Consider the following 71,845-nt stretch of genomic DNA (forward strand, 5'->3'; position numbering starts at 1 on the left):
ACGCTGCGCTCCGCGTTCGCTCAGTTAAGAGGTAGGACGCCGACGCTCACAGCAGGAGTGGGCGCCTAGTATCTGCGCTCTAAAAGAAGACTGACAGGAGCGGTGGTGTGTAATCGAACAGTTGACCATGTTAAAAGAAATGCACCAACTAGCCCAAGAAAACGTCCTAGTATTTTTTTCCACACTGAGCTAAAATACATATACGCGACGACAAGTATCTGTGGCAGCCCGGCCAAAGCTACGGAGCCGAAGCACACATATTTTTTAATGCGCACCTGCATGTAATCTGCGAATGCAAGCAACTGGAAGATACGTACCTACGTAAAACAAATCGTAGCAATTATTTTCTTTTTTTGTTCAAGATTTATTTGACAATAAAAAGCTTGCTTAGGAAAAGGATTTCTGTTACTTGCTGTTCCTAGTTTTGGCTTTCTGGTGTCCACATCTGGTTTTCCAGGTCCTGTAAATTGCCAGCAGAATGTCTGCACTACTTGGCGTAGTAACACAAAAGCAGAAGCTCCGGACGTGCAAGCGCGTGCACGTAGCTTCGACTGTGCTACCACACAAAGTTGTCCACGGGTGCAGTTATGTTGGGGTCCTAGTAGAAAGTGCAAAGGCCAGAAAAGGCCTTACCCACTTACTAGGCCATTTCGAAATCAGCTCCACCTACAGAGATAATCACATAAAAATACTAAAATAGAGAGCTTTTAAGATCCTAACTGACTTATTTTGTTTCTTTCAAGGAAAAGAAATAATGCTTCTCTTGACAAGGAGTGGTCTAATAAAAGTGCTCATGCTGTTCAGATTAAATACAACCTCAGTAAGGGAGCACAATAACTGAAAATCAGCAGCTTTACTAAAGTAGTCACAAAACACCTGTACAAGCTGTCAAGCCACCACAAGCTTTGAAGCCACCAACTAAACAAAGTCTACATATAAGTAATTTTACAGGTCATCGTAACGTACAACTCGAAATATGTTTTAGAATGCTCATCAACTTCTGCGAGACCCTCTGTTAACAATATAAAAGAAGTGTTGGAATCATTGCTGGCTGCTGAAGGAGCTTAAATTGAATTGAAACTCGCAGAAAAATTGGCCATGACAATTCTCAAAGTTTTGAAGGCATGACACTCTTCGTATATGCTGAAACGTTCCTACAAGCACATAGAAAGTCAACCATTTCTGCACATTCTTCTTCTAAAAATGTGATGATCACATGTAAGCTATCTAGATATAAATTTTTTCCTGTGTACCCAGGAGTTTGAAACAATTCATTCTGGTAAGCAAGTATTCGCTATTCTTTTTCCATGCAGCAACGGTCACCTGTCACAAATTAGACAAAAAAAGCAATCAACACAGCCACTTGACCATAAATAACAGATTTATTAGGATAGTCACATGGTCCCCATCACAAAACAAGAGTAAAATAGCAAGGTGTACATAGTGCTATCCATTTCACCACATTAACACAGAAACAAATGTATGAAGGCAAGATGATTGGACATGCCTGTAGATAGTGAACACGAGGTTAAGCTCTTGCAACACATTAAAGTGTGAATGAGTATTCAGCATGTTTCAATAATTAATTGTAGAACAATTTGGCATGGCATGGCAACTAAGCAGTCTCACACTCATTTCTTTTCAAGCATGCCTGAGAGTTACATCTCACTGGAATTTCTTGTTTATGAAGAAGTAGTAAATTGCCTTAGCCAACAGACTTTAATGTGCTGCTGACAAAGACACCGCTTAAATAATTGTAATAACACAAACTGAATGCAACTTTCTTGTGCAGTTCAGCATTTTCAGATACAGTTAAGCCTCATTATAACAAACTTGCACCTTATAAAAATAGCTTCATTAAATCCGATATGAATTTATAGGCATATATTCATTACACGCTGACATTGGTATGAAACATTTTAGTGTTATTTTGTTATATCCGATAATTCATTATATCCATGGCCATTATATCGAGGTTAGACTGTATAGCATGTTTGGCAGGAAGACTGCACACAGCATGAGTATGAAGAGGAGAGTGTGAGATAAAATATTGAATAATACGCGTGTTAGTCATTTAAGGCAGTTTAAGGCACACATTACGCTACAGTCTGGCATGAGTAGGCACAAAATACACCACCATCTCTAGAACGAAACAATGAAAAAAGCACCAACCAAATCATGTGAGTTTGCTGTGAGCTGGTTCAAAGAAATGTTAAAGAAACAATGCACTTCAAGCAGCAGCCACGCCAAAACAATAAATATGAGACAATATTGCAGCAATATTAATAAATATACGTCATTTCCCAAAGCTCGTCAATAACAATCAACACAGAACACACTTATCCACTTCATAACACAGTTACTAGACATCATATATATGAATGCATAGCATTGAGTAGAAATTGTGTAAACAGATACGCTAAGGGAAACACCCACCCCCCCCCTTCACGTCGATCTCATATCAAATACAAACATTGCCCACACGTGCTATCACAGTTTAAACAAAACACTCCAAGCAGCAAAATGAAAATGGAACCTGAAGAATTCTCTTCGTAAAATTCATGTTAGTGAAGTAAAAAAAAAAAATTCGCTGGTGTAACTGCTTGACAACATAAGATGACAAAGAACACTCGCTACAGAACCTAAACGCCTGTAATTTAAAACCACCATCACCACAGCGAAGCAGCTAAGAATACCAAACTCAGAATGTGAATATCAGTGTGATGCGATGGACATATACTCGACATAATTGAGGAGAAAAAAACTGACATCAAAAAGACAATGCCAAAGCAAAAGATATAGTCTAATACGTAACACTGCAGAAAAATAAAAATTAAGATACAGGCAGCCATATACAAAGCCAACTTGCACTCAAAACAGCACACACAGGTGTAATTACACACAAAATGGAACAAAAATGTCTCGTTCTTTTCTCAAGCAATGAATAGCAATTACTTTTTTTTCAACATACTTGACATATTTAAAAGATGAGATAAAATTGCAGCCTTTTAAGAGTATTGTATGTGCATCACCAGTGTGGAAAGACCGATAAATTATCAGCAGTATGATTTGCTTAGCTGCTCTTAGTTTAAATTTGTTAAATCAGGGATAAACTTCTAGTGAATGTTCATGCTAGTAATGCCACCCCTTAGGCTCTGTTTACAGGATATGTTGAAAAGCAAATACTAGTACAAATCAAAGCTTCTGGAATAAACAGAAGGAACCGTGCAACACTTTCTGAATATGGCAAATAAATGTAGTCCCTAGATAAGTACATTAGCAAGTATGAGTGAGAATGCACATGATTGCGATTCCTCACATTGCAAAAATTGCTTAAGTGCTTAAGTAAATGCAATGGCTACTGGCTATTCCAGCAAAAGCAAAAAGTAGAGAAATCTCATTGCTTACATGGCAGTGGCTCCGTCTGGTGGCAGAGAATAATACCAATGCACCGCTATTGTGGCCTCCTTGATTGGTGCCATGATGGAGGGTTATGCCACACAATCTTGCTGGTCATGACGATCTAAAATCTCAGCACAATAATGGGCTAAGCGTGATGGGAACTGTTCCAAGTGGATGCAGGGCTCTGTTTTTATTGCAATAGGGACGACGACAAGTAGAGAGGCGCCATAAGGGCACAGCAAGGACAGGATCTGATCGCCAATAAATCCAAGTATTACAAGGTGTATTCAGAAACTTCTCGCTGGATAAAACCATTTGTAAAAAGACATCCTTTTCATACAAGACAAATTTCGGACCTCTCATGAAATATCTTGCAGGGCTCTTTCAATTGAGAAAAGGTGAGTGCCGCACAATTGATAATTTTCATGTGCCTTTTTCTCTGTCTTGCTTGTTAAACGGTGACAAGAAGTTATGTTTCTGAAATTTATACACTGCTTTAATGTGAGAGTGCTGTTCCCAATTACAGGTCGGCCAAAATATAGGTGACAAGTGATAACTCGTGTCACCGGTTACATGTAACAACACAGGTTATTTCACACAGTCTCACAAAAGAGTTGGGAGGGAACAGGTGGCTAGTACAACGCCATTTATACAAAACACAGAAAGAATAAATTATGCTGAGTTGCATAATTTCACTCCAACTAATGTCTGCAAGTCACTGAGTAAAATCTGAGGCCATTTGTTCTTTCTACCCGTACTGCCTCTAAATTCAGTCTTTTTTTGTTTGTTTTTTTGTGTTTTTTCTCACACACATCAGAAAAAGAAAAAGAAGAGAGGGAAAAAATACATGTTGACATTGATTCATGGCCAAGGCACAAATGAGATAGGATGAAGAGGGGCACGTGAACAACAACAAAAACACATGGAGGAGGGGAAAGAGAAAAGCAGCAGGCAGGGAGGTTAACCAGAATAAGATCCGGTTGGCTACCCCAGTCCCATTTGATTAATGCTTCCCCTTGAAACTTCCCGAGCTGGCTCAATTTTCCACCTCAATATCAATTGCTTATGATCCAATTATGGAGATAGTTTATCCATCACTGCTTTCATAAGCTTACTATTTATGCATCACAACCAACAAATAAAAAGATCATAGGCATGTACCAAGTACACTGAAAAACCATCCAAGGTTTTATACAATTGAATTATTAAACAAAAAGCTTCTTACTCTACAGTTTCATCTCTTAACAATGAACAGTAAAACAAAGTTATGTTCTTTGTCCCAATAGTAAAATACAGAAAAATATTAGGTCAATAAAATCAGCATTATCACGTACTGGAATGTCCTGTCATTAATGTTTTTTATTTATTTTTTACCTTTCTTTTCTATATTACCACAGAGCAGCCAGAATAAATGAGACCACAATCCATGTAGTGCTTCAGCAAATTTAGGAATGATTTCAGAGTGGCTTCCACATTGATTAAACTTGATCACGCATGCATACATAAAAATAATTTGATAATCATCATCATTATTGCACCGACAATACGCTTCATCAGCCTGGTGAGCCATTAGTCTTCTACTACATTTTCCTTTCGCTTCACTGAGCTCCTCTGCCTCACTACTAATGCTTTGTACACAACCCGACATTGATGCTTCCTAGCAGTAGTATTCCTCCTGTGAACTAAGTTCGGAAAGAAGGCACACAATTTTTCATGGCTATACCTTCCATAGCATCAATTAGTATTGCATTGCTGCTCATCTCTCTTTCTGAGTGTTTAGTGAAAAAAAAAATGTTTTGCAGGAGCACGTGAGCATGGCTTTGCAAGTAACGTTATGGAGTGTAGTATTCACTAGCTTGAAAGGCATTTCCAACATTTTGTAAAGTCATATTAGTGCCCACATTGGCAACTTCTTGCATCTGCAATTCTGCAGACTTTCTAACTATTCACCCAAGAAACCTTTCCATGAATCACTAGCCCTGTGAAATATAGAAAAAGCAAGCTGACCTACGTTGCCTGTTCCCAAACAGCTCCAGGGCAGTAATGAAAAATGTGCCACCACAGAATCCATTGTTTCACACGTAACTTCAATATAAAAACAGGAACAACATGTCACAACATAATAAAAGGTGTTCAACCTAACGCACAAAATGGGGAAACAGCTTATGCTTAAGGTCATTTCCCTTTGATAGGCATCATGCAGAATGATATGAATGAACGAGATTCTCAATGTGCCACTTAAGTAAATACACAGAAAATGGCAATAACTTGCTTGCTTTGAAATGCTACAATTTAACACCTTGCAAATATTAAATGCTCATCCACATCCAATGAACACTGATGCACATTCATATCAGAAAGAAACTCGCCACCTAACTTTTAAAAGCTCTGTTTTGCAGTTCATCTGGCAACCCCCCCCCCCCCCTTATGTATATTCAATACATCAAATGAAATCATAATTCTAGCAAACAGTGCTAGAAGACTGGCTTGATGTAATATCCTTCTGGCTACTTCTGACAATGTATCGGTGCAGAATGAAGAAATTTTGTACAGTTTGCTCCGAACAGAATAGAAAGAACATGATAAGAGGTAGGAGAGTAAATGACAGAAGTAGTAATACTGCTGGTGCCAAAATTGCAATTTTTGTTTGATGTTTTATCAGAAAACAATGCTGCTCTACAGCTGTTCTCTGTAAAGAGAACTTGAGCTCAGCATGATAACTTCAGCTCAGCATGTGTCTTCCCATCATCAGCCTATATTTAAGTCCACTGCATGACAAAGGTCTCTCCCTGCGATCTCCAATTACCCCTGTCTTACGCTAGCCGATTCCAACTTGCGCCTGCAAATTTCCTAACTTCACCACCCCACCTAGTTTTCTGCCTTCTGTCTAACATGTGTTAACATGTGTCTTCTCACCATGTTTATTAATCATGCACAAACGGTGAATAAACATCATATCAGCTTGACATTATAGTCGAACACACTTATAACAGTATTCGAGTACCAAAAATCCTACTGTTATAACCAATAATCGTTATAACCAGGTTGCACAAAAAAAAAGCAGAAGGGACAAACATTCAAACATTTTAATTAGACAGAAAGAAGTACAGTTGAACCAACTTATAGCATTATTGGTTTTAACAATGCTTGAATGTAACAATGAACAGCTGCTGCACCGTCAACTTTTGTGTGTTTTGTGGTAAAATTAACCGATTACTACAATGTTCCCATGCTGCATTATTGGCTATAACAATGAAATCTGGCTACTGGGTGTCTGCATGGAAACAAAATGGAACACGAAATCCAGGGAAAAAAAAGAAAATGTGAGCTGCTTTGCCTCACCCCCCTTGGTGCCATGCACCATGCAAGGCACACCTTCATCGCATTGCCTCAAAGAAAAAAAAGGCAAGTCACTTTTCCACACTTGCTTTTGTGCCACGCACCCCACATGGCACGCCTTTCTCGCCCCTCTCCCTTCCACCTTCTCGCCGACGTCAGAGGGGTGGAAGAAAAAGGGGAGAGAAAGGCGTGTCGTGCGAGGTACGTGGCACAAAGGCTGGTGTGGCAAAGCAGCTTGCATTTTTTTCTTTTTTTTTTTTTATTCCTGGGATTTGTTTATTTTTTTGTTTGTTTGTTTTTTTCTCTTGGCATACACACCCAGTAGCCAGATTTAATTGTTAATACAAATAACGCGACATGGGAGCATTTTAATAAGCAGTTTATTTAACCATAGAAGATATAGAAAAGTTGACGGTGCATCAGCTCCTCATTGTTATATCCAATATAGTTTTAAAACCTATCAAGTGGGTTCGACTGTATATGAGGTCATGTGAACATTTCTAACCGAATAATTTCAAGCTCTACCGAATAATTTCAAGCTCTACGTCTATCCATCCTTTCAAACAAGGAACAGTAGTGAACCACTATAGTATTTGTAGCATGCCTGGTTTTTACCTAGGAAATCACACAAATGCTACCAAGGAAAGCAGTTGTCCTGACAAGGACAAGTGAGTTGCAAGAGTGCGTCTCACACCATACAAGAGCAGCGCCTTCAGTTAACAATCAGCTGCAACTCCGGAGATTCAAGGATACGTGAGGTAATGATGGTTAGGTTGAGTAATGCCTCTCTATTTGAAAGAGTAATGCAGTACAAAGGAAGTGGCGACATGCCTCCCTTTTGTCACATGCCCTTGTAAATGTACACATGCTCCTGCCATGATTGGCACACATCCATCAGACAAGTTCACACTAAGTTCTGAAGTATGAAAAGAAAGCTTTTGTCATAATGATAACATTGGTGGGGTGAGTTCTTGTATGTAGTCTGGAAATGCAGGCCACTACGTTTGCGACTTAACAAAGGAACAACGAGCAACAGCAAAATACACCAGCCCATAATTGCGAACAGGTGATGTGTCTTCAATGGATCTATCAGGTGGTATGAACAATTAATGCATGATCTAGTCCACCATGCCAGAGTAAAAGAACATTGGTTGAGCCCAGGACTACATGAGGTTAGTCGCGCATTGGAATGGAAAGAAATCTCCGATTATTGCCGTTCACCAGCGCCATTAACGTTAATGCTATGAGTTTCCCTATTCCCAGCACAGGGCACTTCGAAAAACAACACTGCTGGATTTCATTCCACATGATACTAACAATTATAGCATGATCTAGTCCACCATGCCAGAGTAGCAGAACAATGCTTCAGGCCAGGACTCCATGAGGTTAGTCGTACATTGGAAGGGAAAGAAATCTCCGATTACCGCCGTTCACCAGCACCATTAACGTTAATGCTATGAGTTTCCCTATACCCAGCAGAGGACACTTCTAAAAACCACACTGCTGGCTTTCCTGCCACATGATACTTGCAACAAAAGCTAAAGAAATAACAAGATAAAGGCACTGGCACATGTTACTATTACCTGTGCAGCAGTTGTGGTACCTCAGTGCAAGCAATGATCTGCCACGCATAGCTTGGAAGAAAATAAAAATAGACACTTATCTCTTTAGATTAGCAAAACGACATAGTCGCAGGACAATGCACCTGCAAGCTCCAGCAGCACCGGTGCAGTGTCTCCAGTTCTAAATGCAGATGCGCAATCAGAGCTCAAACAAATGGCAGCCTCAAAAAGAAGACAGAAAGACAGTGACAATTAGTTGTGCCAGTTCGCGTTAAGTAAGCGCTGCCACCGTACGTGCCTGCCTTCACTGCACCTTCAGGTGTACCGCCATGTTCCGGCCCGTGCGTGTGAGCAGCTTCTCGGAGAGTGGTGAGCTCACTTCGAGCCAGGTGTATCCAGGTGTCAGCGCCACCTCCTCGACAGAGGCCTTGCATGACACCAGCACACAGACGCAGATGCCATCCTGTTCTCCTCCCCCTGCAGTTCCATTATGCTCCAGAGAGAGCACGCCAAGTGGCTTGTGAGGTGGTGGCTCCGAGCTGAACATATTCTAGAAACAGGAATTGAGCACAAGTTAATACAGCCAAACTTCACTGTAAAAAAGTCACATCCAACATAAAAATACCTTCGTCATATCCGATATTCAATGTAAGCACATATATTCGTTACATATTGATATCAACGAGAGACGTTTTTTGATCTACTTTGCTATATCTTATAATCCTTAATATTCGTGCTCGTTAGATCAAAATTTGACTGGAACTAGTTTAACCTCTTGGCTCATTCAGCAAAATATTGCTGTCGCTATTTACAGGGCCCTCCTTCAGTACTTTGTATGATTCAAGCAACATGCTAAGAAGGCTCACAAAGCACTCCTAGGAGCACCATTGTTGACTCAGGTGCAAGCTCGCAGCAACATGCTTGCACCCTTCTGAACATTTTGCAAATGTTGTTAAGGGCCAGGTGTCAATTTACGGCATTTTCTTGTTTTCAGTGATAACGTCAGTAAAATTGCTAACACAACCCTTGTAAAATCAAGACATGAAGAGGGAAAATGAGGGGGCCAGTAAAAGACCGGAGTTATTTGATTATTGGTGCAGCTGTTTTATGAATCAACATTGATTTATCTGTTTCCTCTCGTGTTATTTTGATAGCTGCTTAAAAATTTTAGTAAACACCTACAGTGCAAAGTACCAAGCAGAACCATGCCAGCACTGCAGATTGTGTGCACAATAGACAACATCGATATATTCAAAACTGCAATCAACTCTATAATAAAGAAAACTGTTGCATTGCCTTTGTATAGTCCCACGACATACCATTACACATTTGCTCATCCATCACTGCAGCTGGCTCAGGGATTGATTTTTCAATACACAGATACACACTGTTATTAACTTCCACACTGCAGCCTTTCTCCTACCAACAACGCATAATTACTTTAGATAAAACATTTTAACAAAATTCACTTTCTGCATCCAGTGCAGGTTTCAAGGGGAAATAAATGAAAGTGTCGGACCAGTTTTGCAATACAGCAGCACTGCCAGTGAAGTGCCATGACTAGTGCATTCAGTCCAGGAAGAATGAGGATTAATTAGAATAAAATTATGTGTGAGGTGAAATGGACAAGGGTGGCATGGTTAGTCTTCAATACTACAATACCTCCAGTTGAAATCTGACACACACTGGAAATCCCTGCAAACACCAGTTTAAAAATCATGCTACACTGAGATTTTATAAGAGGGTATGCGTTATCATTAAAGAGTTTTCAATTTTAATCACTCTTGAAAGGACAGTAACCAGTTGTGGGCATTGCAAACAAGCAAGCATGGTCTGTGCTTACACAGTGATGATCCTGTCTATGAAGTATTACTCTCATGTACGCAGTGAAAACAGCAGAAAAGTAAAATGAAAGTCTGCATACTCTTTTCAGAATGGCATGCGAATGCTAGGTAAGGATCAAGAAGAACATGTGCATTTATATCAACACCCTGTGTAATATCGCACTTCATTTTTCCACACAAAAAGCAGACATTTAAACATAATGTAGTCAAATGCTGTTAACACTCATTTCATGAAGTATGCACTCAAAATGTTTTGGTAAAAGAAATACCTTGGTGGGCTGCATTTTGCAGTGGAGCAACCTAGGAGTAACTTTAATAACTGATGATATTGCAAAGTACTTTAGCACAAGATTTTCTAAGAATGTGTATGTACTATAAGATAGCTATGTGGACGATACAGCCGACTTCTATTCATTCGACACTGACAAGACCAGCGAAATTAATCAAATCATACGGGCATCAAATTAAGAAAGAGGTGCAAGAAACACCCAATTAGAGTGTTGCTTCATTTGGCAGTATTTAGCTGATCCTAACAGGCCCCCAAATCTAACATGCAACCACTTTTTTTATGGGTGCAAAGTAGAAACCTTATGCAGAAATGATATTAGAACTCCTAAACAAAGTGGAAATCTAACATGCACTCAATTTTTTAACAAGAAAAATATAGCATGCCTCTGATTCTGGCAATCAGAAAAAGATAAAACCAGTGAATCTCACCTCCACAGAATAGAAATTTATTTACACTTAATGTCTATTGTCACCACTCTCAGACACGACTTTATCACTGTCTATGGACCACAACATGTCGTCTGCTGCACGATGCATTGCACGTTTAATATTCCGCATTTATCAAACTCTGCAACAATCACGAAAGGGAAGGTGGCCCAGGTTTATTAGACTAACCACTTCACTAGTTCATCCTGCGACTTATGCGCTTCTCTGGGACACAGAAAACATGTGACCATGGGTGTCCGCAAGAGCTCACAAGGGGGGAGGGGTGAAGGCAAATGCGCCCCCCCCCCCCCGGAATTTTAGGACTATGAGGCTGGACAACATTGTGTACGTATCGTACTCTTCAAAAATGTGTCAGGTAATTAGTTCTGCACAAAAAGCTGCTGCGAACCAACCACTTCATACAATTAAGTTTTTCGCTTGTCACTTTCCTTGGACTCGCGCACTGCTGCACTGGGCTGCTGGTTCACAAAGAACAATGGAAAGAGCTGCAAGCTTCTTCAAAAGCATCCTGCAGTAATGAAAGATTAGGGATGTGTTGAGTTCTAAGAGCTTGTTGATGAACTTAAAAGCGTGTTACGTCATCAACAACTTGAGAGAGCAAAGCATCTGCTGGTACGAGATGTGGGTAGTAGGGCTGGTGACCATTTCAGCATATCCTACCCAGACCACTTGCACCGTCGAGCATTCACTCAGCACCATGTGAAGAGTGAGAACATGGCTGCATTCGATGATGAGAAACAACAGGCTATCTTGATAGTTGTGATGATGTGGATAGTGGCGTGCGGTGGCGAGAAGACCAGCTTGGAATGATGATTGTATGGCAGCACCAAGAAGAGGATTGGTGATGATGATAATGGAAGAAGATGACCACGTGCCACGAACGAAGAAGCGACACGCGAGCACGCAGAGCGTGAGAGCGAGCGGCAGCCTCGAACGTAAGTAAGCTCGCAAAACGGCGGCTCCAGGCTCGGGTACGGGCAACCGGGTATCCTGCTACCGTGCGGACCTGGTCGGGGATCCAGTTCGTGGCTGGGCTTTCCTGCGCACCAGCGGTCTGCTGTGATAGCGGCCTGGTGCAGTGCTTCCTGCTGGGACCGGGACGCCTGAGCTACCAGCCTGCTGAGCGAGCCCGAGGACTGGCGACCGGGCGTCCTGCTACCGTGCGGACCTGGTCGCAGATCCGGCTCGTGGCTCTGCTCTCTTGTACAACAGCGGCCTGCTGTCATAGCGGCCTGGTGCAGTGCTTCCTGCTGGCCACCGGGGCACCTAAGCTACCTGTCCGCCGACCAAGCCTGCCGTTCTAGCAGCCGAGGCGTTGCAGGTCAGGTATTACTGGCCAGTTACAGCAGTGGCCTGGTGCTCTACTGGCCTGCTGTTTTCTCCTGCTTCTGCGTCGCGACAAGGTGCGGCGCGACAGCAGCGACGTAGCCACAACGACGCTCCACCGTCACAACCACCGTCACGGGCACCGCAACGACGATGCATACGGGCGAGTGTTGACGCATGAGTGCTAGGCACGTGTTTTATATGGAAGGACAACTTCCAAACTATAGCCCACGTACATGTGTATGTAAATCGTCTGTATCGTGTTAGCGTGTCTGTTTAAAGTCTGTGTTTCGTGTAGCAAGCTCTCGTCTGCCGTGTCATTATTAAAGGATCCTGGGCCCAACTGGAAACCGGCGAGTTTGTCGTGTTTTTCCATCACAATAGTCTTTGCATGATGGGTGTCCATCGAAAGCTTGTGAATAAAGACAAAGACAAGTTTACAGATCAAGTCATCACTGAATTTGCACAGAAGAACTCGCACCTGCAGCTTCTTTTTTCTGAGGAGTGACTGCTAATAGCATTCAAGCTTTGATGCAATGGCATCCTTAATGCAAGCATTCGGTCTCTAGAGACTTAGGTTTCAAAGGTTTCTTATCAATAAACATCAAGCTTTGTTTAACAAATGCATCTTCTCCAGGCCTCGCTGCACTTTGCTTAATTAGAACGGTCACTTCGCACATGGAGGACCTTGAACGTATATGCCCGCATGCTCATATGAAGCCACTGTACTGTGTTACACTTAAACTCCCGTTCTGAGCTAAGCCACTGCGTTATCAGAAAATAGTAAATAGCTTGACACACCCTGGGTGTATCAAATTTATTCGCATCAAGAATAACACCAAAAAAGGGACTGCAAGAATCCTAAGGAAAAACCTTTCAAAGATTGATTTAAAGTCCTTCATTAAAGACAGGAAGGATCTAGGAAGGAGAAGCTCTGATCTAGCAAATTTTTTTTTATTTAAGAAAACATTGCCGTTGCGCTAATGTAGTCCATAGGTGCAATTTTTTTCGATGCTGGAGATGAGTAATGATTTGTCGACTTTGACTCTTAATGTTTTAACTGATAATAACATCGCTTCGCCGCCTGAGAGATCTCTGCACCCAATGCAAAATTTAATGTGCTGATGAGAGTGCGGCCATTTTTTTTTTTTGGTTGTCATTATACTAGAGACACAGCAGACCGCATTTCCTGTCATGATACGGTCAGCGTTAGACATTAGCGAATTTTAGACTTTGCGCACACAAAGTTGGAGGGCCCAAACTGCTGGGCAGACAAAAGAATGCAAAAAGTGTGGAAAGAATGCAAAAGACATAAAAAGGTGTGTGGGTTTTTGGGTGTGCAAACAAGATTAGGGGCGCTATTTCTAAAACTCCCTATTGCGCATGTGAACTACCGTTCATGCCACATCTGCGCATAATGTCAACATCCCCACACCTGTTACACGTACCGGGACAGAAAACACCGGTCTGCTATACTCTCTTTTACCTAATCCAGGGACATAATTTTGTGTTTAGGCCATGAGGTTTACTGCTGGCATGCATATCCTTGTACCTCCTTGCACAATGGCAGAATGATCGAATGGTTTGCATGCATGTCTTGAGATCGTTTTTCATGGTCTGATATACGAAATACCCACTGGCAGTGTAACTTCTGTTTTATTGGTTCTAATAGCAATCGAAACAGGTGTGAGAGCAGTGACACCTCTGACAACTGATGTTTTTTTGCAAACCACTTCATAACCCTTTTTATATTTTTTTTTTCCTTTCTTCCAGCAGTAAAACCTTAGTTACTTTATACTTGCTTACTCGTACGGGCAAGCACGGTACCGTTCCGGAAAGGGAGGGGGGGAGGGGGCTAGTCAATTTTTGAGGGACATCCATACACGTGACATGACTGTGTTGCTGCTAGGTTAGCATGTAAAATAATGTATCTTTCGAATTAGCTTTTGTAATAAAAAAAAGTCGCAGTTTAACCCGAAAGTGAAGCATCGATTGCGATAGCAAATTAGTAGAGAGCTGTACAAAGCAAGGACAGTAGTTTATTGGGCCGTATAAAGTTGTAAACATTCGCTTATTAACTAAATAGACAAGCGTGGTGTCACACTCACACAGGTAAACATGAACACATCTCGCTCGATGACAGCGGAAGCTTGCTGTGAAAACACTGAAGTGAGAAAGCGTGCCAGCAGCAGCGGTCAAATTAACCTTCACGCTGTCTCTCGTCTCGCTTCAATACAAACTAAACGTCGAAAGCACAGCGCATACGAAGCTAGCAGCACTCAGCGCATGCACTTTGTCCCCATCGCAGATCGCTTTGAAGATGAGGCCCACGCAGGCATGCACTTCGCCCACATCGCAGATTGCTTTCAAGATACACCGCCCGCGTGGCCATGCTGTGAGCAGCAGCAGACGGTGCAGAACGTGAAAGAAGACCGCGCGCTTCTGACCTGCCTTCCTCCCTCGTGTGCGCTACATTGAGCCGCGATAGCCGGCTCACCCTCGTACGCTTTCACTCGCACACACAGCGTACAGCGCACGGCGACGATTTTATCGCCGTTGGACTTTATACGGAACCTCACAGGGACGGAGATGGCGGCAGAAATGTGCTTGGAGTGTCCATATATGTAATTGAATAGAACTGAAAGCGGCGCATTATCATCAATGACCTGTTTGGGAACTTGTTCTATCACCATGTTGTGATGACAATGGCGATCATGCTGGCTCTGATGGTAGGCTGTCACGTACGCTGTGAACATGTTTGGCTTTTGTATCCAATTGCACGGCGTAGGCAATTTCCGGGGCAATTTTCTTAAGAAAGAAAGCCACATTGTTAGAATTGGGTAAGTACAGCAACCCATTCAGTAATCACATCAAATTCAATACAGTAATCACATCTACGTAAGGCGAAGCGTTGCATGAATCGTAGCAGCACAAGATGCCGACGCACATCGAGATGGTGGGGCTCGAGCGGCCAGAGACGTGTGTTGTCGTTTTTGTGGCATCGGCAAGCTTACGGTAAGCTCCTCGAATTCAGCCTCGGTAAGCAGCTTCTTCTAACGGAGCCTTTTGGCGGAAAGTTTTGACACACCCACTCATTGCGAATCGTTGCGGCACGAGACGTTGACCCACGTCAAGCTGGTAGGACCCAAAGTACCCAAGACGCACATTGTTGTTTTCCTATTGCATAGTGTTTGAAGACGGCAACAGGAAACCCAAACGAAATGAAGATGGTGGCCGACACCGGAATACAATGCCTATGATGCCACCTCAGTGGTACATGATGCTCACTTTTTGCCTCCTGCAGCAGGGAACGGCGGCGCATTAGGGTTATCACCTGATTAAAGTGTGCACTACGTTTCCAAGAGAACTATGGCCCATGCACTGGGAAGCAGCAAAGTAAAGATGCGTACCACGATAGGGTTGGCGGCGATAGGTGTAAATGTGCACTGGGAAGCAGCAAAGTAAAGATGCGTACCACGATAGGGTTGGCGGCGATAGGTGTAAATGTGGTGGGCGACGTCCCGGGAGATTTACTAGTACCGGAATAAGAAACGTAGTGTACGTCAGCGTTTTTACGTGAGATCGGCAGACCAGTATTGCGGGGAAGCTGCTGCAGCGGGTAGCTACTGTTCTCAATCACATGCGCCTTGCGCCTTTTCTTGTTGACATGGGACCTAGCGACCAGAAAACGTATCATACAATCACCGTTTCGCAATCTATTGAACGTTGGTTCTGAAAAATTGGTTTTCCAGGAACGTATGAAGCCGTAAAAAATAAGCGTAACTGTATTAGGTCATTCCTTGTGTTCTCAATCACGAACGTTGGTGTTAGGAAATTATATGTAACAAGATCTTATCAACAAGGTTCTACTGTATTTGTCAGGTTTTTTTTTTTTTTTTTTTTTTTTGTACTGGAATAGTTAAGGGCACCATAAAGCAATTCTCATTAAATAGTTCCTTTACCTGTATGGTCTTCACTTTCCAGAACCTTCTTGCAAAGGAGGTAAAACAATTGCACTGTATTTTATTCAGGACAGTGTAAATAGGTGAATGTAAACCTACCTGGATGAATCGTTTGAGTGCAGTGTGAATGCTCCGAGACGGGTTGATCTCACAGGTAGGCAGGTGTGCGATGCCCTTTTCGGACACAAGCACATGGAGGAGGTTGCTGCATAAATGTCAACCATAATACATGAGCACTTGCATCTGCTATTTACTGTACACATTACTGCATTTTGTGTTATACTAGTGTTAATGTTTGTTTAAAGTATTTATTGCTTGTTTCATCAATGTTGATTATTTCATCTAATTGGGTCTGCATTGCACAAAAGTGTACATTGCCAGTTTTCTGTGCTAAGCAGGTAAGTCCTATGAAACCGGGTTTGTTTGTAAGCAACGTATGTAACATGAATTCACGATCCTGTTGCCAGCCTTGAGTGGCTGTCAAGGGCAAATGCGAAGAGATACAATAGTGAGATTTAGAATGGAGAGAGTCAGACATCCAAAGATATGTAGTGCATATTTTAAAAGACTTCAGGCAATCTTATATGGCATATCTAGGCACCAAAACTGGAGCAATTGAAGGCCGAGTGAATACAAAGCTTTTACAGAAGTCATGAGAGGGCTGACGTGTAATCGAGTGAAATTATTCTACAAATGCTAGAGCGAAGATGAAGCTCGTGCATATATCAAGAAGTGAAGCAAGCCATGACAACTTCTTCAGGTTAACTGCTTATCACAGCAAATGATTCCTCTTCAAACAATCTGAGCCTGCCCAGGTTTTATTCATTTTCTTCACCTGCTATGCTCTTCCAATCACTTTTGCTAAAATTTAATTATTCTACAATGTCTAGGGCACAGTGTCATAATTTGACTCCTGTTTCTTTATACATACAACTGAATGATTCATATATGATGCATGATCGTTCGCTTTATCAAACCGGTTCCCGCGGTGGCGCTGCGCACGCGGCGGTTGGCGGTGGGGCGGAGCGCTGATGTCACTACGCGGCCGGTTGTCGGCCGCTGGCCGACAACCGTCTCTCCGGGACCAGCGCACGGTACGTTCATGCTTTCACACCTTTGTGACTAGCTCGCGCAGTGTATACTTTGTGCTGATCCTTTCCCGACGCTATGCCAATGCTCGCTATAAAGGTATTGCCCGTGCTCTCACGAGTTGACATTGGTTATCGCCAGAGCAAGTAGCATAGCCGCCGGGACTTTTCCTAGAAGCCTGTGCTCTCGCCGCGACGTGCTATAGGCAGCATTCCCTGGTGCGGGACCCCTTTGGCTCCCCGCCGCGCGGGCGTTTGTGCAGTGCTGGTGCCGACGGTTTCAGTAAACGGTTTCCGTCAACTCAGGGCTTTACTGTGTTTTTGCGTGCGTCGCTCGGTAGCCCCTTGCGGCCTCTGAGCTCGCGCGCGAGCGGTGCTGGAGGCGACGGCTGACGCGGCCCTGTGGCTCGCTAAGCTCGAACCCGCGGTGGTTGGTCTCCTGTGAGACACCAAGAACCCACAATGGCAAGTCCTTTATCAAGCAAGATGTCCTTGTGCTTCTCCCTTTCGTCATAGCTAGTGTATGGCTAAATCACTCTGCTATAGGTAAACAAATTACTTCAGAAGTACACAGCATTCCTCCCCCAGACTTGTAAAAAGCAATGAGATTTAGGATGTATATACAGCCACAATGAAACTATTTCTGATGAGCACTGTATTACCGACAGTGTGTTGCATTTACAAAGAACTGGGATGCAATGTCCAAAGATGCAAGTTACCCACGTAACATCTCACATATTACGCAATATCCATAGCTGACAGCCACACATCTGCCAAGGGCACTTATTGCTTTTCATTGTCCACATTTTGCATGGAAGGGTGCTAAGGAAAGCCTTGGATTATGCTAAAGAGTCCTGGTTCATACTGACATAGCATGATTATTTCAAGAAAGGTCTAAGAAAGATCTAAACGGTCATGCTGTAGCTCTCAATTTGCAATGAGTTTTACAATCCTTTACTCTAGCATGCCAAAAATTATGAACGTGAAAGAGGCAGCACTTTATGTTTTTCATTGTCTGCTTTCGGGACAAAGAGGTACTGAGAAGAGAATTTGATTCTGCTTTAGAAACCTAATCTCAAAAGACTCTACATTATTAAGTCAAGCAAGACCAAAGCTACAATTTCTTCAAAATGATTGTGCAGCAGCCCTCAGCCTGGGCTTGGCTTGGCCTATATTAACTTTCGCATGATGAAAATTGCCGAAGTAACAGCCGGCAGCATTTACTGAGGGGAGTCTTTTATTGTGCTATAGAATCCTGATCCCAACTCCTTATCAAGCCAACCGAGAGCTAAATGATATATTATTGGAAATGATCACATGACAGCCCTCAGCCTACACAAAGCTTGAGCTTAGGCAACAAGCTGGACTAATCTATTTGGAGGATATTTCAGTGGTCACTGACAGGATATGCCAGTGGTCAAAATTCCCATCAATCCAATGACATGCTGCGCCGGACAGCTCATTGCACAAATATGAAGGTAGACCCCGAAAAGCGATCAGCAGAGAATACAACCTCTACAAGCCTGAATGTGCAGAAAATAGCCTCTGCAACAATGATGCAATCTCTCAACTAGCTGTGCTCAACTAGCTCAAGGACTGTGCTGTATACTGACTTGGCCTTCTTGCGAATGATGGTGACCAGGCGCAGGCAGAGCTTGGCATGTGGCCTGAGGGCTGGCAAGATGGGTGGGTGCCATGGCTGGCTGGCATGAGTACTGTGGTAAAGGCGGGCACGTTCGATCACGGGCAAGATGTCTCTGCAGCGCAGACTTAGCTGTTCCACGTCCCCAACCCAGGCTGCCTGCAGTGATTCTGCATCTGCCTTCGACACCGTCTTCAGCTCTCCCCCTGCAAATAGAAAATCAGTAATAATGGTTATAATATTACTGGCTTATTAATATAAATTTTATCATGAACAAATATAAGCTTTGCAATAGCGTGGGTTTGAATGACATGCATGCTGAGTACAAACTTGGACAAGCACAGTAAAAGGAACATATAAGACAACAGGTGCTCCTTTTACCCCGTTTGCCCAAGTTTACACTCAAACATGCCCATCTTCAAGACCAAGACCAGCAGCACAACTTCACGTCCTTTGAAACAACGAGCTGGGTTTGAATGACGGCGCCAGCAGTGCAAAAAGTACAAAGCAGACAATAATGAGTTGTTTGCATGTCACTGTACATAACTATTCCCGAAGAAAATTGAAGAATTCAGAACTAGCTCCATCCACAAAAATGGACCTGCCCTCTGTTCTTTCACACTCTAAAACATAGTTTCACCAAGAGATGCTAATACTCAAAATAAGTTCACCTCAGCCATGACGCAAAAGCTACGGGGGCAAAGCACGCAAAGGCAAGAGCGCTTCTGAAAAAAGTACATTTCCACCTGCGTTAGCTTAAAATTAGGAAGAGAAAATGTAAACACGTTATTTCCAATTGCTAAATAAGACAAAATACACCAATGAGTGTTGAAATTATTTTGCGGCTTTTACCTTCCGCGTCTGGGCAAACGCAAAACCACTGCACGTGGAAGTTGCGTCGATTTTGCGTCTGTTCCGAAAAACCAAGAGCGCTGTCAAACACTGCCGGACTACTTGGCGCAATAACACATGTGCAGCTCCACCCCCGTGGCTTTCTCTTCATTGCCACAGACAGTTGCCCATGAGTATAACATAATTGTGGCTGGCACATCTATACAATTTTTCCACATGTTTAGCAGCATTGCGTATATTACCACTGCATTCTTAGGTTGTCATCGACCATGCAATTACTAAAGATTAACAAAATGCATTGTGTTTAAGAAACCCAATGCACAAAAGCGCATTGTGTTGTCAACGTCTTCTTTCCGCCCTTGTCCACTGGCGCTAAAAATGCTATCCAACTCACGTTGTTTTAAATAGATGTACCAGTTTAAGAGGACACTAAAAATAACCACTAAATCAGTTTAGATTGATAAAGTATCCTCGAAGAAATCTACTTTCACAGATTTATGGGTAACAGAATCGTCATTAAAAGAGAGAATGATGGTAAAGCTTAAATTTTTTTAATGTTGCGTCACATCCCAGAGTTTTTACATTAGTGTGACATCATGGATTTGACAGTATTTTTTCGCATTCGGGCCATCGTGGTTCAGTAAAGGCTTTTGAAACTTGCCACGTTCAGTCTCTGGTTCCTTTAGAACACAATGTAGTCTATGTTACTAGGCCCACACAGAGACTGTCAAAATCTGTGGCGTCACGATGAGCTGGTGCGGGAACTTCAAGGCGGTGTCACCACCTGTCTTTACCATATTTTCTGGTCTATATAAGTCGCACTTTTGTATAAGACGCACCCCCCTCAAAATGGCAGTTTTTCCACAAAAAAAAAATTGTATATAAGATGCACCTGTTCGTTCGGTAAGCGATTTTTAAAAATTTGTGACATTTCACTCTGTGAACGTGGGTCATCCGCAAGCATATGGGTGCCATATATTTCCTATATAACTGCAATAGCGATGATGCGGACAATCCAGGCGCATTTCTGCCGTCGTGCTTGCCGCGATAATCCGTCTATCGCGATGAATTTCGATTAAAGTCCAAGGCCGATAACATCGTCCCCGCGCACCGTATGCTGTATGTGCAAGTGAAAGCGCGACGGTGAGCCAAATCGCGCAAAAGGGAGGAAAGCGAAAAGGCAGCACGGGAGGGAGGGCGGGACGGCTTGTACTCTGGTAGCAACTGCGTAGTTTGCACAGCGGCGTGCGCCGTATTTTCACAGCGATCTGCAGATGCGACGACTTCGGGGTCGGACGACTCACGGTCGGCCTGCCGCTGCTTGCGTTGCTGCTCCGTCCTTCTCGCGCGGCGCTCGGGAACTCGATCACGAGAAGAACCCGGTACCTCGATAGCGCGCACAGAACCCATAGCAATTAATTGAACCAGCCGGCTTCGCGTGGCCATAACATCGAATCCGATTCTGAGCGCAGTTTTTCCGGAAAAATAACGTACATAAGTCGCACCGTTCTAAAAGATGCACCGACGAAAAATTCAGAAAAAAAGCATTTTTTATACACCGGATAATACGATAATTTTTTTCGTCTTTTCTGGCTCATCAAGCATCCTTTCACGACACGAGTGTTTTTTGTTTTCTTTAGTATTGTAGAAGATTAATTTATTAACATAGCTCAAATAATTTTGCCCTTTGATATGTTAAGAGAAAGACTCTGGTTACAAGTATTTCTCATGTGACCGATTTAATTTTTCGCCAGTCTAAGTGACAAATGCATGGTCAGACAAGCTCTAAACACATGACACCAAATATGTTTTAGTGCCAAATTGAACTTGGGTTTTTGTGTTATGTACTTTTTGTCCATTTTGTTGAAGTTTGCTGGTACTGAAATAATTATGTTAGTGCTGTGGCTAAATAAACTTACTGATGCTTCACTTGTTCTGAAAGTCCAATTAAATGTGGTAGCCAAAATTTTAAATGTGTGAAATTAAGGCCAGAGCTTCTGACTCCGAATTAAAAAGCTGTAGATGAAGTTTGAAGTTTATTACGATTTTGACAATACAAGATGGTTATGGCACCGGAGCAAGAGGCGAGACTATGCACGCCTGACTAGGCTCCTGGCACTACGAGCACAGCAGACAACAGAGAAAAAAAAAATGTATACATATATTCACATAATACACACATATATACATACTTGTATGTATATAGCCACCAAGTTTAACACTTACCGACTACTGTTCCACTGAAAACAAATCTGTACCACTGGCCTTGTGCAGTTTCGACCATCAGAAGTGTAGAAGGCTCGAAATCTAGGCCAGTTTCTTCCATTACTTCTCGCTTGGCAGCCTCCTGAAAAACGAACAGAGGGAAGTGACTATGATCATCTAACAGAAAGGAAGGTAACTTATATCACTGTCACAAACGCGCTTCTAATCCTCATTGAGCTCGATCGGCATTGTATCGAACTTTGGAATGCGAACGCAGCACAAAGCGTCGAAGTGAAGCATGTTTGAAAATAACGTATAACAGCGATCTATCTGCACAGCGGTCGATTTGTATCGACTCATGCACGCTGGAAAATGCCAGCGTGACAGGGGCATTAAAGGACAAAACGTGGAATTTAGAAGACGCAATATCTTACAATTATATTTTCGCCAGGCTCCATTCGTCCAGCAGGCAGGTACCACGTGCCTGCGCAAGAACTTTTCGCTTCCTGCATCATAAGGACCTCGCCTTTTTCGTTGATGGCGACTGCAGCGACGATGTAAGTCACCGACTTCTTGACAACTGGTTTGTAGTCAGGTAACACGGCGGACTCTATTCCTTTAGCAGCTAGGGAAGAACAAAATGCACTCATGTTAGAACACTGCGAATAGTTAAATCCACAAAAAAAACAGCACCACGCATGCGATCCCATTCTACATCATGCTGGAATGCGAAGTTTCTTGTATGAGGGACATCGCACCATGCTCACAAATCGAGATCCGGGACTATTAAAAGTAACTGTCACTTTATCTCCTTTGGTTCTATAGTTAAATAGCAATTCTTGGAAGCGTTTCGCTTACACTTTTAGCCCGTCCCTGCTATAAAAGATCCCCATCAAGGATGTTACAACCGAAGCAATGGAAATCCGAAACAGCGACCACACGCTGACAGCCAACTCACCAAGCTCGTCCACTTGATCGGCGAGGCTGTAGTCTATGATATCGGCTGCATCGTCGTTTATCGCCAGACCATTGAGCGTGTCATGTATCACGCTTTCTATTTTGTCCATCCTCAAGACGTTTAATGCAAAAAAATAAACCAATTAAAAGCTCTGCAGGTACGCCCAAGGCATTGACATTCACTCCACTCACGAGTTATTTCTTGTTTTGGTATAACAGTGCTGCTGATGATGATGATGCCGCGTTGGCAAAGCAAAAAGGGCAAGACGTTTCTTTGTAGAATTCTTTAGGAACAAATGCACTAATATTTTAAGATGAAAAACTTATACAAAATGTATATACTGGTCATATTGAAGTATATCAAAGTTCAAAATATGACAGCAATAACCTTGAAGGGAAAGCATCCAAAATCAAAACACAATTTCACTTTTCGCGGAATTTTTAAATGACAGAAAATGGTGGTCTTAGTCTGGTCGCAAATAAGTTCGTTTTCTGTCGCGATATATAGATGATTTGACTGGTACAAATCGATATGTAGTGTGTTGCCATTGTCCCACTTGCAGGGTAGTAAAAGAAGAATTAGGATGAAGAGCGATGACGGAATAATACTGTTGACGATTAGTCCAATGCCATCAGTGTCCATGGCAGACAAGACACGCACTATGTGCACAGAAGCATACTATGTCTATACACAGACAAATATGCGTATACACTTCTACAGAAATCGTTTATGTCCATTAACTATATATCGACACGTATCATAGTTTCAAAACGCACAGTTCAGTTCAGTTCAGTTACTTTAGGCACGATGGGATTAGAGAATAACTATGCAAGAACCTTTACCATGTGGCCTAGGATGACAAATTATCGGTTTTTATGGCTCTCAAAAAATCAGTCAGGCAGGTGATCGTGGCGATGTCGTGGGAAAGGTCGTACCATTCTGCAGCTGCGCGGTAAAAAAAAACGCAGCTTTCATTTGATGGCGGACATCACATAAGCAAATCATAGCCGATTATGCATAAAATGAGTAAAGCAGCTTTTGCTGAACTTAATCCCATTCCTTAAATCTTCCCAAGCTCATAGAAGAGTTGTAACGTTTAGGCAAAGCATCTCTCCGTCGCCACTCAGCAGCTACAAGCTTGCCTATGAACAAGCACGCGGAATTTAGCGCTCGAAAGTTATTCTGAAATTTTAGAGCAGAACGAAAACGCGAAAAATCGAAATAACACGAGGCTCATTTGCGCAATATTCAATTCAACTTGGTTTTTCGTGCGATAAACTGATAGGAACATATGAATCAATTACATTTCGCTCTTATATATCGCGAAATGCAACGACCATACAGCACGTGAATGTTTCGCTTAAATGAAAGGACAGGCAAGACCACGTTCACACCTCGTGCCACGTTACACATGCATTCCCTGGAGCAGAAGAAGAAATGGAAGAAGCTCAGCGCGTTGCAAGTCGTTCGTCGCCGCCGGCAATGGACTCTCACGCATCTACTCCGAAGTCGGACACCTTGACGAAGTTCTCGAGGACGTCTAAGAGACATCGTACAAAGTCTCCCAGCCGGCGTCATACGGAAGTAGCAGGTGAGTGACGCGTGATTGACTGTACGCGCTGTTGACACGCATGATTGTATGCCTCGCCATAACTACATTAACAGTAGTAGAACAACATAATGTCTCTGAAGCCAACGTTTTGACGAGAAGGCTTGTCTTCGTCAGGTCAGCAATTAACTACTGTCTCGTCGAAATGTTGACTCCAGCGACATTTCTTGTTCTACCACTGTTCCTAACTTAAAGCATCCGTCTCCCCGTGAATCTCTCTTGTTTGGATCGCCATAACTACGAGTGTTTGCGTGCCAGAGATTAAAGGGGCGGAAACATTGACTGCATCGTCTGCTCGCGGTTTATTTAATTGGATATCAGTAAGAAATTGCTACATTTCATACCGAAGGCACTATATACGGGCTCAAAATACGAAGTTTATAAAACATTTTCTGTGCCGAAATGGCGCAAATACGAAGTATTTTACCATCTGTGACGTCGAACTGATGCACCGGCGTTGAGGTACAGGCGCGAAATTCAAAATAACGGAACATTGTTCTTCGCTTTATCCACTAATAATCAACATTTTCTTCCAAATAAATGCAAACAGTTTTCCAGGAATACCTTGCTAGTCCAATCTAGTTTAGTATAGTCTTTGTGTTCCTTTAAGCCGCCTCATAAGTGGTGGCTGCCAGCTGCATCGGGAGGAAGGGGGACTTAATTACTGGCGAAAATATTGTGTGCGCTGGGAAATTCTATAGAAGTTGCGTCATAGCTTGAACGCACCTCAACCGCCGTGCATCTGTACGGTTGATAAGCCTTCCGACAGCACTATACATCCAGTTGACTGCATGGAGAGCCGTTTCTCCCAAAAGGTGGTCCAGCTAGGAGGCAGTACAAGTTTTCGCATACGGTACTGCCCACGTGGACTCACCCACAGCGGGAACCTCGCGCGGCGCAGACTTATCCATTTAACTTTCAACAAGAGCACTCACTTGAGTAAAAAGTCTTATGAAAAAACGCACTTCCGAAATTCGTGATATCTGGCGGAACCATTATAGTCTGCACCTGTGGGGGAATCTGACATGTACACGTGCGTGGACCTGTCGCGTTGCAAAATAAACGAGACTAAAGCAAAGTCACTGACGTTGGCCAACAGAAGAAATCTTTTTCTCTTCTGCCTCTTCTGCCTTCAAAGCTATAGAGTATCCGGAGCGAGCATGCATGGCGCGCTACCTGTTGCAAAAACCTTACGTTAGTCACGGTAGTGCATACATGACCTCCGAGATTAGTCGGCGCGAGCTTGCGCTATTCGATCTCTGAGGTTATGAAAATAACGTGGCCGTGGTGGAGAGCTGCAAAATTAGTTTTTTTTTTTTTTTAACTTTAACGTAGGGGCCTGCAGCCATCAGGGCACAACGCGACTGCGCCAGCGTGTCCCGTAGAGCTTTACAACACTCATGGTATAATGTCTCAATACTAAACTAAATTTATTCCATCTAGCTAACACCGTGAATGTTGAAAGATCCTAAAATTATGAGGCGCGAATTACTTGTTCGCAGGTACTTGAATCAACTTTGTTGATCATCGCCGGCGCATTACAAGGCTTACAATATCACGCAATTGGGAAGCTTAGGATTTCTGCCTTCGACCATTTAATAAAAGCAGTTAGCACTTGATCGTGACTCACGCGTATAGTTAATGCAATGCAATCAAGTCTCATTGCATGTGCAGGCTTGCGCAAAAGTCCAATACCGGTATACGTTGCATCCCGTCGAGAATTGCATGATTCCGTAATGCCTGAATTTGCGTCATAACTGGATCACAGGTCGGACGTCGCCGTGCATTTCTCCAGCAGATGAGAAACATGGCAACCATGTCACGGATCCGGTCGAGTCGATGTCGACTGTCATGTCGTCACCCGCATCTCAGTGCGCCTCTCCGGTGTCCCCCGTCCGCTCACCGGCGAAGCGCCACGTTACTTCCTCTGGTCAGCGTGACCAGGCCAAGAAAGATGAGACGCAGGAGGAAACACTAAGGCCACAACCTGCGGCCGCCGCCAGTCCGCAAGAGCCCTACCACTCAGCCGCACTGTCACCGGCGACCTCGACGAAGTTGGGAGGCAACGACACTGTCCCTGTCATCTCTGTCGCCGAACGTATCGTGTCCAAAACGAAGCCCGACAGTCAACTAGGTAAGTGGTTCAAAGCTGGAATACAGAAGCAGTTTTAATGTATTTCATTATTTAGGACCTCAGGGCCGGTGTAATGTGAGGATTCCTTTCGCTCGATTCTATTCCTCCCTTATCGTCAACCGTTCATGGCAGGCCGTTCCCGCGGTGATAACGTGGGCAGAACGCCCTCGCACCACTGACGAAGAGCGAAAAGGAGTATCATTTGAATATAATCGTTACATTTCACCGGCCGAGGTCGTGGTTGTATGTGCGGGCGCAATTTTTTATTGCGGTACACTCCAAGCGCATTTTTACCGTCGCCGTGAGGTTCCGTATAAAGTCCAACGGCGATAAAACCGTCGCCGCGCGCCGTACGCTCTGTGTGCGAGTGAGAGCGTGCGAGGATGAGCCGGCAACCGCAGCGCACGCTAGAGAGGAGGAAGCGCGCACTCTTCGTTCGCTCGCGGGGCACGGGGAGGAGGCGACTGAGACGGTAGGGGTGTGCGTTCTGCTCTTGAGGCTGCTACTGACGGAGCTTCCGCGCGGGCACCGTATCTTGAAAGCGGTCTGCTATGTGGTGTGCGCCGCGGGGACCTCATCTTCAAAGCGATCTGCGATGGGTACAAAGTACAAAAGTGCATGCGCCGAGTGCCGGTAGCTTTGTATGCGCTGTGATTTCGACGTTTAGTTCGCGTTGAAGCGAGACGGGAGACAGCGCGAAGGGTGGGTGGGTGGTAAACATTTATTGTTCGTGCGCCTTATGTAACAAAACTACTTGTGAGGGGGCTCAGGAGCGCGTAGGGTGGCCGGGAGTTTGTGGCCCTCGGCGACCCTCAAAGCCCAGTCCACCAGCCGTATTTAGTCGGCTGGGTTGAAGCTAGACACCGCGGTCTCCCATCCCTCGACGTCGGTGAGTTGCCACTCAGAGGGCGGCTGGAGCTCAGGGCATTTGAACATTATGTGCTGAAAGTTGGCTCTAGGTGCGCCGCAGAGCGTACATTAATTCCTGTCGATATAAACCTGGATGAACCAGGGCGAGAAAAGCTGGAGAGAGGAAGGTTTGTGCCTGGAGCTGGCGCCAGGTAGTTTGCTGGAATTTGGTTAAGGATTTGTGTGGGGGAGCATATGTTAACCGCATTTCGCGGTAGTGGAGGGTGATCTCATGATATGCTACCAATCGGTCTCTGGCGTTATCCAGGTCATAGGATGGCGTGGCTCGGTTGACGGCTACTCGAGCGACGGAATGGGCCATCTCGTTGCCTGGATGGCCCGCGTGCGCGGGCAGCCAGATGAGCGTAATTGGTCTGAGGGGGGTCTGACGATTGAGAATTTTCCTTGCCGGTTCATGAGCTCGGCCTTTGGAGTAGTTGCGGATTGCAGTTTTGGAGTCGCTAAGAATAACTTCGGCAGCAGTGGTGGATATGGCCAGAGCTATGGCAGCCTCCTCCGCCTCTAGGGACGTGCATGCCTGTATTGTGGCTGCTGTGGTGTAACGAAGCTGATGTGACACTACACTAACAGCATAGGCCGGTTTGTGTGGGTAGCTAGCGGCGTCGACACACACCGTGAGGCGGTCGTGGTGGTGTTGCTTGTAGAGGGTATTTGCCCTGGCCTGCCTGCGCGCCTCGTGATGCACGGGGTGCATGTTTTTAGGCAGGGGGTGGATAGTGAGGCAGTTCTGTATGTCTAATGGTAAGGAACGTGTCTGATCTTGCTCGGAGGTCGGGCTTAGTCCTAGTTTGTCCAGGATGTGCCGTCCTGTGGTGGTAGAGGACAACCTCTCGATTTGGGCTGTGCGGTGGGCTTCCGTGAGCTCATCAAGTGTGTTATGTACCCCCATGCGAAGGAGGCGCTCATTTGGCGTGCGCCAGACAGCGCGAAGGTGAATTTGCCCGCTGCTGCTGGCAGGCTTTCTCATTGCATCGTTTTAAACTGTTTCCGCGGTCATCGAGCGAGATGTGCCATGTTTACCTGTACGCGCGTGACACCGCGCTTGTTTATTTAGTTAGTAAGCGAATATTTACAACTTTATACGGCCGATAAAACTACTATCCTTACTTCGTATAGCTGTCTACTAATTTGCTATCGCAATCGATGCTTCGCCTTTCGGGCGAAACTGCGACTTTTTTGTTTACCAATCGCCGTCTCGTTTTCGCGCCTTTTCTGACTTACCAAGCCTCCTCTCAGTGTAAGGGTGATATTTTTGGTCATCATCATCATCATCATCATCATCATCATCATCATCAGCCTATTTTATGTCCATTGCAGGACGGAGGCCTCTCCCTGCGATCTCCAATTACCCCTGTCTTGCGCTAGCGTATTCCAACTTGCGCCTGCAAATTTCCTAACTTGTAGTGTAATTCACTAATGCAGGTCAACATCCCCCCCCCCCTTTTTTTTAATGTCCCTTTAAATATGGAACAGGCAGATGTGAATTTGCCATTAGTCTGTTCTCAGTCTGTTCTCAGATTGCACGATGCCACGGCGTGCGTCAGGTAACATGGTTTTTCCGGGTACCATGCAACAGCCGCGAAGACATCGCCAGTTTTGGTTGGCGAAGTTGCGCCGACTAGCGGGACTCCGCCGGTGGCGCCTCTACCAGAAGCTGTACCGAGCGCGGATACCACGGCTGCGGCACCGGACACCGCCTGCGGCACTCGCAAGCCATGCGAGAAGGCTTCAACGACGAGCACGCATTCGGGTCCGGGCACGTCGGTGAGCGAGGCGCACTTGTTACTCAGTCATGAGCAACTTTCACACGCCATGGAAAAATACCGAAATCTGCTCTGCTTCAGACAGACACAGACGAACGGACGGACGGACGGACGGACGGACGAAGAGATAGATAGATAGATAGATAGATAGATAGATAGATAGATAGATAGATAGATAGATAGATAGATAGATAGATAGATAGATAGATAGATAGATAGATAGATAGATACCGCCGGGGTGGCTTAGTCAGCTAAGGCGTTGCGCTGCTGAGCACGAGTTCGCGGGATCGAATCCCGGCCCCGGCGGCCGCATTTCGATGGAGGCGAAATGCAAAAAATGTGGTTGATCCCTCTTATATAGGAATCGGTATAGAACACGAAAGTGAAACGTGTCTTCAATGACATGCGGAGGCACCACATGCTACTTGCTCGAAAGCTACAACGCGCCGCAACCGACTGCGCTTACGAACGCGCATCCAAAGTGCATCCGAAGCGCAAGCGACGCGCGATGCGCCGCTCGGTTAGCACGGTCCCAAACAGTGTCGCCGTCTGGTGGCCTCCGGCGGAAGGCATCACCGGCGGTGCCAGCGTCTCCCATTAGAAACGCCCGGCGGTCGGCACACTAGTAAGTATATTCTAGGCACTATAGTCGTAGTGCTGAGACCACCGAAGCGTTCACTGTCGGTGCGCGTTAGTGTCATAATGCAGTACTTCTCTTTTCTGCTCGTAGGCGGCGGCACCGCCCCGAGCAAGAGCGCGGGTACACGGAGGAGTGTTAGATATATAACGCGCGTCTGTGTAGCTCTCTGCAATTGCGTTTGTGGCGCAATGGGTTAAACGCTCGGCGATCTATCGTCGCGGACCGAGAGGTCGTGGGTTCGATTTCCAAATTTTGCATGTTTGTGGAACTTTTTCTTCTGGTTTCTTTCTTTGTATTATGTCCGTGTACATTGTAAGCTGACGTATTTCCGTGACGGAAATACGTCACTGAAGTCTTGGTGGACCCCGGAATAAAACACTTTCGTGTTAAAAACGCCCGTGTGCTTGCGTTGTAGTGCACGTTAAAGAACCCCAGGTGGTCAAAATTAATCCGGAGCCCTCCACTACGGCGTGCCTCATAATCAGAACTGGTTTTGGCACGTAAAACCCCAGAAAGAAGAAGAAGAAGAATAGATAGATAGATAGATAGATAGATAGATCTATCATGTGTGTGTGTGTGTGTGTTTTCAAATTCACTTGTATACTTCTAAACTTTCGAGCCGGCCCCTTTGGTTATAGTAATAACCGAAAAGTGACTATGTCCTGGCGCAATCAGGTGCACTTCCCCTTTGACGAATCTGCTTCCAACTTGTGGACTGCGTCATAACTTGCGGAGTACCTTATAATAGTTATTTGAGCCAGCTGTATTGGTAAATTAGCATCCTAGAATAACAAAAAAGCCCCCATTAGCGTAAGAACAGGCTTAATGGTTAAAAAAGTGAAAAAGAAAATGCATAAACAAAAGACGGTTTGCGACGCCACCTTGTACTGCTTGCACCATCTCGCCGTGACGTCGTGCATTTTGACAGCGTCTGTTCGGATTGAACTTAGCAAGTTTCAAAGATTAGTCCTGGGTCAGAACGGCACAAATACGAGAAGCACTGTGTGTAGTCAGTGTGACGCAGTCAGTACGTGAGTGTGACGTCACATTGACGTACTGGCGCTGGGTTTCCGGCTCGAAATGAAAATTCGGACTGCCCATGGGACTGCCCTTTCTGTTCTAATAATCAACCTATACTATACCGCGAAATTGCAGAGAATAAGAGTTTTGAAGGAATCCTTAATCAGTCTAAAGTGATTTAGTGTTTCTCTCTAGGGTCCCTTTCAGTCGATCATTGTGTGAGCATGCGCAGAGGGCCTCCAGGCCGTCGGCAGCCAGCGTGGGCTCCAAGAGGCACCGAACGAGCGGTGGCACAAACGACTGCGTCCTGACGTTCCTCTCCTACGGCGCCTGCGCCGTGTTCGTCGTCGGGACTCTGCTCGTGGTGCTCTTCCTCTTGTTCAGCCACTCCGCTCGCGAATACATCCAGAGTAGCACCGCCAAAGTGGAACAGTACTGTAACACGAAGGTGAGCTACACATGTACTATAAATCCTCAAGCTTGCTCATGCGAATACCGCATTTTTACGAATACAACCAACCTGGATATAGTAAAAGAGCAGCCGTTCCTCACTGCCTTCTGAGGAGGGAACAGCACAAAGAAAGAAATAAAGAAAGAAGGAAAGAAAGAAAGAAGTAAAGAAAGAAAGTAAGAAATAAATGAAAACACTGCAGGCTTAAATAGTGCAACCATGAAGAATCACATCCCAATTTCCCGCAAAGCTGATTCTTTCGAGCAGTTAGTTGCATTGATACTTTCAACTGTATTTACCTGAACCACAGGCTTTAAATCATTGTCTGCATATCATTAATGACATGGACTTCATTCGGTTTAAATTAAAGCTCGGTGTCACATTTCGTTCTCTCGTGACTCCGGAAAACAACACAGTATAACGCGTCTTTAATGTCGTGTCAAATGAGCTCGTGTGTACGCTTTAAACTTTGCACGCACATCTGACAACGTGTCGACGTTCAAGACAATGCCGTGGCAAGTCCTCCACAAAGTACCTCGTCACAAATAAACCTCAATAGAAATGTAATACGGGAAACAGTATAAACGCACGTTTTCAACGCGTCCGTGCGTGTAACACTCAATGATATCACTTAAATGGACATTTATCAAGTACTTGTTCCGATTTGCCTCTCAATCGGTCGGTTGTGAAGCGCTTGGCTCACCATGCATCACTGCACCTCACTCTTTCCCACTGACGCTTCGTCACTCTTAAAGGGACACCGAAGAGACACACTTAATCAAACTTGGACTGATAAATCATGACCACATAAAGCCAACAGACAATGAAGCCAAGGAAAGCATCGGGGAAATGAACTGGTTGAAATTGGAATGTAGAAAATAATGAAGAAAAGGGAAATTTAAGTGGACGAAACGATAACTTGTCGCCGACGGGAGCCGAACCCGCAACCTCCGCATTACGCGTGCGTTGCACTGCCAATTTTCGTCCATTAACTTGGATATTTTTGTTTTACTATAGATCTAGCCCTAGGAGTGTTAGCCAGCGCCATTCGGAGCCATGGTGGGCGAATGTGGAACATCCTTTTTAGCCCGATGGCGTCACAGCCCCTCGTTTTCCCTTCTTCTTTCGTTTAGACTGATAAAGTATTCTTTGAAAACTCTGTGTTCGTTCACTCCACACCAATTACATAGGTTGATATCTAGAAGGGAAAATGAACATTCAAGTTCAGCCTTTTAAATTCCGCGCCGTAACCTCTGCGCCGGTACAGGTCAGTGTGACGTCATGGATTTAAAATTAGACTTCCGTATTTTTGCCGTTATGGCTCAGTAAAAGTTGCTAAGTTCACTCTTGGGCTTATTTAGATCACGATGTGGTCTATATCTACTTATAGAAAGATAACTGGGCTCAAGCAGAAACCGTCAAGATCTATGACGTCACGCCGAGCTGATTTGGTAATAAAGGTGGCGTTGCCACTTGCCTTTCCTTTTTCTTTCTTTTTTTGTGCGTTTAGTATTTTCTGGCTTGTATAATATAATATATAATACACAGTATTATTGGCTTTTTAAAAGTAATTGTAATGTAATTTACTAATACTGCTTTTTAAAAAATATATTCCGTTCATTTAAGCAAATGCGTCATGATCGATGCTCACGAAAGTGTCTTGAAAGGTTGAAGCCGCCATTGGTTAGTTTTCTTGCACGATAGAACAGAATTTGTTGACGCTTGCAGCGACAAAGAAGATGGGAAACGCGCAGCCCAGTCCAGCATGACAGGCCTAAAGTTGGTCTTTATTCTATGACAGGCCGAGCAGGGGACTATACGAGGAAAGCTGCTGCGGAAGCGAAATGCAGCAAACGTTGTGATCAAACGCCCAAACCATTCAAAGCCTCAGATTTCTTTTAAAAGCGACGACGTCATCGCCTCAGTTTTCCGTTACGTATGCATCCTCGTGCTTCACGTCTGAAGCCGTGCTGCACTCGGCACGGGTATTGAACTGGTTGCTGCGCTCTCAAGGTATTGAGGCTTCGTGCCGTAATTACTATATCAACAGCTATCCATAGTAAAAAAGATAATAACGTAGGAAAGTCTTGCTTTTAAAGAATGACGCTGCAATGCGCAATTAAGCTGACGCTTCACCTCAGGAGCTGCTACCTAATACACGGGGACGAAGAAATCGTTCTGCTCGGCATTCGCTGCATCAAATATGATGATCAATACCGAGTACCATTGGCGTAGCCAGGATTCTATTACGGAAGGGGGGGTGTTAGGCGAGTGTTGACGCACATCGCTTTATGCCAGGTATGCCAACACCACCTAGCCGGAACCACACCTCTTCCCATGCTACAGGACTGTACTTTAGCTATGAGCAGACTCGGATTTCCCCTTCAAATTATTGTAAAACGGGGAAATGCCATCATTAGACCACCGATGAACGGATTTCAATCAAATTTGCTGCACTAAGGTAAGAAATATATAATTCTAGTAACAAGCAAACCTTTGGTTTAAAGCGTCGAATTTCTTTTAAAAAATTGCGAGAAAACGTAAAAAAAGTCGCAATAACGCCCGAAAGGCGAAGCATCGATTGCGATAGCAAATTAGTACAGCTATACGAAGTAAAGATAGTAGTTTTATCGGCCGTGTAAACTTGTAAACATTTGCTTACTAACTAAATTAACAAGCATGGTGTCACGCGCGCGCATGCAAACATGAACACATCTCATTCGATGACCGCGGAAACTCGCTTTCAAAACGCTGGAGTGAGGAAGCGCGGTTGCAGCAGTAAGCTCGCTTCAACGCGAACTAAGCGGCGAGAACACAGCGCACACGAAGCTATCAGCATTCGGCGCACTCTGTCCCCATCGCAGATCGTTTTCAAGATATAGCCCGCGCAGCCGCCGCCGGAGTAGGACGCCCCCTCCCTCGTCTCTCCCGGTGCCTCGCGCGCGACGGAACACGCGCTTCCTCCCTTGCGCGCGCGAAATTGAGCCACCTTCGTCGGCTCCTCCTCGCACGCTTTCACTCGCATATACAGCATACGGCGCGCGACGACGATGTTATCGCCTTTGGATTTACTACGGTACATCACGGCGACGGCGACGTAGAAATGCGCCTGGAGTGTACTGCATTTTAATTGCTCTCGCAATAAAATTTTAACACGAAGTTTAAACACCCGTAGCTCTGCCCCCACCAAAGACAGTATCGCATTTTTGTGAGCTGCTTCTGGTAGAACGTCTAAAGCGGAAAAATGCGACATATAGCATTGGCGCTCACGTGAAATCGTTACGGTGCCTTGGAGGGCTTTGGGTAACTCCTACTCACAAATGGGTGGTACACTCGTATTTCAGAGCGGTGTATATATAATTAATCGATTTTGTCCACTTTAGATGTCTAGATATAGGTGCAGTTTACAGAATTGTGATATCCTTTTTTATTGCAGAGTTAAAGTTGCAAACCTGATTCTTCAGTTTCGCCATTTATTTTTTTAATTTTGCGATACTCAAGAATTTAAAAAAAAAATTTGATGACCTAAATCAGAAATCCACTTTCTACAAGCGGATGCGACAATGCAACAAACCTCATCAAAATCGGCGCGGTTGTTGCCGAGGAAAACGATTTCTGCGTTCCTATTTACTTAAATGCTGCTGCTGCTGGTAATTTATTAGTATCCCTCATGAAACGGCGCGGCGGTGACAAATAAGGCACCTAGCTAGCCTACCTGAGTTACTCAGGTATGCTATACATGCTTTATCATTGTAGCATTTTTGTATACATCTCTTTAATCTTTCTTTCTCTTCCTCAAAACTTCTCTATCTACCTTGTACCGCTTAATATGCCTGTAACGGATCCAGTCGTATCAATCTCTTCCCTGCTTTTTTTCCACCAACACTCTAAACGTATCTTGCTTATCTCGACTGCTGACCGGCTTCCGTCCACTTTTAATCCAAGCGCTTCTAGAAGGTGTACGTTACCTATACGGTTCTCACTGGGTGAATACCATCCGACCACCGCCGCCTAATTGAAAGCCTTCGCGAACTTTCGACAGGACTGCGAGCTGCACGCGCAACTGATTCTGTCTAAGGTGAACATGAACGAGGACCCGTGCGAGGACCTGAACGCGTTCGCCTGCTCCTACTGGGAGCCCCAGGCCGACAGCTACGACTACTACGGCGCCGCGCTGGACGCCCAGGCGATCCACGATTGGTTCACCTTATTCAAGCAGTCACTTGTCGAAGGCAGAGCCCACCTGATGGCAGGCACCAAGGCGCTCGCCATGCTGGCGGCCTGTCTGTGGCGTCGCACCACCACCGAAGATGCCGAGCTCGCCAAGCGTAAGCTGCGCGAGTTCATGACCGAGCTGCGCATCCCGTGGCCGGACGAGCCGAGAGCCGACGTGGATCCACTCGGTGTGCTCATCGACCTGTCCTTCAGGCGAGTGCGCCGGTGACCATAGTGTAGCGAACGTTTCTACGCCGGGAAGTGAGGAGACAGGGTTGTAGATCATGTATATATATATAGGCCCCGTGACAGATGGTATATATAATCAGCACTGACTTTCACTGACAAGACCGAACGCTTTGTCCGATGCACAACGAGGTGATATCGGTCACGCCACAGACAGACAGACTGAGGTCGGAGCCAGTAAAGAAAAGCAGCATGCAGGCGGGGGAAAATCACAGTGGGTGTTCAAGGTACCAACTTTCTTGCGTTCTTGGTGCACGCTTCGGTTTTAGGCACCGAAATTAAACGTTGCTTAGGCCGACGCGTTCTCAAATGCAGGTGGCAGCTGGGACTGTGGTTCGAACTCCAGCCCTTGCAACTCCAGCCACGGTCGGAGTCACCACCGCAGCCCGATTTGCCTAACGACGGCGCCACGTCGAAAAGGTCCACCGAAAGCAACAGCCGTCGCCCATTGCTTATGTCGGTGGGACGGTTCGTCGGCTACTGGTCGGTGCACAACAGTGAGACCGTGCACAGGCGCAACTATGCCAAGTACTGGGCCACCTTCTACGAGGCGTTCAGCGCCGACCGGCCCAACAAGAGCGACGAGTACGTCCAGCAAGTGGCCTCGGTCGGACGCGACGTCCGCGAGGAGTTGCTGGGCGTCGTTAACAACGAGAATAAAGAACCCGCCCGATTCCAGCTGAGCGACATTGGTAATCACACGCCGAACCTACCGGCGCGCCGCTGGATTGAGCAGCTGAACGCCAATGCGGTCTCTGAAGTCGCGAGTGCTGCAGACAACGCTGGGAATCGCAGCGGTTACGCGTCGAACGACACCCTCACAGTCACGGACACGGCACTTCTCAGGGCAGTGAACAGGCTGTTCGGGGCGCACAACAGCACGATGCTGTTGCGACACCTCTCCTGGTTCTTCATACAGGCGAGTGGTACAGTATAGCCCTCTTGATGTTAGCGACGTCTATTGACCATTTTCGCGGAGCCGTTTGTTCTAGAGAAACGAGATGGCGCTTACGGCGGCGCTCCATACGTTGCCTCAGCGACAGCGCTCGAATACGAAACCATTACCGCTTCTACCTTGCTTCTGTGTGATCAGCTACCCGCCGAAGTTGCTCAGTGGCTATGGTGTTGGGCTGCTGAGCACGAGGTCGCGGGATCGAATCCCGGCTACGGCGGCCGCATTTCGGTGGGGGCGAAATGCGAAAACACCCGTGTACTTAGATTTAGGTGCACGTTAAAGAACCCCAGGTGGTCCAAATTTCCCAGGTGCACTACGGCGTGCCTCATAATCAGATCGTGGTTTTGGCATGTAAAACCCCATAATTTAATTTTCTTTTTCTGTGTGATCAGCTGTCGGAAATGCAACTGAGTTTTCGCTGACGCACTGTGCTCCATTCATGCTGGTTTGAATCATGTGGATTGAAGACATGTGCAGTAGTTTGCTGCAAAAATAGTGACTGGCATATCAAGGAATGTAATGAATATATGGGGCCAAGTTCGCGGACCGCTGCTGCAACTGTCCGTACGTGTTTCCAGCACTTCGAGAAGTACGGCTGTCCTCGAAGATACACAAATTTGCTCGTCCTCCAGCATTGTATCGCTAACCTTCAAAGAAAGGGCTCCAGCCCCGGTACGTCGGCAAGAGTGAGTACCGCTCGTAGGGAGTAGCGCCGCTTCCTGCCATAGCAGTGGCGCACCGACGGGGGGGTTTCGGGGGTTGTAACCCCCCCCCCCCCCCCCTGAGGCCGACTTAACCCCCCTCTTTTGTTTAACCCCTTTTCTTTCCTTGCGCATTTGAGTACTGTAACTAAGATGTAAGACGCGCAATCGTCTGCACACTCACAAAGAGCGCATTTCTTGACAATTTTACGTGAAGAAATTGAAATTAGTGCTATTTAGATGGTATTGGCAAACTGTCAACCCCCCCCCCCCCCCCCACCCTGGCAGAGATCCTGGGTACGCTACTGTGCCATAGTATACAGGTTTCGCGCACAATATCTACACACATATACCCCAACTGGCATGGAAACTTACGCCCACTCTTTCGCGAACGTGTCAAGAATAAGTGAATGGGCGCGCGTTGAGTATACGCGCACTATATACGCGCAATAAGTGACGGTACTACACCGATAGCGCAGGAATGGTCGAAGCTGAATGTTTCGTGACGGTCCATAAGAGTATGCGAGTATAGCGATAATACGCATTTGCTACAACGTATTACAATGTCCAGAACAGCTACGTTTCAAGCCTTGTGCGCAACAAGAACAAACGTAACGAAACTCAGCACAACCGCGAGCGATTAGGCAGAAAATAATCAGATAGTGACTGCACCGAGAAACTTTACTGAGTCAGAACTATGACAAGCCACTGCTTCAAAATATTTGCCAAAGAAAGATCGAAGAGCAAGACACACTAATCCTGATTCATTTCATGAGCGGATAGTTTGGAATTCATATTTAGCCCCGCTTTCAGAGCAAGCACCGTATATGCTGCTCGCGCACTTTGGACGCAGCTTAATCAGCTCCGAAAGCGCTTTTACATGTTCCCTGAAGCTGTGGCCAAAGCTTCGTGTCGTCCACCCAGTCACCGTCTACAATATCTCCCGAAACAGGTTTGCCAAGCCGAACCGGCGTCATGCACATCCACTGTAAACACAGAGGCAACGGAGGCAGTTGAGGCAAGCAATGGACGCGTCACCACGTGATCAAACATGGCAGCGCCCACGGGATCGCCGCGAAAAGGGTCAATAGCAAGGTAGCGCAGGCCAACAAGAAAGCAGACCTATTTACGCTTACGAAACTCAAGGCCACGCCTTGCCTGGAAAATGGGAGTCTTACAGGCGTATGGCGGGGACTTCTTTCGTTTAGACTGATAAAGTATTCTTTGAAAACTCAGTGTTCGTTCACTCCACACCAATTACGAAATTGTCAGAATTACGAAATTATTACGCGAGCTTTAACGGCAACGTCTTTGTTGGCGCAAGTAAAAAATTCAACGTGTTTCCGTCGAGTGCACGGTGGTCGAGTGGCAGCACATGCCAAGCGAAAGAAATGATCGAAAGAGGCGCGCTTTTTAAATGTACAAGCGATACCGTACATGTACGCCATTGATCATTTTGAGGGTGTTCGCGGAGGTCATACTTGTACGGTATTGACCCTGAAAGGGTTAAAAAACTGAAGAGATGTCCTACCCGGTCTGCGCGCTAGGAGAAAGTGTGGAAGCAGTCACGTGGTATTTTCGCTGTTGCTGCGTGTTGTCGGAGCACAATGGCGGTTTTGTTATGGTGGTGTGTGCTCACGTGTGTGCTGTGTCGTAGCGTGGTACAGGCGTCGTTTGTGGAGGTTTGCGTTAATCTCCGTGTTTTCTGCCAACGTGCTCTCCCGGCTGTTGTTGTGGCCGTTTGGGACTCGAAGTAAACAAAATTGGGTACCGGTTCGGGACAGTGGCCTTGGTAAACTCAGCGGTAATGCAGTTCCACTCAACGTTAAAGCTGGGGAAGTGCGAAGCAGCGATTCGCCGGTGTTTCCCTTGCGTTTTCCTTGTGTTTATTTGTTTTATCCTGTGTTTATCTTGTGTTTAGCAATCCATCATCCGTTTTGACACCTGTGCTAAGGCACAAAACCGCCACACACGTGGAGCCAAACCAACACGCACAGGTATCCAAAGCCTTTGCTGCGCGTGAACACATGAGATCACATTACAAGATTTTAACGATTTTCGCGAGTTTCTGCTAATTAATGCTCTTAATGCTTGATTATTCCTATCTTTTACATTATTCTGAATCATGTTAGTTTATTTTGAACCAGTTTTGATCAATTCAGCACTTGTATTGATCCTGTTTTTGCGCGTGCACATGACCACGACATGAGATCACATTACACGCCGACAGCCTGGGCTCCTAAAGTGCTTCGCACTTAAAACCGTGCGGTGGTACCGTACCAATGAGAGGTTTTTCCCCACTGTTATAAAGTACACTTATATCTTCGGGATCGGCCCGCGAAAACGGTTAGTCAGTCACAAGAAATCTTGGTTAGCTACCAAAGCATGCTAAACGAATCAAGAAGCGTTAGTTTACCACACCTGCCAGTGACGAGGTCTCACACCGCAGGTATTCGGGGCCCTGGCCGACCGACATCTGTTGGCCAAGTACGGGGACAATAGGAAGGCGTCGGTGCGCCGACAAGTGTTCTGCGCCACCGAGGTCGAGGACGCGTACGGACCGCTGGTGCGCTCCCTGTACGTGGTCCCGCGGTTCACAGGCGCGCCTGCGGTTCGCCATCGATAACACGTTCGCCACCGTCACCAAGGCACGACAAGCATTTGTTCTTCAATATCCAAATAATGCGGCACCAAGGTGAACGATACGAGGCGCTGTGGCGTTCGAGGTTGCCCTCGCGTAGCAAAAATTCCGATAGGGATTCCTATTAGTCTAGTAATAATTTAGCACTTGATGTATAAAATATTTATTAGTCTGGTAGGAGTCTATATTGGTTTAGTAGAATTGTTTCGCAGCTGTTCTGCCAGTCCATGAATTCACATCGCGGGCGCATAGTATTAGCCTACATAGGAAATTTGTAATAGTGCCTGTACAGGTGTGTGATAGTGCATTCTGATAGACTTAAAGAAATACTATGGCCCAACGTCATTTAACGAGTATTACTGATAAGCTTTCTGGTCTTGTAAGTTTTAATATCAAAATAACGTCAAGCATATTTGTGTCGGAATTTGTATTCAAATATATATAGGTACCGAATGTCACTTGGTTTCAAATAAATTATTCATTGATTGATTGGATTGATTGTGAATGTAGTTTCTACTTGCATGGCCGCTCGGACCACGACACTCTTTTTATTTATTACTTTCTTTACGCCCGTCTTCTTGGTAGCTGAGCGAAACTGGTGCGGACGCTTGTATAGCACGACCGTGCGCGACACGTCATCACGCAGGAGGCCGTACAAAAGGTGTCGGCTCTCGAGTGGGCCGACAGTGCCACGCGGTTGGCAGCCACGACGAAGCTACGCAACGCGCGCACCGCGCTCTGGCCGCCGGACGACTTCCTGACCAACGAGGTGCTCAACGAGATGTACGCCAACTTCGCGACCAACCTGACGTACGGCAAGTCTCTCTTCATCGACTACTGGATCGACGCCCAGAGGCGCCTGCGCGCGCTGTACGACGACCCCAGCCTGCGACACGTGCTCAGCCTGCCGCCCAACTACGTGCTGCCGTACTTCGACTACGACTATCTGCAGAATCGCGTGCTTATCTCGGTGGCCGCTCTGCACGGAGCTCTCAGAAGGGTACAGGCCACACCAGCCGTGGTCTACGGCGGCCTCGGGTTCTCCTACGCCCGCCAGCTGCTGCGCGCCCTGGACAGCGGCGGGCTCAAGATCGACGCCGACGGCAACATCGTCCCGGACACGTGGGCTTCGCCGCGCTGGATGGAAGTCAAGCGAGAGAGGCAATGAAAATCACTCACGCTCCTAACACGCGTCGTAAACCAGTTCGCAAAAAGCTTTGTGACCGGCGCCAGGTTCGCCGATCGAGCTGTATATTAACTGAAGTGTTAGTTATGATGAGTCACCTTACGCGCGCTGTTACAGCCAAAATATTGAACTTTGTCCGCTTGCATGTCCTCTTTGGTTTTGTATTTGCAACAAGTAATGTTTAAACTATAGAGTCGACGCTTGATAAATTAAAAAAAATTGTCGCAGTTTCACCCGAAAGGCGAAGCATCAATTGCGATAGCAAATTAGTAGGGAGCTATACGGAGTAAGTATAGCAATTTTATCAGCTGTATGAACTTGGACATGCAGCAGCACCAGCAACGCTCAGAACTGTTGTCGACGCCGTCGGTGTTTTGCCCGCGTTCGCACCGAACGCGCGCGGCGTTGGTGACTGTTGCCGGTGCCTCTGGGGGCGGCTCGGAGGTTTTCGACGAGATCAGAATGGGACACTCGTCGAGCGTCAAGCTGCGTCGGAAATCTTACCCACCTTCTCGCCTCGCAACGTTTTTATATAAATACGCATTTGGTGCCGCAGCTAAACGTCGCCTCCCCTCCCATCCCTCCACGGCCTTTCGCGCGACGGAAAAAGTCGCGTTTGCTCTCTATACATGGTGATTGTAAAAGAGGAAAGAGACTTAATTCTGCAGCCCTTCAGGAGCACGGCGCAGAACGCGCGTTTGCTCTCCGACGTGCGTTCGCTCCCCGTGAAAGCGCGCGTCCCTCGCGCCCTTTCACTCGCACATACAGCGTCCGGAGCGCGGCGACGATTTCATCGCCGTTGACGTCATATGGAACCTCACGGCGACGGCAGAAATCCGCTTTGGAGTGTCCATATAATTGCTATCGCAATAAAAAAGTCGCAGTTTCGCCCGAACGGCGAAGCATCGATTGCGATAGCAAATTAGTAGACAGCTATACGAAGTAAGGATAGTACTTTTATCGGCCGTATAAATCTGTAAACATTCGCTTACTAAGTAAATGAACAAACATGGTGTCACGCGCGCACAAGCAAACGTGAACACATCTCACTCGATGACCGCGCAAACTCGCTGTCAAAACGCTGGAGTGAGGAAGCGCGGTCTTCGGCTCACACTCACACACTTTCACTCGCACATACAGCACACGGCGCGCGGCGACGATGTTAACGTCCTTGGACTTTATACGGAACATCACGGCGGTGGCGACGCCGACGGCCTAAATGCGCCTGCAGTGTCCATATAATTGCTATCGCAATAAAATTGGGCGAGTTGCTCCGCTTGCATTTATTGAAATTTTTGCGGTGTAAGACACATGCGCTGTCTGTATCTTGCGGGCGAGTGTACCGGCCGCTGTGAGAATGTTAGGTTGAGTGTACACGCGCTTTCTTTAAGGGTTGATTACACACACTTAACCGAGAAAGTGTAAGAGTGGGGTTGAAGATTAATATGCAGAAGACAAAGATAATGTTCAGTAGCCTCGCAAGGGAACAAGAATTCAGGATCGCCAGTCAGCCTCTAAAGTTTGTAAAACAAAACGTTTATCTAGGTCAATTACTCAAAGGGGATCCTGATCATGAGAAGGAAATTTACAGAAGAATAAAATTTGGTTGGAGCGCATACGGCAGGCATTACCAAATCTTGACTGGGAGCTTACCACTGTCGTTGAAAAGAAATGTGTACAATTGCTAACCGATGCTAACATATGGGGCAGAAACTTGGAGGTTAACAAAGAATCTCGAGAACAAGTTAAGGACCGCGCAAAATGGAACAAAAAATGTTAGGTCTAACGTTAAGAGACAGGAAGAGAGCAGTGTGGGTCAGAGAGCAAACGGGGACATCCGATATTCTAGTCGACATTAAGAGGAAAAAATGGAGCTGGGCAGGCAACGTAATGCGTAGGATGGATAACCGGTGGACCATTAGAGATACAGAATGGATACCAAGAGAAGGGAAGTGCAATCGAGGACGGCAGAAAACTAGGTGGGGTGATGAAGTTAGGAAATTTGCAGGCGCAAATTGGAATCAGCTAGCGCAAGACAGGGGTAATTGGAGATCGCAGGGAGAGGCCTTCGTCCTGCAGTGGACATAAATATAGGCTGATGGTGATGACACACACTTGTCTGCCGACTGTCAGAAATTTAAAGAAAAGTATTATATGTCTACAACGATTTACCGGAGAAATCATGGAAGCATTATCAAAAAATAAAGGTGACACGCACATAAGCCAGACATTGGTATTGTTTTCTCATAAGGAAATGTTTGTAATGGGTAACGTTTCTTATATTGTGATAGCAATTATATGGACACTCCAAGCGCATTTCTGCCGTTGTCCAAACACGGCAACATCGTCACCGCGCGCCGTGCGCTGTCGCAAGTGAAATCTTCCGAGGGTCAGCCAACGATTGCGGTTGAATCTCGCGCGCGCGAGGGAGAAAGGCGCGCTCCTTTTGTCGCGCGCGAGGCACGAGGGGGGGGGGGGGGGTGGAGGCGAGAAAGGGGAGTTGTAGTCTGGCGGCGGCCGCACGGGCGCCGTATCCTGAACGCCACCTGCGACGTCGAAAAAGTACGCGGGGCCTCATCTTCAAAGCGATCTGTGATGTGGACAAAGTGCAACTAGTGCCGGTAGCTTCGTATGCGCTGTGCTTTCGGCGTTCAGTTAGCGTTGAAGCAAGAGACTGCACGAAGGTCAATTCGCTCGCTGCTGCTGCAGCGCCTCCTCACTCCAGCGTTTTGACTGCGAGTTTCCGCGGTCATCGAGCGAGATATGTTCAAGTTTACCTATGCACGCGTTACACCGTGCTTGTTAATTTGGTTAATGAGTGACTGTTTACAAGTTTATGCGGCCGATAAAACTACTACCCTTAGTTCGTATAGTTGTCTACTACTTTGCTATCGCAATCGATGCTTCGCCTTTCGCGCGAAACTGCAACATTTTTATTGTGTGCACGCTGCTTTGTGACAAGTGTAAGTGCTTTTAACCCTGTAATGCCCAACGTATCATATATGCTGTACGCTTCGATTCCTCGGAATACTGATTGAACTGGGGGAATCCCAATACAAAAGCTCATAGTGGTGTCTTTAATATTCTGGAGTGCAGTTTAAGCAGTAGACAGTGTAACAATTTGGTAATTAATTAGTACGGTAATTAAATTGTAACTGAAAAACATTTTTTTCTGTTAATGTACACACCATTGCTAGAAATGTCAACAGTTTGTTCCAAGTTTCCTTGATGTAGAACTGTGTTTGGGCATTACAGGGTCAATAATAACTTCAGACTTTGCTATGCTATCTGGCTATGATCAAGTCTATGCAGGTATTAATAACTAAGAGGGTTAGGTGCCTTTCTCTTTGTGTGTGGTATATCACATGCGTGTGGTTTTGAGAATAATTTTGAGAAATGTGGTTTTTACTTGAGATCAGTGCATCTCTTGACTTTCTTCTGCGTCTATTTTTTCGTGCTGTTTTTCCAAGGACGTAGGCATTTTCCATTGGAAGAGCAAGTGTGAATACTAGAGCACTGACCTATGCAACACAGGGCAGCCTGCATGGCGCCGGCTTATGACGGACCCTTCCCAGAGATCCCAGCGCTCGAGGTGAGCCACGCGGCATTCCAGCACCAGCTGGAGCTCACAGCGGAGGACGCCGAGCAGGATAACCGTCACAGGCGCATCATGAGCACGTTCACCGAGCAACAGGTGTTCTTCATCACAGCCTGCTTCACGCTCTGCCGTCTGCCCAAGACAATCAAGTATGCTCCCCGTCCCCTTCTCTCTCCCCTAGACATGTCGTCCTCACAGTGTTTTCCTTGCATGTGAATACCGGTATTATGAACCGCGTATCAATATCGCCTCTAGTGCTTTGTTTATAGTTCTTTACGGAATACCGGGGTTAACGGAGACACGGACGGTAGTAGCAACGCTGGTAGAGACATCTAGTGACGCTTTGTCCAACCACAATGTGATATAGAAACATTTTCATATGTTCTGGTCGAAAGAAAATAAAAATAAGGCTGAGTGTTAACGATTTCCACGGTACCAACGCTTTGCACCGGCAGCTAAGTAGAATATGGCTGGTAATTCCAATAACATCTCTGCATGTGTCATCACTGCACTGCAAACACAGCTGCCCACGTCTACATTCCTGGTAGCCCGGTATTTCGTAAACTTCTTCATACAGACAGACAAAACGCTCTATTAAAGGAACACCGGAAGAATGTACAGGGTGTTTCAGATGACTTGAACCAAACATCGAGTATATTAACTGTACATCGTTTGTAGCTGTCTTGAACAGTTAAGAATATTTGTGTTTATGGAGCTAAATAGGGTTAAACTGGGGAAATATTTGAATATTAGGTCCTCTCAGAACAAGTGAAAAAGAAGAAAAATCGTGAATATGACTAAGAGGACATTTATCAGTCCTAAATTTCCAAGGGGCCCTCTAAGTGAAATTTGCGACCTGATATTGTAAGGCATCTTACCCAGATGCCTTACAGCCATTTTGTTAAGTGATGTTGAGTATATGCGTTTTTTTTTTCTTTTTTTTTTACAGTGAGTGCATGTAGCACTGCAATTGCCAACATATGCTTTATGATTCAACGCTGCTGCAGAAATAAACAGTATCTCTATCTCCAAGGGACACTAAAAACACAAAAATTTTAGCAAATGCACAGAGGCTACACTATAGCTTTCTTGAATTTTACATGCAAGCCTTGGCACCAATGATATATTTATATACGTAGCCCGACAGATTTTGTGGTATTTTCACATATTTTTGTTCCTTTCCTTTGTGCAGAATAAATGTTGCAAAGGTTGCCAGTTTTAGCTGTGTATTCATAATCGAACCTGAATCCTTTCTTTAACAATAAAAAATCTACTAGTCCCGACCCGACACCACTAAAATCTGATGTCGCAGGGATCTGGCGTGCAACATACAGGGTAGAGCTGTCACCTCTATAGTTCTTATATGGCATACGAACTGATGCCTGCCTTTGAGGTAATAATCACCGTTTGCTAAAACAATAATGCTGACCTATCAATCTAATATATGAAGTTGCAATTCTGTGTATATTTAATGGCAACAATTAAGAGATGTTTTAAGCTATAAGAGCCGATAAGCTTGTCTTCGTTCTCCAGGAAATGGATGGAGAAAACTAGAAATGCTTAGAATAAATTAAAAATTTGTAATTCTTTCTCTTCGAATGCTAATAGATCCTTCGGCGGTGACTGCAACAAGGTGGCCATGCACTTTGAGCCCTACGCGGCTGCTTTCAAGTGCAAGCCAGGCTCCAAGATGAATCCAATGGTTAAGTGCCCCTATTTCAACTGAAACAAGCAGCGGCAGTCAACCAGCAACTACATCTGTGCACTAAAGTGTACATAGTCTTCAAGTGCACCTGTTCGTGGATGATTGTTCGGCGAGCACTTGCAACAGCAGTTTCCTTTCACAACGGACATCGAGAGCCTAATTTCATGTAGAACATAATAATCTGCTAGTACCTTATGTACATTTCGCGTGTATTTTATATGTACCGATTCGTGGTATTCCTGAACAACTGCATGGGACAGAAAGCTTAGAGCTTCACTTGTCTGTTTTTCATGTGATATTACACTGTTTTTAGGTTTACACTGGAGTGTGGCATCTTACAAAGCTGTGTTTAGCTAACACCACTGCAGAAGATAAATAGCAATGTGCGACTGTCTACATGTACTGACCAATTTCGTATAATGCTCGTAGCTGTATGTGAACAGAAGCTTCTGAATAACAACAAAAAGTGTTTCTTTACGCTAGCTTCCAACTACAAGCGTTGAATGAAACTGGCTTGAAATCAGGTTTTAAGCGCTCTGATAAAGTGCTGATTAAGTCTATCGATCCATTTCATTTTCTATTCGTCTTATCATTTGTTGCGCTGACACCCTGGCAGACGTGGCTTCGTCCAAACCAATGACTAAGAGCAAATTGAATGAAAAACAAAATGAATCATTATAAAATGTGGTGCCAGGATGCAAAAAGCACCTTGACTTAGCATGTGCTGCAGGGTTGCAAATGGGCACCACAGCATCCTTCCTCTATGCAAGCCATGCGCTCTGCTTCTTACATTTCATCCCAGTGCAATAGTGAACAACCTTCAATCACACTTTGACCAAGGCACAGAGTGTTGTGTGCACAGAGTACAGGTGGCTAGGCAGCAGCGGTATAGTGCGCCGAGGCGTAGCGGGTTTTGTACGTTGCCAGATGGTTGGCATTTCGTGGAGTTACTACATCAGACGAGTTACTAGCAGCGTTGTGCACTGCCACATTTCGATCAAAGCAGTGCTAAATTATCAGTAAATCTCTGTGAACTAAGAAAAGGGGTTCATTATATCCATTCACATGAAATTTTTTCTTAGTTAAAATGAGATTTTATTTGCACGAGTTTCTATGCGTGAATGTCAAGAGTGAATTACGATTAGTTGAGTTCGTTATAACAAGGTCTGGCTGTGTGTTTAGAAATGCTCACCAAGTCTGCGTACTTATCGAATTGTATTATGAATGAACAATAAACTGAAAATGAAGCAAACAGTGTTGCCTTCACACAATTCTGAGGATATATTTAAAAGTGATGACATACGACATCCTTTGTGGGCCAAGTAGTGGAGTGATGCTACTACTGGTTTAGTAGTGGCACAATGAATTGGAAGGGAAAGTCTATAAACTTTTTCAATAGTGAATTATGCTAAGTGTTTCATTAGTAATCTCAAGTACCAATCACTAAAAACAGCATGAATGCTTATTGTTGTGTATTTACATCCAAAAAACTTGGGAGACACTTCATGTATCAACAGCCATCTCTGTGTCTTGATTGGCAGCAGCTCTTGCTGTGGCTTTCCTGGCAGCCCTAGCTGCCTTCTTTTCTTCAGGTGTCTTCTTGAGGCCTTTGAGCTTCCTAGTCTGCAATTTGCCAAAGTCTTGCTTTTCCATGTGAATACGTCCCATTGTGGCACCCAGCGCAGTCTTCTCGATGTTCTTCTTCTTCTTGACCTGCACAAAGTCAGTTGTCGAGTAATTTGATCACTAGCGGGCAGTTTTATGAACCTAAGCTAAACGTAGGATCTGAAATTATGTTTGCAACAGTTGTCGCATTCCACTTGTGCATGCCTACACAAGATAGAACGTACTTCATTACTGCACTGCACTATGAAGTTTAAATTACACTGTGGGTAGCACACCACACATTTAACCACGTGAGAGACTGCGTAAGACTCGTGCACATCACTAGCAGCTCCTGGTAAGAAATTTTCATCAAGATCCCGGTATAGGGCATAGGAACAGCACAAAAAACAACGGACAGGGGCAAGAATGCCATGCAGTGCTTGTATGGAGTCTTTTTTGTCTCCGTTCTCATTTATTGCACTGTTCCCACGCCTTCTAAGATGGACCAACTAGCCAAACGTTACAACCTTTTGCAATTTCGTTACAGCAGCAAAGAAATAAGAAAATTTTTGAAGAGCTCTCTACCTTGTTCTGCTTGGGCTGTTTTCTCGCCGTCTTGAACAAGTCATCAGATGCAATCTTAGTTCGTCTGAGGGTTAAGTCTGCATGAGGGCCAATTTCCTCTAGTTCCACACGAGGAGTCTTGGTTCCAGACTTCTTCAACAGCACCCTGCACGCAGTAATGAATGTATATTAGTCTCTATACACTTGGACTGAAGGACTGGCCTGTGAACAAAACATAGCATTATAAAAAATTCTAGGTGTACACTGCATCACAAACTAAGTGTAAGTATGATTGTAAAATTTGTATTAAAGCACATTTACTCCTACCCGTTTCTAATATCAGTGTGAACGAAGATAATGTGAGCAGAGAATTGTGATTCTAGGAACATCGGAACCAACAACTATGTGGGGCCTACAACATGGTCACCACACACACAGCGGACTTGGTGACTTGATGGCAAGCTGTTGTAGCTGCAGTGGTCCTCACAATGCTATTGGAATGTGAGGGACCCCACTGGCCGCTATTGCATCACAGGCATTGTTTTACTAAAACCAAAAGTGATGTTTTCACTTCCAATAAGGCTAAATGGGCAAAGCATCGTACTTTTGATTTGTAGAGAAAGTGCTTGCCCTAAAGCAGCAGCCACCAAACTTTCTTATCTTGCATCGAAGTCAGTCTTGCAACTCGCAGGAAAGCAAGCCCTAAATCTAGCTGGCTCTGTGGACATCACTATGACATTTGCGTTACAATATATGGCCAATTGACCCTGGTTGGGACCCAATTAATTTCAGATTTGCCAAAGCTTTTTGAGCACTAGCTTCCATGCAAGGTGTGATAGCCAAGCCTGGTTAATTCTGATTTCACAGGACTGAGAAAGATATCCGAGTTAACTGAAAGTCAAATTACAGCACTGAATGGACCATGAAAACAAATAGTATTTACTACTTCAACATGATTTTATTTACTAATAAAATTTGCAACCTTCATTTCTATTTTTGCACAAAATCAGTGCAGAAGCTCCATTTTGATCATCCTGTGACTGATAAGTGCTCACAGTGACGAGAGCTTTGCGGCTTTTTTTGCAGTGCAGTGGTGGTGCGAGATGCAGGTCTTCATATGTGTAGACATGCTTGTCAGAACCATGTACACATCATGATTATTTTATTGTCAATGAGCTCGCTGGCAACAAACCATCAAGTTTGATGCCACATTAAAATCACTTTTCATTCCAGATGGTTTCCATCGTGTTTGCGACCATTGCATGTCTTGCTCTGAATTAAAACGAAACCAGTGCTCACTGCAACCACTACAGATGAATTCGTAGTCTATATCGTCACTGCCACAGATGACACACAACCGATGCGATGCCGTGTGTGGTGCTGAACCTCTACGCGAAGAAAAGGCACGAAGCGTGCCTGTCGCTCCCATATGGTTCCAGCTAGTTCCAGCTGATGACCACAGTAATGCAGACTCCACCGCTTTGTTTTAGTTGTACATTAGCGATGCTTCTGCTCCATAGCTTCGCATGCGCAGCACTCGGTGCGCTCCAGGGCTGGTCTGAATCAATCAGTGTGCAGCCAAATATGTTTGAATTAATGAGAGTTTGATGCCATTAAACAATGCATATGTTTATACTTGCAGAGACCAGAGGGTGAGTCTGAATTTTCTATTTTGAGAATTAATGAGCATCACATTATCGAAATTTCACTGTCCGTGGAAGTGCTGTGGTGCCTCGTGACAATGCTGGAGCATAGAGCCACCATTTCTTTAGGGACGGAGTCTCAACCAGGCTCCAGTATCTTACTCGGGAGTAGAGCCTAAATTGTATCGGGGAGGTGGCAAATAGTGGCAATAAGGCCCCAGCTGATCACTCTTGAGCAGCACTCATCTGCCATGGACCATCTATGGAAACACTGCCTGATGTGAGTTGCCATACTAGTGGCAGGTGAATTCATCTGATAACAGTGATGTTCCTACAACCTCCATGTTGCCTATGTGGAGCTTGCAGCAAATTTCGCCGCCACGTGAATGCTGCTTCAGTAGACTTCCTCATGTAAGGATCCCTTTCCACCAACTCTATTTATTTCTTACCATCTCCATCAACCAATGGTTGCTCCTGGCTAAACCTTTATGTGAGCCGATGACAAAGGGCAAAAAAAAGAAAAGGAAATTTAGATAATAGTTATGAAACACATCCTCCTACCAACTAGACCGGCAACATCAAAAGCCAAACCATCTTACTTATAGCTTCTCAATGTTATCTTGTTCTCCGCTGCCGTGAACATGATAACGTGCTCAAGTCCTTGTAGACTTATAGCCTCTGCTGTTTCACCTCGGAAGAAATCTGGAATGGGTGTAAACAAGAACATGTTTGTCAAACCTCAGATAACAGGCTCTCTCAGCAGCACCAAATTTTTCTGTATAGCTGTACACCACAAGGCCAATAGGAAGGAAAACTGCTGCACATAAGACGAAACAAATACCTGTGTTTGGTGTGACAAGTGCAGATAACAGTAGGGCACAATAATGGTGTGTGTGCAGTGAGTCGTATAGGGCAGCTTTGAGATTACAGGACATTACACTGACATATTTCATACAAATTAGGACATAAAGATAACTTGTGCTCATGCTACAGTGAACCCCTTACATTAAGCCAATCAGGACCAAGCTTAATGCTTATGTATAACACATTACGACAAATGACGCTCCAAAATTTTACTTCATTGTCGCCATGCTGAAGAAAATGTTCATTAGGCTGTCTGCAAGTATAAATATATTGACCAGTGATTAGATCTGCTGATCCATACCAGTACATGTAAGGGTCATAAAAGTGCATGGAACAGGTAAGTGCCCATTACTCTGAACCAAATACAGTAGAACCTCGATACGATCTTCACGGGAACTGGAAAATAAAGCGTATCATTGGAAAATTGTATCATCTAGCGTATTATCCAACCAAATCGTATTATCGGGGGGGAAAAAAAAGTATAGTCCCGGAAAACGTATTACACAGAATTGTATCAACAAGGTATGTCCCCAATAAATCTCTCTGTGTTGTGTGTTTACTGGCATGACATTTTTTACTTTTTTTTCTAGTGTGTCTAAGTCTAGGACTTTCATTTAATGCAAAAAATGACAATTGGAGAGGTCACATCAGTAATGCTTTATTAAAATAATCTATATAAGCCAAAACTTGTTCTAATGGGCACACTTGTAGCCTGTAATAGCACCACAGTGGTTGATGGACATCTAGGTTCATGTTATAGGTACATCTAAAACATGATTCCTCATGAAATAAGCTAGAATTCTTCCTGATGCTACACTCAAGAATAAAAACATAATTGAGGAACATGCTATCTAATATGACATGTGGCTTCTAAAATACAGAATGAGCATCTTATCCTCGCTAAGATTATTGCAGTATATTTGCTTAGATTTAGCAATATAACTTTGTCAACCCACAGGTAATCAAACGAAATGAAAAAGACTGCTTTGGAATAGCTGTACAGCACATATGCCACACAATGTAACACAGGTGGCACAATGTAACCCAGCCTTGCCAGCATCACGTTTGCTCTGCATTATGCAATTGCATGCACAGGTGTCATAACCACAGGAAGAGGTATGCTAACTCCAGTTACTACCAAGGCCTCAATAAGCAGCCAAGCTTTCTAGAAATCAGCAAAAAAGCTTCAACAACATGCAAAGTAAGAATGCAGAATTGAGTAGTTTTTACTGCAACAGCAGTTAAAATCTAGTAACAGGGTTCCCTTCATCTGTCAGTAGCGTTGGCACATGTATTATCATGCCGAGGCACACGCATAATTTAATAAGTGTACAATACTGATACCACATGGAACATTTTACTGAGACAGCAGTTTAGAACTTCAGATAGGGTTAGCTCCATCCACATAAATTACCACAGTATGTGTCAATTGTGCTGCTGCCGTTGTCACTTCACCATGTGAAAGAGTCTGCACAGAGTTGCAAAATACTTTACACAACATTGCAGGAACTAGAGAAGTAACTGTTTGTTGTTTAATAACTGCAGACAAATGGCAAGGTAGGGGAAACTCAGAGCACAAAGAAAAAATCAGCAGGCTTTATCGATTCCTCCAGCTCAACGCATCTATTGCGAAGTAACTGCTGTCACAATTAACATGCTTAGAGCTGCAGGAATTGATGATGAAGTCAGCTGACATTTTTCTTCATGCTCTTTAAATAATTAGCTTAATTAGGAACCATCAACACTGAGTTAGCGACACCATGCTTCACAAACTGATGCGCTGAAGAGCTCACAACCATACATGACAAACATGGTATCAAAGTACTCCATATCAGCAAGCAGGAGTCACGCCAGCAGAACATAGAAATGCACAGTCACATCATTAGATTTCTGGTAGCAGTAATGGTAGCATAGTAATTTATGCTAACACACTCTACAATAGCAGGGTCCATGCGACTATGCGCACCAGAAGGTGTGGTCCAGACGTCAACTTGTCAAGTAATTTTGCTGAATTTAAGTGACGTAGTGGCTTGCATGTCAGTACACCAGCATCATGATTGTACAGTTATTCAAAAAAGTTCACAGACTGCGGAATCTGAAAAAAGTTGCAATTACCTGCAGCCTTGGAACATAGTCAGGTATTCAGATTTCTAGCCTCTACAAGTATACATGAGTTCTGCTGGCTATGGTCACAAACTGCTTGTAAATGCAATATTTTCTTAAATCACGTGGTCCATAAATTTTTGCAGTTAACTGTACATGACCACACTGCACTTCGTTATCATTAGTATGTTGCATCCGAGTGCACTTACGTCGCTGAACCACAATTTTTCATTTTTGCAAGAGCAGTTCGTAGCGAAAAGACAGTGAAAATGAGAAGTACATACCTATGAAGAAGTTCTTCAATCGTTCAAGATCCTTGTTTTGTTCGAACTGTTCACCAGCAAAAATCAGCATGGGCTTTGTGCCTACAGGCACTTTTGGAATCTGGAAAAAAGTAAGAAAACTAAGATAATGCTTCACGTAAAACAGAAAATGCACAATGCTATAAAATGATTGGATAAGGTTGTTAATCAATTGTCCCAACTGTCAAATCGAATTAAGCAAGCATGATCATGTGAAACCTGATTTTCACTCCTTACTATATGCACAAAAGAAAATTTCAATGACCAGCTTTCAAACATTCTAATACTACTAGAAAAATGTCTTCCTGAAATGAGCTGCAAGAATTGTGGCTATATTCTATACAATCTATATGGATAAACTGGAGCACCTGTAACCCCAGTGGATACCAGTGACCACTACCCAAAGAGACTGCTACATATGGACACCATAATAAAAAAGAACAGAAAATGTATGTTTGTAGGGTGCTCATAATAAGATGCAGGATGTTAATGTGAGCTGCTCAGATTTCCTATAACATGACAAATTTTACACAGGTAATAAGTTTCCTGCCAGACTAACCGACGAAAAAGTGTGGATCTACAGAGTTCACTTGGACAGCAAACATACAGCCCTTCATCGCCAAATGAGCTGTACGAGAAAAAATACCTGTGCTGCAAACAACATAACCGAGGAATGCATCAAAAGATGACCACCACTGTTGCAGTTACTGCCCCACGTAGCTCTCGCTCATTTTTTTTTGCACCAGTGTCCATTTCAACAGTCATTAACTAGCGCAGGTATTAGCCTGTATGAAATGAAAAGGCTTTTCTAGCAAACATTTATGCACCTTGACTTCTAACTTCTGTATAATGCATAAATAGTGGCATGCATGAGGCATGAAGACAAGACTTTGACCGACTGTGCGCTGACCTTTTCTTATGCTGTGCATCTATCACCACAACTGCCAGCCTAAGTAAAGATCCTGCAGACACAACACCAAAAGAGAGGAAGGAGAAAATAGCATGTATTCTCTTTTTATTAGTTCGTTTTAAGCATACACCTTTCGGGGGATTCATATGCACTTTATTAACAATAATTTGCCTTTACACGCAGCACACAAGCAGCAGCAAACGTGGATCAGCAGAGAATGAGAAGCAACACACTGTTTTCAGATCACAGTGACTTTTCCAGTGACCTTGCTGTTGCCAATTTCACCCAGCTTCGCAAATTGTTTACTCAAATTAGATACCTATCTGGTTTCCTTTCATATTCACAGAAAGAAGACTCTGCTGATCGGTCAGAGCAAAACTTTCTCACGAACATAATTTACCTTTCCTAAAACATGAAGAAACATTAGTAAAATCTTAGAATAAGCTTGAATTTGTAAAAGTTACAGAAAATTCGGGACAGTTCTCATGTAGTTTTTTTTTTTTTTTTCAGCAGATTAATGTTTCCGTCAGCTAGCCCTATGGAGCCTATATTATGCACTGCTGAGGCTTGACAGTTTGCTTTAACGACCTTAAGGCAGCAGGCACATTTATGTATCAGGAACATGAAGACAGATACACTGGTTCACATTTGGTTCACAAAGCCAAGTACATTGTGAAAGCGTGTATTGTTTGGTCAGAAAAGCAGAGACATGCAAGAAAATGATCACCTTGAAGTCCTCCAGTGCTTTAAACTCTTCCATTCCGAGTTCAAACATATCCAGAAGGTGTCCATCGTACGTCCGGCCGACAACCAAGTTGTTGGGCCGCTTTTTCGAGTGTGTTCCAAGCACAAAATGCGATGCATCATTTTTCTGTGTCATGAATTCCTGAAAGTTAATCAGATCAGCTATTTAACAAACACCAGGCTTTCTGACAAGAAAGGAAATAGAACACGAATAGGAATGACTTACAAGCGCTGTCTGATCTTCGAATGGCTTCATTTCATTTTTCCTGAAAGGCAACAGTTTGTTAGATGGCAAGGTGCAGTGCGACCACGGTACGTACAAGGTCGACCACGGAGCAAGGTGCAGCAAAGTTGCAGTGTGACCACGGTACTTACTTGTTAAAGAATACTGAATGAGGTCTTTTTAGAGAACACTGGAAGTGAAAACGACAGTTAGTTAAACGGTGTAACTGAAGAAACATATTTAAGGTCGCGCTTACTATATTCCTCATGGCTTTCAACACTGTGTTGTTGGCGTTGGACCCTCGGATGAATATCGCACTCTTCGTGTTTTCAACTAGCTTTGACGCACGGTTTTCCAGAAAACGCTTTCCTCTTTGCGTTTTAGGTTTTCTGAAAAGCAATAACGTCACATTATAAGATGAATGACACGGAGCAGATGTTGCATTTACATCAGAAATAGCACGGCAACTACACTGGCAAGCACTTGTCAGGGAGCCATCGCTTCCGGGCAATTTCTCTGCACCAATTACTGCTTGCGAATGGTTCAATATGAATAAATCACCAGTAAGGAGCGTCCAGAAAAACGAACTACGTACACAACGCCGGGTATTCCTGCCATTTTAGCCATTGATCAGGCACAGAACGCACACACAGCACGCACACGTGCACAAATGCAAAACACAACGCACTCCTCTATTGGATCGTACTGGCTTGGATTGGATTGGACTAAAACTCTAGCCACTCTAGCCGTGTAGTTGTAAAATAGCCATGGATGCATGGATGCATGGATGTAACAGATAATTTTTTTTTATTATTATAGCAAGTTCAATTAACTTTATACTGACAAATTTTTGCGTGTAATACTAGACTATAATTGTTGAGCCTTACGAATTTTTTTTTTTTACAACTATGGTTCTGGTTTCGGTATGGTAAAATTTAGTAAAACTTTTGGGTTTTACGTGACGTAACTAGGATCTGCTTATGAGGCACTCCGTAGTGGAGGACTCCGGATTAATTTCGACCACTTGGGATTCCTTAACGGGCACCCAATGGACGGGCGTTTTTGCATTTCGCCTCCATCGATATGCGGCCACCGCGGCCGGGATTTGATCCCGCGAGCCTGCGCTTAGCAGCGCAACGCCAAAACTAAGCAACCACGGCGGGCTTCGAAGAATGTGATCGATCATGATTAATTAAATAATTATTTATTTAATTAATAATTAACACTTCACGGACCACTTCCTTCTGCTGTCGAAAATAATAATAATAATAATAATAATAATAATAATAATAATAATAATAATAATAATAATAATAATAATAATAAGTAAACGAGGTGTAAGTCCATACCTGAAGCATAGAGTTTCTTATGATTATTGTAACAAGCTAAAATCTCTATGATCAGAAGTGATGTTGTTCGGACAGCAAAATGATCTATCTATCTATTCTATCTATCTATCTATCTATCTATCTATCTATCTATCTATCTATCTATCTATCTATCTATCTATCTATCTATCTATCTATCTATCTATCTATCTATCTATCTATCTATCTATCTATCTATCTATCTGCCACCCGCTCTCTCTCTCTCTCTCCGTGCTTTCGCACGCATTTTTCTCTCAGCGCCACATCTCCCCTCCCCTAGTAAGTGCTAAATTTGTAGCATACTCCCTCCCGCAGCTTGCAAGATTGGCGATGAACGTGGTTACATCTTCGTACCTGACTGCTTTGTCCCGCATCCTTGCCTCTCCGCTTTCTCTTTATCTTACAATCGATTTTCGCGCTGCTTGTATTTCCCCTTCACCTGTCTTACCACTCGAATGAACCTCGGAAAATATGAAACCTCGCTGACTTTGAGGTGCACTTGAAATAGTTTGGTTATGCAACGGTATTGTGTTTTCTCGTTGTCAATAAACGGCGCGAAAAATGTGCATAATTTGTGAGCTTTAAAATGCTTTGAAATCATACCGTAATTGGGTGGTTGTACGCAGATAATTATTGTAGGAACAAATGAATAACTAGAAAACGTAAAACTGGGAACAAACGACTAGTGAGTAATTTAAAAGTCGTGCCAAATGAATGGGTGATTGCATTTCAAAGAAATAAAAATAAGGTTCATTGAACGATTTAGACGGGAAGGAATTTATAATTATAACAGGAACAGCAGGGGAAATAGGGATCAGCATGGTAGACGTTTGGTAGCTTGAATAGACTCGAATACAGCGTCAATTACAGTACGTTCTTCGCTTTCTTTTGTGTGTGTGTTTGCTCCTGCAACTATATATTAGTATCTAATATGTGTCATGTTCATCTTGAACAGTGTGTGGGTGGCATGGCAACTGTCATATGGATATTAAATCTGTCCTTGCCCTGTAACCCAAGGCCTAGTCGTGTCTGAATCAATCTTATAAATAAATAAAATAAAATAAACCAGTAATACCAGAGGAGTGTTCCTGTGTGAAACAACGAAAAACGAAGCATCATCGTCTGCACCTGCCAGTGTAGATCCAAGCGGCGTTTCACTGGTTCGCGTTTCGAAGCGCGCGATGTCGGACAACGCAGCTATCTGCATAGTCTAGTCACAACACAAATACCTTGGTTGGGACAGCAAAAAAAAAAAAAAAAAGTCGAATAAAGCGACGGGATGCGAATAAAACGAAATAATTATTTTGAAGACTGCCAGTGAATAATGAGTATATATTTCGATGAATGACCACTCTTGCTTAATTAGTCATGGCAGTGTTCCTCCACGTTCATCAGGCGCACAGGTAATTACAATAGCATTTTTAATGCCAACATGGCAGTTGATAACACGCTGCTTATACAGACAAGATGTTGAATTAGAAGCGGAAGCAAAAGTAGAATAAATGTATACGGCAAGCGTGACTGCAGGTGCTGACACAAAAACGTTTTTAAAAATTGACTGCGCTTGTCCGACTGAATACAGCGTTTTGTTTAGACCTATTTGATCGAAGTCGGTAAAGCTTGAGCAGTACATTTCTTAAATTCAATATAAATATAAGAAACATGTGTGTGGGGCAACTTGGTAACATGATAACGAGGCGGCCAAGCACATTTCTATGTATCTTGTGCGATTATATAGCTTTATAGGACAGTCAACATTTCCCTGGCTATAATTGTATTTGTCGTTATCTCATGAAAACTGTCCAGGCCCTCGACTCCTTGACTTGACACCAGTGCAGTTAGAACTTCTGCAAATCAGATAAAGCTTCTGCAAAGTCGCACTTGACTTTGACGTGTTTATACCTCGCAATAGGTCATACAACACCACCTTAAAGTGACAAAAAGTGTAATTGAAAAAAAAGAAGAACCGATGATAGTATTCTAATGTAATTTAAGAACTTCCAGCCGAGTTCTTTGGCAATGCACTACCTTTCAAAATACACTTCGTACACCTCCTACGTTATTTACAGGAGCGCGTCTGTAGCAAGATTTCTATGGCCATTTTGCTTCTTTACGCAACGGCGATGGAAGGGCGTTCGTGATCAACTGCTGAGAAGTGAGCGAAGCCCGAGCTCCCAAAGTAACTGCTTGAAAGGCGCTTCTGAGAGTATTGCGACAATGCGCACCGAGCCGAGAGGGACTTCCCTTATTATTTCTCGGGTCGTGCACGCCAACCAGTCGCCGTTCGCTGGAGCCGTCGACGACGGCGGTCTGACCGGTCGACGCCACGGCTGCAGCCGGCCGCGCACTGCCGCGGTCGATGAGCGTCAAAACGCCGCAAAAAGAAGAACAGAAACGAAAATCGAAGGAAACGGGCGCTCCACGGGATAACCGGTGGCGTCGAGCCACGGCGCGCCCTCTATTGGCGCCACAGGGAACCGGTGGGAGCCAGCGACCGCCATGCTTGCGCTCGAAGAGGGCTGCTGGCAAGCCCACAGCGGCGGCTCGAGCTGCGAAAAGCCAAGCCCTCGGTCCGAACTCGCCTTCGCGCCTACTCCCAAGACGCCCTAGGCCTTCTTTGTTTCTACGGGGGAAACCGTGTGCGTCGCCTTCGCAGCTCGACTCGGGAATTTAGAAACGTCGCTTTGAGAGAGGTGAGTCTCTTGCTTCGCTCGCGGTTACCTGCGTTCGGGATCTTAACGAAACGCGTTGACATTTAGAAGGACCGTGCGTGGTGTGCGTGTGTGGTGTCGCTGTCTCTCGGTCGGCGGATGCGCCTCGACAAATTGAGCCGATGTGGAGTGTGACGAAACAAATGTAGCGATCGTGCATCGCGTGTAGGGCCCTCTGTTCTGGACCTGTCCGTCTTCTTCTGCCTCTGTGCGCTATGCAGTTTTCTTTCTCTCTCGCGCCTTTTTTCTCCCTCCCACCGGCGTCGGTTGAGAGCTTCGCTTGTCTCGTAAAGCGTGCTTCACCTTGGTGTTATAAGGCGTGTAAGAAAGCCCGCTTCCCTTTCCATTTTCTTTTATTTTTTTTCCTTCTTTCTTTCCCATCAAGAGCTTCTTAACAAGACATTGCTGTAGCTTTTTAGCGCCTTTAAATTGTGAGTAACCAATATCACGAAGGCGGTCTGAGTTGCTTCAGAAAGACCCATTAATAACTGTATTTCAGTTGCCAAGAACAAAATCTCGCAAGATGAAGCCCGTGCAGGGTCGAGGCCACAGTTCATTCATCTCTTGGCGAGCGTAGTAACAGATCATTTCGCAGGCTTCAAGTTCGGGCAGCTGTAAAATGACCATAGAGTAGCAGAGACGAGCGTTTGTAGACAAAAAAAAAAAGTGTGTACGCATTTTCATGTTACTTGAAATTAGTGTTGCATACACTGGAAGATGGTAACAGCAAGCCGCCTCACCATTAATGCGGATGCGCGGTACAAACCTTAGCAAATATTCTTATCACTTTTCATTAGTGTCATAACTTCATAAATCAATATATTCTGTGCAACCTCTGTGGGATGCGCTCAATGCAGTCGCCTTTCACCGCTCCGTCGTCTGAAAGCGGGAATTCTTCCGAATAAAGCTCTATTTTAGCCTTGCGCAGGCATCGCTTTTAGATCATCTGTTATAATATTTTGTATATAAATCCTCGGGCTATTATACACATGTTTTGATAACGTATCTTTGTTCGCGCACTTGTGTATTTCATTCACGAACGTCAGATGCAATCTGGGAAGTTGAATGAGAAGTTCAAAACAATCCAGCAGTCACTCAAACCGAGCAGAGCAAAAGTTGGACATTCTTATTCACCACGCTTTTTGTTGACTTGAACATTATTTGTCTTGTGCGCAAAGCTTAATTCCTGAACATACTGTTTCTTTCTGCCGGCTCTGCATGTAACTCCCCTAATGCATCAAAAAGTGACAGAGAGAGATAATGTATTAATGGTACCTGAATTTGCGACTGTCAGAGGTGTGATCAGTTCATTTGAGTATAATATAATGTAGCACTTTCTTAGATATATTACTTCGCTACTGCGCGAACCTCAAAATTACCTTAAGGTTGCTCGAATATGTTTAATTTTCTTTCCACAAATTCTGTTTCCATTCTGCAGTTTCAGTTTTTAAGCTTAAAGTGTGGTACTGTGCATGGATAGCAAATATGCAGAAAGATGCCGCAGGCTGAACCACTTTAATATATCCTATTATAATAACAGCAGCTGAGCAACGGCAACTCCGTCGTCCCAAAATGTACAGAATACAAGTTAAAAAAAATGCGGCAACAATCTAATCTATGACCCCATGAAACACAAAAATAACGAAATGGTTGTGAACAGCAGTTATAGAGTAAACAGAGCCAGTCACCAGAAAAACCTTCTGCTTGAATCATTGATTATACCAGACGAAAGCTCTTGTTTCGTCATCACATGTGGAGACATTCGAGTACATTGCAGATTTTTTTTTTTTTTTGTCGCCACAGGCGCAACGCCGATGATGACTACATGCATTCGCTGCGCTTATCGACGACGTCGTGGGTTGGTTGCAAATTGAAGCACTTCTTGTAGCGATGTGTTGACACAATGCATATGCAGCTGTTACTCGTTGAAGGTAAACAAGCGATATTGTGACAACATTCTTTTGCTGTCGAACACGAGAGCGCTCATTGCGTTCAAACAACAACGTGCGCCTTTCGCAGCTAACCAATCGTCTGTGAATCTATACGAAAATGCTTATGGCAAAAGAGCCGCTTTTATTTTCGTGGATGATGCTATCGCAGTAAGTTTCCTGAGTAGCAGCTTGGGTTGTACTCTAGCATGTAATTAAAAGAAAGTTGGCGATAAGCATCCGGTGTGTTCCGCGAAGACCGTGTTGAGCCTGAATTTCACTTCGTTTATTTCAATTATGTTCTCCTTTAAGGTGCTGAGGTAATATGTTGCGGTATTGTTTGTCCCGCAACCGCCGATTATAATTGGGTGCAGTGGCGTATAAGAATGCCAGCACAATCCTAACACAAATACTTCGTTTTATTTCTTCGATGCACTGATTATTTTCGCATTTTCCGTTTACCTCGGCTAGAGTGGAGCCGTTGTTCTAGATTTCCGCTGTACTCGTCAAGACTGTGCGGCCGATAATACTCGCGAAACAAACCTAAGCGAAATGAATCTTGAAATTACACCGGCCTTCCCTGTTTGATACTTACGAGGCCGTTCCGGTTGTAATGAATTAGAGAGCGGTGTCCGCCTAAAAAAAAAACACTTCCACTTTGAACACACAACAGATCCACTTTGAACACACAACAGAAATAAATATTCAAGAAAGAAGGAAATAAAAGCTCCAGTTAACCTGAGCAGCTAACACAAGAAAAATAAATAAAATACCGGCATTAGTTAGGTTAGATACCACATAATTAAAGTCTTATAACCTCTGAAATGGGCAACTAATGGGAAAATTGGTTCTGCTCGCTTGACACGCGACCAGCGTTCCTTCTATCACTATAACGGGATGTGGGGTGGACGTCTACGATGCATACGTGAACGGGATTGATCCATGTATGGGACTGTCAGGGTGCATAATGAGAATGTACATCCGTGATCACTTTACGTAAGGTATTGAAAAATGGCACGACTAAATGCCGAAACGTAGGGTTCGAGTACTTGTTATTGCGGCTTACCTATAATGAAGATAAAAATGTTAACAGGCGTTAACAATGCAATGCTTTTCGCGCAGCGCGTTTCATTGAACATGAACGTACTTCATTTGTGCTGGACAAATGCTTAATTCATTCACTATATAAAAAAAAAAGGGTCAGTCTCATGCCGGGTTTTCTTACGAAGTGCGTTCGAAGGTCCTCCAAATGAGGGAAGCTGAGATGATTAAGTGATTTCCTTGGATTACTTTTGCCACAGAGGCACACATTCTAAAATGGACCCACCGTGGTTGCTTAGTGGCTATTGTGTTGGGTTGCTATAAGCACGAAGTCGCGGGATCGAATCCCGGCCACGGCGGCCGCATTTATATGGGGGCGAAATGCGAAAACACCCGTGTGCTTAGATTTAGGTGCACGTTAAAGAACCCCAGGTGGTCCAAATTATTCCGGATTCCCCCACTACGGCGTGCCTCAAAATCAGATCGTGGTTCTGGTCCGTAAAACCCCATAATTTTCTTATTCTAAAATTGAGAATGCGCTAGCGCGATCGCGTCTTGATAAGGACGGTCGCTTGATGCCATGAATCACGTCATCACTTGATGACGTGACTGCTTGGCGCAAGCAGTCACGTCACTCATGGATGGGGGTATACTATAGACGTGAGTCACGTGACAGTTGTGCTCTCCGATTATTCAGTTTCGCTTTTCTGTGTGAAATCGGCCGGAATTAACTACGCTGAAAAAAAATTATTAGCGTCAAGTTTTTTTTTAATTTCTGGAAACAGTTATGAGCTCCTCGGACGGCGCGCTTCAAGTTTTCTATGCATTGGAAGCAATGGCATGACTCCTGTTTATAACGTTAATTAATACAAATTGCATAATTGCTTCTTTAATTACTACATATAATCATTTTAAGATATGCGCCACTGTAGTAAAAGGAATTCAGAGGAAATCACTTAATTATCTCAGCTTTGCTAGTTAATGAGGAATTTCAAACTCATTTCATGAAAAACGTCGGTATGCCAAACTAGCGGCAAGAATGAGGCCAATGTTTCCCAGCCTCGAAAGAAGTTTAGAAGGAAACGACGCAAAGGTAGTTTAAAGACTGGATATGCAACTTTTCAGATGTGAGGTACGCGGCTCTTTCAGCCCTTGCACGCATTATCATTATTCGCTTACAAGAGACAGGAAATAGGGTTGACCTTGGAGCCCAACTGTAATATTCATGTAGCCTAACGCACGATGACTACGCCGCGTTTTAGACGAAGAAAGACAAGAGCAAGCCCGACTGTGTCACGAAGCGCGTACCGTGCTGGCTCTTTTCCCTTATTTTTCATTCTCGGATCCTATTAGCCACACCCGTTCCACGTGGAAGAAAAAAAAAGAAGAAAAAGAATAAAAGAAAGTCAGTCATGGTGGTCGTATAACAACAATGACGTTATCAGTGTACGTTTGTGCCGGAGAACGATACACTTTCTTGCTTATCTTTTTAAATTCCCTGTGTTTTAAAGGGCTTAACGATTTGCGGCCAGTCGCTGCCCGTTCGTCTTTTTTACGAAACTGTCCGTCGCAAGCACGCGCTCCGAAAGAGGGAGGCAACGCTTTAAAATTCGACCCCGCTGACGACAGCTGCAGCGAGGCTGACAGCGCAGAATAGAAGAGTCAGAAAAGAGCAATAAAAGAAACGGGTCGCGAACTTGGGGGCCCTCAAGGCGAAGTGTGCGGGCTAGAGTGGAAGAGGGGGGCATATGTCAGCGACGCAGCGCGCTCTTTTGTGGCGTGCTGTGTATCTAGTAGCTGTGCCAAGAGCAAAGAAACACGCATTCCTTCTGCGTAGTGGCCGACACTGCGCAGCGGGTTGAGATGAAAGATAAAAATAGATAAATAAATGTAAATAAAAAAGGTGAGGAAGGGGGAAGAACGGCTGTACGAGCAAGGCCATCAAAAAGCACTCCGTCTCTTCCAAAGCGATGCAGCCTCTTGGAGTCTATGGAAATGGCGTTAGCGTTTTCTTACGGATGACAAAGCTTCCAGCTGTTTAATCCTTTGTTTGTTGGTTTGTTTGTTCGTTTTCTTTATCGAAGGGTGTACATTTTTCCATAATTTGGTGGTCAGCTGACTTCAACAAAAATTACAGCAAAGCTACTATAGGGGTTGGTTGGTTGGTTCGTTGGTCGGTTGGTTGGTTGGTTGGTTGGTATGTCACAACTTACTGTACAGGTATTTGCGCGGCAAGCAATGCTAAGTCACGCAGACGAGACTAGCGAATCACGATCTACAAAGCATGAGCGCGAACTCATAACTATGCTTTATTAGTTCACACTTATTGCAGGCACATTGTTTTTCTTGTTTTGTTTTCTTCTTTAGTTCGCGCTCTTTGTATGCACTTCGTTTCTCGTTCGTTAGCTCGCGTCTATTGTATGCATGTCGTATTTCCTTCGTCAGTTAGCGATTTGGTTAGTTCGTGGTAATGGTGGTGTTGCAACTGGCTTAGCCGGCAATTGTTCGCCTGAGCTTCAGCGTACATTTTTTTTTTAGCAAGGGTGTGTCAGCAGACTGTTTTTCAACTCCGCGTCTCGAAGAATAGCAATCAGCAGTCGTAGAACTCTCTTCCTGATTACTGCGGGCCGTTCAGTAAATTCGCGCTTATTGAATGTAGCGTCGTTATCTGCTTCAGTGTGTTGTAAGGTTCCCGCTGCAAATACATCTACCGCGAAGTTGCAGCGGGGTGATTTTGATATTTTGGGCATTTTGTTATTATTTGTCTATCTTGAAGGTTACATCGACCGAAATTTAGTTGCTGCGTGTATGCTGTCATTTGCAAGCGCACATAAGAATAAGTGAAAATGTGCACCTTTCTCCGTTTAAGAAAGGTTTATCGTCGCCTCTCTCCTGTGCTATTTCCTCGTTATCTGATGACACAAGAGCGCAATCGATTGTTTCTATGACCACAGAGTACAGCGCTCGCACTTTACGGTTTTATTTCGTTTCCACCCTCGCGTTTTCTTTTTCTTTTTTTTTTTCGCATGTGAACTCGTCTTTTGCGTTACTGTGCACGCGTTAATGAATGCATTGAGCATGCGTCACCTTGGCCAGCTTCCTATCATCCCCTGCATTCGATTACATAGCGACTGACAAGTCTATTCAATCACCATCCTTTGAACGCCTTTGTAAAGTTGAGTAGCTTCATAGCTTCCACAGAATTGCACGGTTCTATGGCAAGACAAGCAACATAGGCGCCAGTTTGCGAAAAGCACAAGCGTTAAAAAAAGAAAGAAAATGAAGATAAAAAGAACGTGAACCCCCGTGAAACGTGAATTTTCGAATATCTATGGAATTAGCATTGCATAGCGTAGAATTATAATTTAAAGTAAAATCAGGAAAATCATATCAAATGAGTAATAATTAATTTAAAAGTACAAAAAAAGATAGAATTAAGCAGGGTATTCGTTTGGATCCCGTAAGAAATGTTTGGACAGCGAAGCAAGCATCCCTGTAGCTGAATCACAAAGTGGACGCCCCGAACGAAATAATAGTAGGTTACGTTAAGTCCAGGCCATTACTTGCATGGGGGTGACGTTACCAAGGCAGGCCCCCCAAGAACGTGTACTAAACACCTAAGCGCTTTACTGGGTGAACTCTTCAAACCATGATTCAGCTCGGAGGCGGATACAGAAACCAGCGCTGTCGTCAGTCGTCGAATCGAATGACGCCGCTATCACGCTGTCCTCTACTTATATATGGGTGTCATGTGTACATTTTATGTAGGCTTAACCTTGAGATAACTGCGCTCGCTCGAGGACGTCCTATACAGTAAACAGTTCCCGCGCGTACTATCCGATAGGGTGGGGTCGTCTTTCTATAGATGTGGCCACAACACTCGAGCTGAACGGACGCCTTGATGCAGCGAGATAATCTCGCGCGACGACATAAATGTGACAATGTGTGCCATGTTTGACCTGGCAACATGTACGCGACAATGTGCAGTTTCCCGATCGGAGAGTGCGTAATCTCGTCAACTCTTATAGATGTCTCTCCTTGGACTGCGCGGTTAATTCTTGTTTTCGCGCATTTACTCTGAAATACAATATATTTACCTCAAGAAAGAGAGAGCAGATTATTTAAAGCTGTGCAGACACAACGGAATATCATTAGAATGTCAAAAAGACTTTTGTGAGTGCTCCCTGAGCTAATGTTTATGTAGCACCCTCTCCCCGGCCCAATGTTCAAGAGACACTATTCACTCTGTTCAATGGGATGATCGCAAAAACGCATTATGGCTACATACTGCACCGAATTCGTGTGGAGAAGGTAAGGATCGCTGAGTTTCAAGCGGAATTCACTGGTGTATCTGCGGCGTCGCGACGCAATACGACTACGAGAATAGTTGTAGTACACACTCGAGAATACGGCTCTCGCATCACAAATCGCGTTGCGCAAACCTATAGCAGCTTAACCGTTTAGTTTCCGCCAAGCTTTGACGCTCTGTTGTGACCACTGCACCTTATCACAGCCTTCGTACCTCACGTACAATTTAAATAAAAAACGGACATAGACGAAGTCTTGAAACTGAGCTCAAGTTCGTTTTTTTGATTACTTTCCTTTTTTCTATCTTTCTTTCGACTCTAGAGAATATACGCCACAACATTTACTCAATTGTATGCACATGCCGTGATGATCACATTTCCTCCCGTTTCCCTCCATTGTCAGTTTAGTAAGAAAAGGGAGAAAGTAAAATAATTTATTTCATTTGAAATTCCACAATGCCACGTAGAAAGCTAGTCTTCTCGCCCCTTGCGCTTACCAAAAAATAGTCTTCATAAAATATCACATATGTAACGCACTCCACGCATACATCATAACCTCGCAAGAACACGCATCTTTTACGCGTGATCTCTCATGAACAAGCGGTATTACTGGACATGAGAGTTAACTACGTGGCAGGCGGAATTTGTTTTTACGTAGAAGGCGAGCCCGAACACGCAAACGGAGCTTAGTCTGTGTTCCTTTCGTGAGTTCGCGTGTTCCTTGTTTCTGTGCTGGCAAGAAGAGAAAACGAACATTTGCTTCCTGCTTTTACGCGTGAGCTCCGCTCGTACTTTGATGATTAGTGCCGTGGCAAATGGAACACGATTTGTACGGCGCGAGCGAGGGTCACTCTGCCGGCGTGTTACGCATCTCATTTCACTGCCCATTAGGGACCCTAATTTCGCGCATACTTTCTTCAATATTATGCCTGCTTGAAAAAAGTCGTGTCTCCTGGAAACGCGAGAATATGCTGTTCTCGCTCGACACGTACTGCGAAAGGTCTTGAATTAGTAAAATGTTCATTACGAGTTTCCCATGATGTACCTAATTTAATCTAGCCAACGCGCTTCGTTCGAAGAAGGTTGGTTAATTTCCTTCACTTACGTTCATCTGTGCTTAAGACTGGGTTTAATCATGTTTGCCCCGTACCAAGGAGAACTTACCTCACACTTTGGGTTTACGTTTGCAATTCGCTGCACAAGTATACCGGATGTACATCCCACGTGGGTTAGCTTACTTTTTGGTTTGTTTGTTCGCTCATTCTTTTCTTACGCCGTTCGCAGTCAAGCTGTTGTGCTCGACTCCGATGGACGCTCAGCGCCACCGCTGTCTGATGTATGTTAGCGCTGTCAAAATGACGCCGCTAATGATGCTAGACATGCACGTCGCTGTTTTCTTATTTTATAGCAGTGGCGTTCGGCTGCGAAGTGAGGGCCGTCCCTGGCAGCCACAATTTCTATGCACTTACACTTTTGCCGCCAACATTTTTTTCTTCTTCTTTTCACCTTCCGAAGCGACATGGGAATTTTCTTTACGCCACGAAACCGTTTAAAAACCTGGGCCTATGATAAATGTAGTACATCCACGCCGTGCGGCGCAGGTTTTGTAAATTCCGGAACGATGTAAAAGCTGAGGGTGCTCTGGCCGATCGAATCGGAATAATATATGTTTCGTTCCGACTTGACTGACTTATTATCGTGAAAAAGCGACATGCTTCAGGGTGTGTAAAGCAAAGTATACGAACTGTAATGGATGTCTTTCACATCTTATCGCACAAATGAGCGGCGCGGGGACCCATTAATCGATCTCGACTAAAGCCAAAGCGATCTTCTCCACATCGATCCCGGGTGTATCATTAAGCATCCGGACTCCCTACGATGTGCGCGCGTTAGTGCTAGCTTATTCGTTCTTTCATTCCAGTTTCGTGGTAACCTAACTTGCAGCTGTGTGTATACCGTTAAGCCTATGACATATCGTTTTTTACTGATCATATATTAACGAGTAACAGCTTTGTTCACATAACGTTAAGTGTTTTTCCTTTGTGTAGCGCTTTCTTTATGCGCTCTGCATTTGTGCAACTCAGAGAAAAAGGCTTTCGTTATAAAATGTGTATTATTTTGACTTCTATATTGTTTCACTGCGGTTCTAGAAATGTGTTTTGTTGCTACTACATTATGTGCCCGGTGTTGCATTGTATAACTTGAGGCTTTTTTTTAATTAAAATATAATGTTTCCTTCTTTGTTTAAAAACGGATTTGTTTGTCACGACGGTGCCGGCTTCACTCCTAGGACGTTTTTTTTTTTTTTTTTTTTTTCGCTTCCATAATTTTCCGACGCAATCTGCAGCTTTTACTGCAGTACACGCAAGTTTGTCTGGTTGGTATTTGCTAAAGAACGTGTTTATCGCTAAATATGCGAGCACAAAAGCACGCAAACATCGCCAACGACCCGGTTGGTCCATTTGTGTCGGCCATTTTAGCAGTAAACATGTTCTTTCCGCTGTGCTGCACACATCTGTTGAGACAGAGAATGCTGGTTTTGGCAGCATTGCATGGTTCTATTGGGACAGTTTGTTTGCGCAACGTAGCGGCCGGCTTCGATTCGGTTAATGGTGCCACTCGGATGACACGATGGAGGGGGATAAAGCAAATATGCAGAATCGATTGTCTCGTCACCGGCGAGCGTGTACGGTGCGTGGTTCTTTCAATCTGTCGACGCGGTGTATTCATACGCAATCAAAGCCTGCATGGGCGAGGGCTCGCGAGTCGAGGCATTCGCGGCGTCATCGAACGCACAGAGCAAGGCGTCACGCGGTGACATGTGCTCGTTTTCGGCTCGTGTTTACCCGAGACCCACCCGTGCGCCTTCAAGACGACGATGGCCCGGACAGGAGCTGGTGCGTCGCTCATCGGGCGACGCCTGCGACGAGCCGCGGCGTCCGGCGTTGCTTAGCAACCATGGGAGTGAAGGGAACATGTAGGGTGTGTAGGGGGAGTAGGAGCCGAAGTCGTCGAAGCGTAGTGGAGGGTGGGCGGGTTGGTTGGCTCTCGATAGTTGAGTGGCTTGATAAACATCGTGTCACGGACACCTGCGAGACACAACTTGCAATGGTCCACGGGTTGCGTTAATTAACATCAACATTAAATAAAGGTAAGCCCTGTCTGTCAGTCGGTCGGTCATGTAGGCTCAATAAATAAATAAATAAATAAATAAATAAATAAATAAATAAATAAATAAATAAATAAATAAATAAATAAATAAATAAATAAATAAATAAATAAATAAATAAATAAATAAATAAATAAATAAACCACCTCGCTACGCAGATTCGAGGAGTAAGGACAGCATCATTCGGCCCACAATATGGGCTTTGCTCACGCCAAAGATGTCAGTCCCACGCACTTGCCTAACGTAGCACTTGAAGTCGTCAGCTGCCATAGCGGGGGAGAATAAGTAAAACTGCATTGAGTGAGTGCTCTCGCAGGTTCCAGATTTCTAAAGGAGTTTAAAAAAAAACTGAGTAATATGTTGGTAGTCTATAGATGACGCACAGACTAAGCAGGTCACAGCATGGCACGAAAGATGAATCATAATAGAGCAGAAGGCCGTCACATATAGTATAGCATAAACATGATGAAAATATGACGGATCACAGCAGTGTCCCCAAGAACTTTCGAAAACGACCGCAGTTTACATATTCACTACCGCATTCGAACCGCCATCTCGGCGTCTCCACCCGCATATACAAGCGCTACAAACGTTGGTGCGGTATTTCCCCCCCCCCCCCCCCCTTTTTTTTTTAAGTATATAACTGGGCAGACGAGCGGATGTTGGACGCTCGAGAAACGAAGACGACAACGGACGAGACCCGTTTTTCTGCTGTTGGCGTGGCATGGTTCCTTCGTCCTTGTCTTCATTTAAGTACCACTCCGGGCTCCTGCACTTCGTCTTCTTTTCCTTCATTATTGTTCCTTGCACAGGACGCAGTCGCAACAAATCAACGCCGGAACTCGACACACGAAACACTCAGTTGGCAGTGAATGGGCTCCCTTAACGGTGAGCATTGTCCGGGGAAGACGGCCTGAGTAGGAAAGTAACAAGGAGAGAGAAAGCTCTTGATGAACACCCGACGAAAAGACAGAACAGCGCGCAAAGCTTTATCCCTTTACAGTTGCTGGCAAATTCTTTCCCAATTTGTCATCTTAGTTGTCCTGCTTTTTTTACGGCTGTCTTTAGTTGAAATTGAGTTTCGTTTGATTTGATTTCGTTCTCGCTTGGGCAGAGAAGAAGACATCTTGTTCGCTCAGTTGCTGTCCGCCTCCGGACATCGCTTATTTTAGCGACGTCGCAGTGTCAACTGGGACATCGTATCTTGATTGTCGTACGCTTGAAGCCCACAGTTCATTGGGACATCGTTTTTTTTCCCGTATTTTTCCCGCGTCTAGCTCGAAGTTAAAGTCCTGACTAGCTAAAGTTGTTCAGGAGGCTGATGCTGCTTTCATGTTTCATTCACTGCACTACCAAAGGTAAGAGAAAGAAAGGAGGGTACAATATAAACTAGCGCAAAAGCAATAAATTACAGCATCTCTCGCTCTTGTCAAGCTAGAGTAAATGTTCCAGCCGTTCTATTCGTGACACGGCAAGAAAAAAAAAAGAGAGATATAGTGCTACCGCGTCTGTCATCTTGATAAATAGGTATCCACTCACTCTACGAGACGATGAGATGCAACCAACGCCCGCAGCTTTTCCAAGGTTCCATGGGACGCGAAACGGACCGTCGAGATGAGAGAAAGTCAGCAAGAAGGCTAGCAAGAAGAGCCAGA

General features: G+C 44.5%; 4 protein-coding genes across 6 annotated transcripts in view; 2 read left to right on the forward strand and 2 right to left on the reverse strand.

The window, feature by feature from the left end:
* Positions 1-1,363: 1,363 nt before the first annotated feature.
* On the reverse strand, positions 1,364-23,241 carry LOC119460937 (8-oxo-dGDP phosphatase NUDT18). Its single transcript, XM_037722078.2, has 6 exons — positions 22,916-23,241; positions 22,392-22,582; positions 21,979-22,099; positions 18,872-19,106; positions 16,270-16,375; positions 1,364-8,853 (listed from the first exon to the last, which is right to left on the reverse strand). Exons 1-6 carry the CDS (start codon positions 23,022-23,024, stop codon positions 8,608-8,610), a joined length of 1,008 nt encoding a protein of 335 aa, XP_037578006.1. The 5' UTR covers positions 23,025-23,241; the 3' UTR covers positions 1,364-8,607.
* A 21,557-nt stretch (positions 23,242-44,798) lies between these two features.
* Positions 44,799-48,105, forward strand: LOC125947347 (uncharacterized). The gene is made up of 2 exons (XM_049671868.1): positions 44,799-45,153; positions 46,613-48,105. The coding sequence occupies exons 1-2, from the start codon at positions 44,930-44,932 to the stop codon at positions 46,728-46,730; spliced, it is 342 nt and encodes a 113-aa protein (XP_049527825.1). The 5' UTR covers positions 44,799-44,929; the 3' UTR covers positions 46,731-48,105.
* Positions 48,106-48,166: 61 nt separating this feature from the next.
* LOC119460938 (ribosome production factor 2 homolog) lies at positions 48,167-56,377 on the reverse strand. Its single transcript, XM_037722081.2, has 9 exons — positions 56,263-56,377; positions 55,924-56,056; positions 55,820-55,857; positions 55,671-55,710; positions 55,428-55,586; positions 53,773-53,872; positions 51,121-51,223; positions 48,900-49,044; positions 48,167-48,422 (listed from the first exon to the last, which is right to left on the reverse strand). The coding sequence occupies exons 1-9, from the start codon at positions 56,292-56,294 to the stop codon at positions 48,213-48,215; spliced, it is 960 nt and encodes a 319-aa protein (XP_037578009.1). The 5' UTR covers positions 56,295-56,377; the 3' UTR covers positions 48,167-48,212.
* Positions 56,378-59,339: 2,962 nt separating this feature from the next.
* Positions 59,340-71,845, forward strand: part of LOC119460940 (blood vessel epicardial substance) — a 51,392-nt gene continuing 38,886 nt past the window's right edge. For 2 of the 3 annotated variants that reach the window (XM_037722082.2, XM_049671845.1), the window contains exon 1: positions 59,340-59,727. The gene's annotated coding sequence lies outside the window, so the exon portion shown is untranslated. The remainder of the gene's footprint in view (positions 59,728-71,845) is intronic. The other variant, XM_037722083.2, reaches the window with a different exon arrangement.

This window comes from Dermacentor silvarum, chromosome 8 (assembly GCF_013339745.2).
Source record: "Dermacentor silvarum isolate Dsil-2018 chromosome 8, BIME_Dsil_1.4, whole genome shotgun sequence".
NCBI lineage: Eukaryota > Metazoa > Arthropoda > Arachnida > Ixodida > Ixodidae > Dermacentor > Dermacentor silvarum.

What these genes read in the sequence shown, in the direction of transcription:
- LOC119460937 (XM_037722078.2), bottom strand. Translation starts at nt 23,024, where the DNA reads ATGGACAAAATAGAAAGCGTGATACATGACACGCTCAATGGTCTGGCG. An exon ending in AGCCTGGCGAAAATATAATT is followed by an intron (nt 22,100 to 22,391) that starts GTAAGATATTGC and finishes TTCGTTTTTCAG; the next exon opens with GAGGCTGCCAAGCGAGAAGT. An exon ending in TTTCAGTGGAACAGTAGTCG is followed by an intron (nt 19,107 to 21,978) that starts GTAAGTGTTAAA and finishes TTCTATTTGCAG; the next exon opens with GGGGAGAGCTGAAGACGGTG.
- LOC125947347 (XM_049671868.1), top strand. Translation starts at nt 44,930, where the DNA reads ATGCAACACAGGGCAGCCTGCATGGCGCCGGCTTATGACGGACCCTTC. An exon ending in CGTCTGCCCAAGACAATCAA is followed by an intron (nt 45,154 to 46,612) that starts GTATGCTCCCCG and finishes GAATGCTAATAG; the next exon opens with ATCCTTCGGCGGTGACTGCA.
- LOC119460938 (XM_037722081.2), bottom strand. Translation starts at nt 56,294, where the DNA reads ATGGCTAAAATGGCAGGAATACCCGGCGTTGT. An exon ending in CATTCAGTATTCTTTAACAA is followed by an intron (nt 55,711 to 55,819) that starts GTAAGTACCGTG and finishes GTTGCCTTTCAG; the next exon opens with GAAAAATGAAATGAAGCCAT. An exon ending in ATAACATTGAGAAGCTATAA is followed by an intron (nt 49,045 to 51,120) that starts GTAAGATGGTTT and finishes TACTGCGTGCAG; the next exon opens with GGTGCTGTTGAAGAAGTCTG.